At 37.4% G+C, this 72,089-nt stretch overlaps 3 protein-coding genes across 3 annotated transcripts; 1 reads left to right on the top strand and 2 right to left on the bottom strand.

The window, feature by feature from the left end:
• Positions 1-28,537: 28,537 nt before the first annotated feature.
• LOC113275977 lies at positions 28,538-30,726 on the top strand. The gene is made up of 3 exons (XM_026525571.1): positions 28,538-29,154; positions 29,501-29,690; positions 30,324-30,726. Exons 1-3 carry the CDS (start codon positions 28,571-28,573, stop codon positions 30,528-30,530), a joined length of 981 nt encoding a protein of 326 aa, XP_026381356.1. The 5' UTR covers positions 28,538-28,570; the 3' UTR covers positions 30,531-30,726.
• A 53-nt stretch (positions 30,727-30,779) lies between these two features.
• On the bottom strand, positions 30,780-35,768 carry LOC113275975. Its single transcript, XM_026525570.1, has 13 exons — positions 35,190-35,768; positions 34,988-35,104; positions 34,803-34,867; positions 34,533-34,638; positions 34,141-34,212; positions 33,912-33,971; positions 33,662-33,791; positions 33,376-33,566; positions 33,062-33,246; positions 32,819-32,946; positions 32,414-32,688; positions 31,926-32,169; positions 30,780-31,741 (listed from the first exon to the last, which is right to left on the bottom strand). Exons 1-13 carry the CDS (start codon positions 35,466-35,468, stop codon positions 30,984-30,986), a joined length of 2,610 nt encoding a protein of 869 aa, XP_026381355.1. The 5' UTR covers positions 35,469-35,768; the 3' UTR covers positions 30,780-30,983.
• Positions 35,769-36,485: 717 nt separating this feature from the next.
• On the bottom strand, positions 36,486-38,619 carry LOC113275974 (HVA22-like protein a). The gene is made up of 5 exons (XM_026525569.1): positions 38,328-38,619; positions 38,192-38,218; positions 37,823-37,945; positions 37,169-37,421; positions 36,486-36,862 (listed from the first exon to the last, which is right to left on the bottom strand). The coding sequence occupies exons 1-5, from the start codon at positions 38,381-38,383 to the stop codon at positions 36,788-36,790; spliced, it is 534 nt and encodes a 177-aa protein (XP_026381354.1). The 5' UTR covers positions 38,384-38,619; the 3' UTR covers positions 36,486-36,787.
• Between the last annotated feature and the right edge of the window lie 33,470 nt (positions 38,620-72,089).

Raw genomic sequence — 72,089 nt, 5'->3', positions numbered from 1 at the left:
TCACCGCATTAGAAGGCGGAGCAGTCACGCATTCAACTCACAGAAACCATCATGAACTTTGAAGTGTGCTTAAAGAGCAACCAATATTTTTCGAACGAGTTTCCTATTAAGATCGTTACCCTATCGGTCTCGTTCTATTCCAAATTTTAAAGCTTGGGTTCGCGTTAGGTTTCGTTTTCCTAAGGCGGGCAAGAAGGGAGCGGTGATGAAATCCGAACCCTTATCTTGTATTGGCCAGGCCTTGCCCTTTACTAGGAATTTTAAAAACAGTCCAAATTCGTCCTCAATCAATGAATCACCTTAAGGAATACAGTAAACCCGCTGACAGGAGATTCGCGAGTGTTTCGATGGACTTACCTCCCGTACCAGACGGGGGATGAATCGTTGAAGTCGACTCGGGCCACGACTCCTATGTCATGTACGAACCCGAGGGGCCGAGACGATATAGTAATCGTCGTCCTTCCCTGCACACAGTTTATATAATTTTTTTTTTTTAATAATACCCTTCCTTAGGGTTAAAAAAAGAATAAAGTCCAATTGTCCAGAATAAAGTCCAAATAAAAAGTCCAAAAATTATGAAAAATAAAACCTATTTACAAATCCTAAAAAAAAATTATGTCTTTTTTTTTCTTCTCTTTTAGCTTTTAGCTTTTAGATTTAAGCTTTTTGTTCCCAAGTCCTTAGTATTCCACTTCGAACCTGTAAATCAAAGACACAAAAAGAAACGTAAAAAGGAACAAATAATATTAAAAAAATAATAAAAACCTAAAAATTCTACCTAAGCACAAATCCGCGTCGGCGGCGCCAAAATGATTTTTGATGGGTTGTAGTAATGAGGTTCAAACTCTCGGACTTGTGAAGGATAAATTTAAAGATTTAATAAAATTATATACAAAATTATCAACAATGGGTGCGAGAGGTAACCAAGACACTAGATTCCACTATTATGCAAAATTGAATGATAAATATTTCAAAACTCTATTCAATTCTTAAGTCCTCTTTTATCTTTAATTCACTATCAATCATACAGATTCTCAAACATTATTTGTAAACCTTAAGCATAGATTATCAAGAGATTAAACCAAGCATAACCTATCAAACTGAATAACAAATAATTAAGACAATCATTCAAACAATTTAAAACTCTGCAAAAGCAGCGATTAGGTGAATTATATAATTAAATGAAATAGTTACCCATTTATGTTGCGCGAATAGCTTCCTCCATTGCCTTGGTTACGAGGGAATTAACTCATCATAGTAAAAATGCTCTCAAAATAATTTATTATGGCTCAAAAATGGTTCACAATGATGAAACAGAGATAAAATGGTGAAAATTAGGTGTTTGCAACGTTTATAATCGTTGCATAACCCGTTACAAAGAACGATATCTCTTAAGTGCTGTAGTCGTTGGAAAACTACGACCCACGTTCCGCTGTCGCTGTTATAGTTGAAGAACGACTGCTCTGGCAGGTCCGTTCTTCGTGTTCTTCACGTTCTTCATCATCAGCAGCAGCAGCAACAGAGTTCTGAAAACTCTTGATTTCTGCTTCTCTGGCCCTCCTATCGACTCCCAAAACTCTCGACACCCCCTCTAGTAGACCCAAAGAGCCTATTTATACCCAACAACAACTCCAAATCTCGCCAATAACTCCAATATAATTCTTCATTATGCGGGCAGTGAATAACAATATTTTCCGAATATTTTCTTACCAAACTTGGAATTTCTTGCGTAAACTTCCTCCCTCCACGCTCCAAATCGATTCTTCACGACCCAAAGTGATGCTCGAGCCATTTCACATCATCAGAACACGTCCATAACTCTCCGTGACGCGTGATTATCATCCTCCAGTGCATGCTTGCCCTGTTTTTAACTCGAGAATAAAAACACGTATTCCAGCCAAATTTGATCGAAACCACCACCCAAACTTTGTTCCTTATGCCAAATCACATCTTTCTGCCAATTTTCAGCGATTGAATCACACTCTAACCCATTCATTTTGACAATCAAAATTCTGCCAGTTGAAAACTTCATTTCCCGCCAAAAACACAAATTCAAATTGTTGAAGAAGGTGCCCCTTATCCAGAGTGCTGGGGTGCGAATATCAATTGGGGTGGAAATAGTAATTTTTATGGGTTCCTCCGGGACATTTCTGGGACGCTTCCGGTGCATTTCTGGGGTGCCTACGGTACATTTCTACGGGATGTAAAACACTGCTTTTTGAGCCCATTTCGCCGCAAGGGCTTATTTCTCTAAAATTTCCTACAAGAACACAAAATAACACAATAAGTACTTAATCGAGTCTAATAATACAGAAAATTGAGAACAAAATAGACACATAAATGCGTCTATCAACGTTACCGAACGATTATATATCAGAGGAAGAGTTCATGATATATATATTGAGACTTACATAGGGAAACCCTAGTTACTCACTTACATTCGGTAATGGGCCAGGTGTACGTATGTTCATGGTTGTGAACCAGGTTCAAGACCAAGAGAACGATGGAGCCTAATTTAAAAGTATTTTTGAAAAAGATCAAAGCCAAAATATAAACATATTGACAGAAAATCTTAGCTCAACATAAAAGAAGATAAAATTATTATTGATAAACAACAAATTGACTGTCATATGGAAGACAAACAAGGGATATCAAAGTGAGCAACAAAGAGAAATTTTCTAAGAGTTACTGATCAAAATATTACAAAAGTAATAATTAATCGGAGCAAGGCTCAATAGTAAAATGATCAAAATAAACAGATACAACAGAGACCATCTTTCCAAGAAGAAACACTTCTTGATATTTATGAGTATCCTCACACGGTCTCAAAGAGGGTGCTCATAATTAAGTAGTCAAGTCGTAGTTTGACAAGCAAATATCTCATCAAGGGTATTGACATTTTCCCTTTTTCTTTCTTGACAGTCATCAGAAGCATCATCATACCTTTTAAAAGAATTAATAGGAGAAGAACAAGTATTACCCGATGCAGCAGTTTTTCTTGCCTTCTTAATACTGCGTTTCAGTCTATTTATACTGGTCTTGAGCTCCGAGACATAATTATTCATGTTAATGCATTCAGGAACATGCACTTTTGATTCAATACCTTCTTCAGTGAATGGCAAGGAGTTTGAAATTTTCTTCTTCCTTCAATGATTTTTCTCTTCACAAAGCGATTTAAAGAGTCAGACGTCCATATGACATTTTCTATGTTACGATTGTGAACATATTTTGTGTCATATTTACAACCAAGAATTGTCCCATCACAGCACTTTTCTTGATTGTAGACTAGATCTTTAGGATCAGCATAATGAGAAGCAGGTTTGATTACTTCTTTAGACATCCATACAAGAATGTTATGAAGTTTTTTATTACGCAGTCGAAAACGACATCTTCTTTCAAGATGAACTTTGCTTCCATAGTAATAACAGTTAAAAGGAAAGTTTTTGACTGTTCTCATATGAGATGTTTTTGAAGGTTGAAAATCTTTGTCCATAGGAACATCAGCTGCTGAAGGTAGTCTTTCACTTTTGATATTAGTGAAATTTTCACATGGGAATTTGTCATTAGCACAGACAAAAGTGATCTTACCAAAACTTGGAGCGTCTATTCCTTTATAGTCCAGACCACGTTTAGTGGATAATTTTGTAGAACTAGCATTGAATCTTTTCAGATTCTCTTCCAATGATTTGACCTTGTCAAGGGCAGCAGCTAGATCAGCCTCCAATTGTTTTTCTATAGAGAGAAAGCTGATTTCTCTGTCAATAAAACATTTGTGTTGAGAGTCATATCTTATTTCAGTTTCTGCAAGTCTTTCTTTCAACACAAAGAGATTTCGACGAAGATTATCACATTCAGAACTCTTTGAACGCACGTCTTCATCACGATCTTTAAGAATAGATTGTAAGAGTTTGTAACCACAATCATATCCCTTAAACAGTTTTCTCAATTTCCTGTTTTCTAGACAAAGAGGTTTCAGATATTCAGCCAAGTGTAGATGGTGGATTTTCGACAAGGGATAAAATCGTAAAACCATAATTATACATGCTCCTGATCCAGCAATCATATGGGTATTGAGGCTCATGTATCCCATCGAAGCATGAAAGCTCATGCCACAAAAATCTCCGACTGGGAATACTGTCTCTCAGAGTATATGTAGATGTGTAGTCTCTCAGCTGAGGGAACGACATATCTCATGTATACTGAGCAATTTCAGTAATTACTTCTATATAGAATCGAAAGATTGGACGGCTCCTAGACAGCTTTCCTGCTAGTATAGAGCTATTACGTCTTCAGGACGTAACAATGTTTTCCCTGACTATATAAAAGAAATATGACGCTTCAACAAGCTCGTATTACTCAATTCTCAGATAATTAATGCTCCTAGACAGAATGCCTGCTAGTATAGAGCCATCAATTAATTATTTCTAATCCTTAAATTCATTAACTGAATATTTGGAAATACTCTACGTTCTTCATAATATTTCATTACTTGAATTCGTGGTTCTTCCCAGCATAATTCCACGTGTTAGTAATAAATATTCAACGTACGGGCATCTGAGCCGCTATCGAGTAAGCCCCGACCAAAATGGTGCAAGTGTATCCAACAATAATGCAGAGCACCTGAATGCACGAACGAGCATTCCAAAATACGAAGGAACGATGAACCTATGCAAAATAGGAAGAAAAATAATAATAAAAAAATATTAGCTAAGGCGCTAGGGGACTGGGCCCACCGGCCGACCAGTCACGTCGTGGCTAGTCCCACGCCTAATTCTCTATTTTATTATTTTTTTATTATTTTTCCTTGATCTCATGAAAATCCCTTCATTTGAACAAATATCCTTCATTTTAAGAAAACTCCTCAGTTTCATGGTGTTTCCTCCGTATCAAGGAAATAATAAATAATTAGGAAAGGTGTCGGGGGACCAAGCTCACTAGCCGGCCGGTCATGCCCTAGTTGTAGCAGGTCCCACACCTTGCATTCCTTATTATATTATTATTATTTCCTTCATCCCATGAAATTCCTTGATTTCATGATATTTCCTTCACATTAAGGAAAAGATATAAAATTAGGGAAGACTCACAGGACCGGGCCACTAGTCGACCGTCCATGCCCTAGCCATGGTCGGTCCCACACACCCTTATTTTTTTATTATTATTATTATTATGGTTTCCTTCATCTCATGGAAACTCCTTCACTTCAAGGAAACTCCTTAGTTTCAAAAAACTCCTTGATTTCATGATATTTCCCTAAAATAATAAAAATAATATAAAATTACGAAAAGTGCCATGAGGCCGGGCTTATTCGAAGGCCGACCATTCCTTGGCCGTAGCCAGTCCCACACTTCATAATTCCTTATTTTATTATTATTATATCCTTCATCTTATGAAGTTTCCTCAGTTTGAGCAAAAACCTTGATTTCTTCATATTTCCTCAAATGATTGCTCAAATGTATGCCATAAAATGTCAAAATTCTCAGGACTGAGACACGAACACTTTGGTGACATGAGCATATTAACTTGACCGACCAGGGTTGGCTCTTTGGCTTGCAAGAGGCCGGTCCCACACATTTTCATCATTTGACCTAATTTGTTCACATTAGGTTCAAACTCATCCAAACAATTTGGAATTTCATGAAACGATCGTCATTCGGTCCCATGACCAACCAGGGCCGGTTTCATGACCCCTTGGTCGGTCCTTCATCTTTTCATTATTTATTAGGTTTTATCGCCTAAGGTTCAGACGAACATTATTTGAACAAATGATTAAACCAGCATTTAATCATCCTTTCACCAACTGGTCTTCAAAAGACTTTGGTATTTGCTCACTCGAGCATCTGGGCCCTACATGGTCGATCCATCATCCCATGTAGCCGGTCCCTCCTTCACTCCGTGGTTGATTTTCAATAAATCATCAATTGATCAGCAATTGATTAAAATTAGGGTTTCGAATCCAAAACTCTGCAAAACATAACTCTGAGCATATTCAAACACTAATAATTTTACGTTGATCCCATGATCAACATTTTAATTATCATACCCGGTTCAGTTGCCAGTATTTTGTCCTGCTACCAATAATTCATCAAACGAGCAATATTTGCTCAGATGAGCAATATTTGCTCAGACTAAGGAATATTGGTTCAACTATCAATATTCAAAAAATCATTGAATGAGCAACACTTTCTCACCTTAACTATCAACATTCATTCGACAATTATACCTCTGTCTCAACAGACACGTTCAATTCAGGAGTCTTAGAACATTTTTAAATCACGTTCGACTCAAGAATACAAGGACTCATCGTCCCATAAAGTCAGCAACTGACTAACTAAATACACGTCTGCCTTGCAGACTCCACAATCACGAGACATCAATCGTGTTACATGGGGGGATATTAACTAGGTGTTGATAGTGGTTTTTAGCTTAGGGTTAAAATCGTAAAACCTTACATCTGACATGACGTCACTACGACCACTAGCGCATTTATTAAATCATTAAACATGCCTGCGTAAGAATTACCAGGGTACCTTTTTTTTATACATGTATCATGTTCCACGACAGAACCCTTAGTATTGACCGTACTAAACCCTAATTCCCACGCCATCGTGCCAATGGAAAACCATGCCAGCCACGTCTCCGCGCCAAGGCATGCCAACCATGCCAGCCACATCTCTGCGCCAAGGCATACCAACCATACCAGCCGCACCACATGTGCCAATGGCATGCCGTGCCAACCACATCTCCACGCCAAGGCATGCCAACCATGCTAGCCGCACCACATGTGTCAATGTCATGCCGTACCAGCCACATCTCCGCGCCGAGGCATGCCAACCATGCCAGACGCACCACATGTGCCAATGGCATGCCGTGCCAGCCACATATCCGCGCCAAGGCATGCCAACCATGCCAGCCACACAATATGTACCAATGGAATGTTGTACCAACCACATCTCAGCGCCAAGGCATGCCAACCATGCCAGCCACATCTCCGCGTCAACGCATGCCAACCATGCCGCATGTGCCAATAGCATGCCGTGCCACATCTCCGCGCCAACGCATGCCAACCATGCCACCTGTGCCAATGACATGTCGTGCCAGCCACATCTCCGCGCCAAGGCATGCCAACCATGCCGCATGTGCCAATAGCATGCCGTGCCACATCTCCGCGCCAAAGCATGCCAACCATGCCACATGTGCCAATGGCATGCCGTACCAGCCACATCTCCGCGCCAAGGCATGCCAACCATGCTACATGTGCCAATGGCATGCCGTTCCATCCGCACCACTGTGCCAAAACCATGCCAGCCTTTCCTCCACGTCGTTGGCTGCCAAAACGAAGGGTTGCGACAATCAACGGCCACCCTTCCATCTAAGATGCAGATCTTAGCCGTCCAAGGTCACCAGCTAACGCGTGCCAACCTTTGGCCCAACGCCAAGCCCTAATTTTGGCCGCACCCAAACTATGCCAAAACCCTAGTTCTTGGTCGCGCCTAAACTATGCCAAAATCCAAGCTTGGACACGCCTAACCATGTCAAAGCCATTCCGGCCATGCTTTCATGCCGCTGGCTACCAAACGAAGAGTTGCAATAATCAACGGCTACCCTTCCTCTCAAGATGCAAAATCTCGACCGTCGAGGGTCACCACCGAGTCGGCAAGTCTCCAAGCTCAACTTGCCAAACAACAACAATATGCTACATGTTTTCCACGAAAACACTCGAGACATCAACACATGTCACAAACTGGGGTATGCTCATTAGGGTATTGGTTTGGCGGTTTACAGCGTGCGGCGTACACTACACCCGTTACAAGTCAGTGTCATAAGAATGAGGCGGTTAGTAAATACAAGGGGTAGGTGAAACGTTTTCCTTCATTATGGAACATCAATTCCAGGCGTTACCGGTTACCACCTCCTCCCATTTACTCATCCGTTTCTATTTCTTACTAGACCAGAGTACGTCTCACTTTGACTTGTATATATAGGTCTTACCTATTACCACCGAACCACAAGTTTTGGTCAGGATCATACAACACTCAGAAATCACCTGTTAGCTTTCCCATCTGTTAGCTTACGCTTTCTGATACAAGTCAAAACAACTACTCTTCCAGAATCAACTATTCTGGTCTCAACACTCTCTTCGCTTCCCTTCCCAAAACCAACCCTTGTCCTTCACTTTGTGACCGAAGCAAGTCTGGAACCGCCATTTCTTGGTTTAGGACGGATTTGTACAGATTGATCTCTCGAATCTAAAGTACTCCCTTGCAGTACATTGTTTAGGGTTTAGACTCGTTTCTCACCCACAATACACAAAATTACCGAAACCAACAAAAACTGTTTTCACCCTCAAACACTAGGGTTTTGGTCTGGTGGTCTACGACACGTGTGTTCATACACATGATGAGAATGTGAGCAAGTCGTGCAATAAGTTGGAGGAGTTAGCAAAGTAGTGGATGGAAAATCAACCAAGTCTCCGCACGATGAGCAACTGGTTTTAACACGATTTCCACTTCCCCACTCTTGGACTCCAGCAACTGTCACACTTCATGGGATCAAGGTGTTTACAATTATAGCAATATAAATAAGTTTCTGAATCATGATTGAAGATAAGATAATCTCTCGTCAAACAGACAATAAGAGATTAATAACTCAACATCTGAGAAATTACTCTCAACATATCAAATTCAATCAATCAGAACTTATCTTATTTCTTCACGCAGAATACACAACACACCTACAATCTTCGATCACCATTGATCTCACACATTTCTCAGCTTCCCTCCTACAGATCGACTCATCCTCTCTTGTGACCGAATTGACTCTGGAACGACCATTGTCTTGGTTTAGGCCGGAGTCCTACAGATTGATCTCTCGAACTTAAAGCACTCTCTTATTGAAGTGCATCTGTGTGAGGTTGGACAGTTCGCTCGGTTCAAGGGGTTTCCTCCGCACGGTCGTCTCCTCAATTCCTTAAAAACCAGCAACTCGTTTTGCCCCATCTACACCAAGAAAGCTATTGACTTTTTTTTTTTTAAAGATATGGTCAAAAACCTTGATGTATTCTGAAACTTCCTCATCGACATATTGTCCCTCTTCTGAATCACTTTCATCTGAAAGATCATCCAACTGTTGATCTAAGCGTTTTTCCCAGTCGACCACAGTTTCAGTCCATGGAGAAGATGTGAGAGGTTTCTCAGGAGATTCAAGGCTTTGAACCAAATCAGAGTATTTCTGAACTAGTGTTGCGTTGTCATAGATAACACTATTGTCCATAGAGTCAGATCGGTACAAACACAGACTTATGAGGTCTTAAACGTGTTTGCCTGCTCTGATACCAATTGAAAAAGCGGGGGTCTAACAACCACACCCAATATTTCGCTTAGCAATCTGTAAAGGCTAACTCCAATATACTTTCAAGAAAATCAACTACACAGTCAGACTCAATCTTAAGAAAAGTATATCAAAGAGTCATATCTCAATTTCTCAATTCAATCTGCAATCGAACAAATAGGAATTTGCGTTTCCCATTGAATATAAGAAATAACTTGGACGGTATCAAAAACCAATATCCAAGTGTCAATCAATTTAATCAACAACCAAAGGTTGGATTCACAATTGATTGAACTTACGCACAATTTGTGATATTTCAATTCTATAAACAAACATAATGCGGAAAAGAAATATACAGACATAAGAAGTTTTGTTAAGTGCAGAAAAACACTGGGACCTAGTCCAGATTTGAACAGCACACTGTATTAAGCCGCTACAGAAACTAGCCTACTACAACTTAAATTCGAACTGGAATGTAGTTGAGCATAACCAATTTCACACTGATTAAGGTACAATTGTACTCCTTACATCTCTGAATCTCAGCATGACTCTACGCACTTGATTCCATTAGATGATCTCACCCACAACAAAGAGTTGCTACGACCCAAAGTCAAAACTTAATAAACCAATCTGTCTTACACAGAAAAGTTTGTTGAATAGATAAATCTATCTCCCACAGATATACCTATGAGTTTTGTTCCGTCTTTTGATAAATCAATGTGAACAAGAACCAATTGATATACCGGATTTATAATCCCGAAGAACAACCTAGAAATATCAATCACCTCACAATAATCTTAATCGTATGGTAGCGAAACAAGATATTTTGGAATCACAAACGATGAGACAAAGATGTTTTTGACTACTTTTTATTTTGCCTAACGGAGATTAAATATCGAGCCAATCTAAGAGAAGATAGTACTCAATCACGATAGAAAACAACAAGATCAGAACAGGCAACTACAAAGAAAATAGTTGTGTATGGCTTCACAATCCCAATGAAGTCTTCAAGTCGTTAACCTACAAGGTTTTGGGAAAAACCTAAGGTTAAAGAAGAATCGACTCTAGTCGCAACTAGTATCACACATGAGGTGTGCGGATTAGGTTTCCCAGTTGCTATAGTTCTCTCTTATATAGTCTTCAAACCAGGGTTTGCAATCAATGTTACCTTAGTAACAAAGCATTCAATATTCACTGTTAGATGAAAACCTAATTAGACTCAAGCTAATATCTTTCAACCGTTAGATCGAACTTAGGTTGTTACACACAAATGAAAAGTGACTACATTTAGATATGGATAACTGTACCTAAACGTGTGCACCTTTGTTGGATCAACAATAGTTAACCGAAGTTAGCCATATGAACACTTTCATATCAACCATACTCATCTTAACCATAGCTAGTTCAATTGACTCAAATGAAACTAGTTCTAGATTTGTTCAATTGCTTATATTCTCATAGAAGTATGCAAGACATTGAAGAAAATTGATTTTGATTCACTCGAATCAATTCATGAACATTATAGTCACGGTTTGCAAAAGTTTGCATTCCTTAATATATATAGATGTATTAGTTCATAAAAAACCGATTTTAGAACATTACCTACTCAAGTATGCAAACAGGTACGCATACCTAAGTAGCCGGACTTGGACTTTGTTCGCCAGTATGCAAACGGGTACGCATATTGTCGTTCACAATCGAACTCAGTTGAATATAGTGCGCGTACGGGTACGCATACTAAAGTTCCCGGACTTGAACTGACTTCGCCAGTACGCATACGGGTATGTAAACTATAGCTCACAGACTTCATCTGATCAACTAGTACGCATACATGTATGCATACTAGATTGCCGGTCTTGGACTACACATATGAAAGTACGCATACTGTGTTTATATCTAATCATGGTTAATCGTTATAAACTCTCATTTCAATCATTGAAACATTCTCAGAAGACGAGAATAGCTGTCCCACAAAAACTATTAGCTTCAAAGCAATTTTCAAGTGATCGAATGATCAATACGAAACATTCCGAGCCTACGTCGCATGACTGTCTCACATAAATCATGTAAGATGTTACAAGGCGATTTTCACATGATCATCTTTTGACTTTCGGAAAGAATATAAGATTAACTTGGTTAAAGCGAAAGCTTACAAACACATATTTCGAGAAATATGTAAGCGAGTCAAACTCAGCTCGAAATATCAAATGTGTTTATTCGAAGTCTATATAACTATATGACTTTTGTCTCAAATAGGAGATTGAGTATATAGACTTTTGAGTGATAGATGAGTTCAGGTCTCCACATACCTTTTGTTGATGAAGTTCCACAAGCTCCCCTTAGTAGTTCTTCGTCTTCAATCAATGAACGTTGTGAACTCTAATGCTCAACTACGCTTTCTATCCTAATATAAGACTTAGCTATAAGTAGACTAGAAATCAAGACTTATAATTTTGACAACTAAACTTGACAAACAAGCTTGAGATAGCAACGCTTGCAAGTTCGGCCGAGCAGTGCTCTAATATATGTACTGATGAATTATAATATTAAAGCTATATTTTCTTGTCAGTATGTCATATAATGTTAAAAGAAGTAGAAACTATTATACATTTCTATGATTTCTCATGATTTTAGTTTATGAATCAACAATACATATATGGTATACTGAAAAAACTACTTTGATTTTGTTATATTCATAGTTTTGTCGCTTTTTTGTTTGATCCAGTTGTACATATATGGAATACTGAAATAAAAATATTTCAGTTATGTCATATTCATAGATTCGTTACTTATTTTTGACATGCAATTGATTTTTAGTTTATGAATCACCAATACATATATGGCATACTGAAACAACTACTTTGATTTTGTTATATTTTCACTTAATTTTATAATCTAGTAGTACCTATATGAGAGACTGACTTACGAATTCAGTGAATTGCTGCAGGTGTTGATATCAGTATGAATACTCATTTGAAGGCAGTGAAACTGATGTTGAAAGTTAAAATCTAGTGACATTGAATCGTCTGAATGTGAAGGGTAACAACATCCGCTATTAATTTTTTTCTGACAACTTAAACCTTGGGCCTCTATTAGTCGAGGAGACACCCAGGGTCAAAACCAAGGAGTCCACTGTAGTAAAAGTTTATGTTTTACATTTGTGCATTTGAAATATACCCGATTCTTTTATGAGTGGTTTTTCGACTGAAAGGTAGTTGTATATGTAATCCCTAAAATCAACTACAAAGTTTAACCAATTTTTTATTTCCCGTATAACATATATGTACTAAAACATTTCATTGTAACTCTGTGCATTTTACAAAGATCTCGTTTTTTAAGAACATGTATTTTTACATACATGTACTGAGACATTTCATTCTAACCCGTTTCTTTGAGTACATCATATATCTACTGTTAAATTATATTGTAAAAAACAACTAAACTAAGTGTTGAACTTAATTAGTTCAACCTATTTTTTTCAGTTCAACATATATATTCTTCTAAGTTGTACTATAAAATCGACTACAATGTCAAACACAAGTGATTAGCTTATGAAAATAGCAAAATTTAACCAACTTTTTTCAGTATCTCATATATATATGTTGAAAACGCCCGGGGTACCAAAACACACCACCAACTTTTTCTTAGGAAATCTATATGAACAAACTCAACCCAACTCCGAGAGTAAAAACTCAACCAAGGAAAGTGCCTAGAGTTATATATCTCCCTCTCTTGTTGTTAGAACGTTTACATAATTGAATCCGTGAACCTAACTACAAAGAGAGTTCTTGGACGGTACCAAAGACCAATGTCCAAGGATCAATCAAGTCTTATCCAACTAACAAGGTTGTACCCAGCTACTATAATTGATCAACCCACAACCTGTGTTATTTCAATTATAAAGATAAATAATATAATGCGGAAAAAGTAATAACACAGACACAAGAAGTTTTATGAACGAGGAAATCGCAAATGCAGAAAAACCCCGGGACCCAGTCCAGATTGAACAACAAACTGTATTAAGACGCTATAGACACTAGCCTACTACCAATTAACTTCGATCTGGAATGTAGTTGAGCCTGAACTCAGTCTCCCACTGATTCAGGTAAAGTCACGCTCCTTATACCTCTTGAATCCCAGCATGACTCTGCACAATTGATTCCCTTAGACGGTCTCACACCAAGTAAGAGTTGCTTCAACTCAATTGAAGACTTTAAACCAAATCTGCCTCCCGCAGATTAAGCCTATTTATTCGTTTCCTGATTTACGATCTAAACGGATGATCAGATCAAACGATAGATCTAGGTGATGGAAATCGATAGTAATTTATATAAAAGTCTGGCTATCCTCAAAATCCGGACTTATGCAACCCGAAGTGCAGCCTAGATTATTACTCACTTCACAAGTATAAAACTTGCGGAATCAAAAAAGTATGAGACGAGAGACTTTGTTGATTGCTATCTATCTTGATTGATTGAGCAAGGCTCAACAAACAATCAAGATCAGGATATTCTAGTTATCAAGATAAAAGATAACTGGACCTGGCTTCACGAATCCAAATGAAATCTTTGTAGCCGCTAAACCCTAAAAGGGTTTTTGGAGAGGACGTCTCTAGATACAACTAGGACACACCAAAAAGTATTGTCGGGATTCAGAGATCCCAGTTGCCAAAAGTTCCCCTTATATAGACTTCAAATCCTAGGTTGCTTTAGGTTTAAGCTAAGATAGATTTGGAACCAAGAAATCAATATTTACCATTAGATGAAAGCTTTGAATCTTATTCACATATACAAGATATACACTGTGGTTAGGTAAACCGTAACCGAACCGTGTATAAAGACTATGTTCAATATGGTTAGCCGCAACTAGATTATATGAACTTTAAAGATTAACACTCATTTTCATGTTCACAAGAAATTAATATTGAGTCATAATTATGTGATCAAATGAGTCTAGTGTTAATTAGATAATTGATCACATGCAAATTACTCCAGGGAAATATTTAATCGCAATTGAATCACAATCAACATAGTTTGTAAATGTACAAAGTACAAGTACTTGAACTGTTCGTGAATTGGCTGAGTCGTAGTACGTGGACCGGTTTGCAAACTTATATGCAATGAACGAGTTTCTGAGTCAACATAACTACTCAGTTCATAAACCGGTTTGCACACTTATGCAATTACCGAGTTTCGGACTCTTACAGAACTTTTCAATTCACGTACCAGTTTTCAAACTTTGAACCAATTCAAAGTTCTGGAGTTCACAAAACTTTTTAGTTCACGTACCGGTTTGCAAACTTTGGACCTTTGCCGGTTCCGGAGTTCACAAAACATTCAGTTTACGTACCAGTTTGGGTACTAAACTGGTTCTAGAACATAGACTTGTCTTGGCTCGCCTACCGGTTTGACTATTTTAATATGGTTCCCTTACCACAGTTCCATAAATATACATACCTATCCGGATCACGAAACAAACAGATTTTTCCCATGATGTACATACAAGTATACATATCACACATAACTGAAAGTCGATATATAGCTACTCCGCTACGTGTACGAATAAATGTAATACGTCTTTAGACAAATTCCGAATATAGTAGTTCAATATTTCCCTAAATCGATTCGAAACATTCCTGAATAACATCAATGACACTTATCACTGTTTCAGGCTATTCTCGAATGATAAAACGTGAATCATGATTTGGTTCCGAACAATAAATGTTTTCCACCGAATTTGATCAAGTATGAAGAAATGTTCATTAAGCTTAGTCATTATATTTCGAGAAATTCGTAAACTAAATAATTAGTTCTCGACTCGAAATTCTTGTTTATGCAAGCTAATCTAATTAGTTATGAAACAATCGTCTCAAGATAGTAAAGTGAATATAACTTGAGAAATAGGTGGTTAAGTCTTCACTTACCTTTTGTTGATGAAGTTCTCCAAAAGCTTCAGTTGATCTTCATCTTCAAACGGTAGAACGCAAATGATGACTAGTTCGTTTCTCAACTCCACTATCCTAGACTGAGACTTAACTAATTATAGACTAGAAATCAAGTGAAAAAGCGGGGGTCTAACAACACCACCCAATATTTTGCTTAGCAATCTGTATGGACTAACTCCGAAATACTTTATAGAGAATCAACTAGACAGTCAGACTCAATCTAGGTAAAAGTATCTCAAGGAGTTAATATCTCTCTCTTGTTTTGATTTACTCAATCTAATAGAAACAGCGAGTCTTTAATCAAACACAAGGAATAACTTGTATGGTACCAAAGACCAATATCCAAGGATATATCAATGACAATCAACAACCAAAGGTTAGACTACTCTAATTGATGATCTAACGCACAACCTGTATTATTTCAATTACAAAGATAAAACAATATAATGCGGAAATAGAAATAACACAGACACCAGAAATTTTGTTAACGAGGAAACCACAAATACAGAAAAACCTCAGGACCTAGTCCAGATTGAAAAAACATTGTATTAAGCCGCCACAGACACTATCCTACTCCAAGCTAACTTCGGACTGGACTGTAGTTGAACCCCAATCAGTCTCCAAGATCCAAGGTACAGTTGTACTTCCTACGCCTCTGATCCCAACAGGATACTGCGCACTTGATTCTCTTAGCTGATCTCACCCACAACTAAGAGTTGCTACGACCCAAAATCGCAGGCTTTGACAATAAACAAATTTGTCTCCCACAGACAAGTCTATCAAAGGATCAATCTGTCTCCCACAGATAAACCCTAAAGGTTTTGTTTCGTCTTTTGATAATAATCAAGGTGAACAAGAACCAATTGCTAATCCAGTCTTATATTCCCGGAGAACAGCCTAGAGTTATCAATCACCTCACAACAATCTTAATCGTATGGTAGCGAAACAAGATGTTGCGGAATCAGAAACAACGAGACGAAAATGTTTGTGATTACTTTTTATATCTTTCCTATCAGACATATCAATCTCAAGCCAATCAATCTGGTTGTACTCGTACGATAGAATATGCAAGATCAGATCACACAACTACGATAAAAGTAGTATCGGTCTAGCTCCACAATCCCAATGAAGTCTTTAAGTCGTTAACCTGGTTTTAGAAGAAGAGAACCAAAGGTTAAAGGAGAACCGACTCTAGTATGCAAACTAGTATCACATGTGAGGTGTGGGGATTAGTTTTGCGCAATACTAGATGTCTCCTTTATATAGTCTTTCAAATCAGGGTTTGCAATCAATGTTAGCTTAGTAACAAAGCATTCAATATTCACCGTTAGATGAAAACCTCATTTAGATTCAAGCTAATATTTATCAAACGTTAGATCGAAAACTTATCTTGTTATACACACTTGTCAATGCACGCTTCTAGGTTTGTTACCCGTACCCAAGCGTATGCACTTTTTGGTTCAACAACAGTTAACCAAATGGTTAGACGTATGAGCATTTCATATCAACCATGTTCTTCTTCACCATAACTAGTTCAAATGACTTCAAATTAACTAGTTAGAGAGTTGTTCAATTGCAAGGAAATCTCATGTACTACACAAGAAACAATTGAAGCAAAGATGATTTAATTCACTTGAATCGGTTCATGAACTTTTATAGCCACGGTTTGCAAACTGCATTCCTTAGTCTTTTTAAGTTTAAGTTCAGAAATCATCTTCAGATATATAACCTTCTCAAGTTCGCAGACTAGGTTCGCGAACTTAAGTTACCGGGCAGAGTTTACAAACTTCAGCAGAAATTCGCGGGTTTGAGAACTTCACCGGTTCGCGGACTTAGCTTCACACAAGTAGTTTGTCAACTCCAACAGAAATTCTCGGGTTTGAGAACTTCGGCAGTTCGCGGACTGAGTTCGCGGACTTGGCTCACGCCATTCTTCCGGTTCTCTTGATCAACAAAGTTCGCAAATTTTGGTTCAAGGAATAAGACTTATACATAAATGTGTTTCCACAACAATGCTTATGTCCACCATTGGTTATGTAATCTAAACTCTCATTTCAATCATTGAAACATTCTTAGATGACGTTATACAGTTGTTACACCATTTCTCGTCAAAGCAATTTTCAAGATGATTGAAACATATCATGACTTTCGTCACATGGTAAAGATAAACTTGATCGAAGCGAAAAGCTTACCAACACATATTTCGAAATATAGATAGGCGAGGTATACTCGGATCGAAATACCAAATGTGTATAATCCAAGTCTATATATATAGCATACTACTTCTTGTCTCAAAGAGTAGTAGATAGAGTAATAGACTTTTGAGTGACAGATAAGTTCAAGTCTTCACATACCTTTTTGTCGAGAAGTTCCACCGGTTCCTTGAGTAGTTCTACTTCTTGTATGATGAATCTTCATGAAGTCCTTGAGCTCAACTACACTTTTTATCCTAGTCCGAGACTTAGCTATTATAGACTAGAAATCAAGACTTATAGTTTTGATCACTAACATTGACAAACATGCTTGAGATAGTAACACATGCGAGTTCGACCGAGCAATGCTCTAACAATGTCCCCCTTTGTCAATTTTAGTGAAAAAACTATCAATACATATGGAATACAAAAAAGATAAAGAAACTTTAGTAGCTCCTATTCCACATGTCTAATCTTCAACATTCCTCGAAATCTTCGTCACTTCCAAGTACTCCAGTGATCCCAAAGGTTGTAAGTTTAGCATCACCGATGTTGAAGATACGCAGCTATAACAATGAGAAAGCATCGGTCTCGATCATTGTTATACAGTGTCATAGTATTATTACACAGTGTCAAAGTCCAATTGTATCACAACTTCAACAATAATACTATGGTGATATGTATCACTCCCCCTTAGTCAATACTCCATCTCACATGGAAACCACTCCCCCTTACACAATGATCCGAAAACCATATGTATTTGTAGTGTGAACTATATATTAATTCATCAAGGAGTTTAAAGATACAATATAACCCCTCTAAAATTCCACAGCCGCACACCCCTCAAGATATGACCATTAAGCACAAGTTCAAAAGAACTCTCTCCTATTTGATGTCATTCCCGAAAGAACAACAAAACCGACCTTAATTTCAAAAGAAAAGAAGGATTTTTATTGGACACCAAAAACCATGAGAATGATTTTCTATATCGAAAAACTCAATCAAATTAATCACAAGTAAACCCGTGATTAATTTAATCGGAATACACAATCAAATTAAACACAAAAAGTGATCAATTCAATTGATTATGCTCAACATAAGAGAACTTATGGAGACACGAAAATACTCAATTAGATTAATTATAAGAGAACCCATAATTAATCTTATTGGAATACACAACCAAACTAATTACAAAGGTAATCAATTTAATTGTTATTTGTTTTGATTGACATAAGAAAACTTACGGAGCAATAACTAAATAACCAAACAAGATGATTAATTTAGTTCAATATGCTCGACATAACATACCTCACGGAACACTAACTAAGCTAAAAAATCAACTTGGTTGTATAATGCTCAACATAAGATACATTACGGAGCCTCACAGTAATACATAAAATATGGATCAGGGATGACCAATACTGCGGAATACACAAGGATTCATTCTATCTTTAATAACTATTTGCATAACGATATTAATAGACATAATCCTTGAAAACAAAAGATTTTAACCTATCTTCCATCAAATATTTGACAATATAGGCTTAACTTTTGTATTTGTCAAAAGTCCATTCATTCTTTTACCAGTGAGTGAATACCGACCATGAACGACTTTACTTTTGACAAAGTATTGGACAAACATAGTTCACGGATGTAAACACACATATCCCATAACACTATTGCAATATATGAAACCATAAAGATTAATACTGCAAAAATCATCTTCCAAACAATTTTAGAATTTAAACCAATAAATATAAAAACATGAAGATGAAAACGTTGGACATAGATATGTGTAATCAAAATAATGGCTATTCCAGACTCTAGTAATCCTTCTCAAAAATAAGAATAAATTCTCATAAGAAGTTTCCTAGGCATCAAGACAAACTCGTAATGCACATATAAGATGATTTGTCCTTAGAGAGTGGAATCAATCTTTTTCGCCCATATTTATACCAAGACCAGCTACCAAAGGCGTATAAAAAGATTTTCAAAGAAGAACATACAAAGTCATTAACGACCATGCATCATAGTTCACATAAAATGATTGTGAACATTCAAGAATCCCATAGTAATGCGTACTACTGCCCATTTTTGAACTTCCTTCTTCGTGATTCACCAACGACATTCTTGTAAAAGCTACAAATGATCTTAGAATAGTACTACTCCATGATACCAAGTGCCCAAGTCCAAGATAAGTGGAACAAGTGCAACGAAATGGAGCAAAACACTCAAAATAATAGACAGGACAAATACCAATCTTAACTCATCCAAAATCAATAATTCTCATCTCCATTTTTAAGAGAATTCAAATAGGAAGAGAATGCAAAAATAATGAGTTCATTCCGAGTTCGGACGAAGAAGTTACGACCAAAACAAGTCGACCGAATATTGACGTCTACAAGCAAATATGCATAACGGGTTTGCAAACGAATTTTCAAGTTCGCGAACTTAAACCCCTGGATTTTGTTTTTAAAAGATGTTATGCTTATCTGGTAGGTGTACCATGAAGTCCAAACATCCCTAACTACTATTTTCAAACCTAAACGTTTAAGAACCTTAAACACAGATCAAGTTAGGTAGAAATGAATAATAAGCAAGGTACATGGATCATTATAAAAACACAAATCTTGCTCAGGTTTATAGACATACCTTTTTAGAAGAATCCAGTTGAATTCTACAGCCTTACCGAACATAATCTGTGTGTATAATTCTCGTGCTTCCCTCACCGTATACATAACAGGGCATTCCTTGGTGAGGATGCACTTACAACACAATCAAGTTGTGTTGGGGTGAACAACGCCTTGATCACCACAAGTGACCTTTGGATTATCATGAAAGGGATTGCTTTTAGAACCTTTCACATCCAAATCCATTTTTCCAAAGAACTTGTTAAGTTCCAACATCATGGATACTGCCTTCTCCATAGTCATGGAATTTTCTGGAAGATCATTCTTTTACACACTGAAAGCATCATTGGCTTTCTTTGGTACCCACTTCTGAGTGCGTTTAGGAACAACCAAAACCTTCTTCCCATTACTCTCTTCTAGAATTCTCGGAAGAGAATTGGATTGACTATTCTTTTGCACGTTAGTCTTTCTCCACTTGGGAACATCGGATCTTGTCTTCGTCTTTACGAAGTTATCCTTTTGATAACCATTACGATTGTGAAAAGGATTCGTATGACGTTTATAGTCAAAACTAGGATTATCACAGCACTGATTCCTTTGCCTAAAGGTTGGACAGTTACAACCTGTAACGTTAAGGGGATTAGTCTTAACATATGATCTTGGTTTCACAACTTATTGTGATGCCCAAACAAGAACATCATGAAGTTTCTCATTCCTTATATGGAAACGACATCTCCTTTCCAGGTGACCTTTATTTCCGCAATAATGGCAAACATAAGGAATGTTCTTACCTCGATCCGTGTGTGCTGACTTGGGAGGTTGATATGCTTTGCTCTTTCGAACTTTAACTTCTGGTGAAGGTATTTCACTTTTTCCATCAGTGGAAACCTTTTGTTGAGAAGAATCACTAGCCTTAACAAATTTTACCTCTTTGCTAATACTTGAAGCATCTATTCCCTTATAGCCCAATCCTCGTGTATCACGATGATTTTTACTTGCTCCTAGCATAGTGGTTAATTTGCTTGAACTAGTATTGAACTTTTTCAAGTCATCTTCCAACATCTTGATTTTATCAAGAGCAGCAGCTAAATCATCCTCAAGGCGTTTTTCTCAAGTGAAACAAGCACTTTCTCTGTCATCAAAACTAATTTGTTGAGAGTTAAACCTTGCTTCAGATTCTACAAGTTTCTCTTCCAACAAAAAGTACTTTTGATAAAGATTATCACATTCAAGTGACTTCATACGTAGGTTTTCCTCAGAATCCTTGAGGATCGATTCGTTAGAACGATTCGAAAAATAAACACCTGTGTGACATCTTCTCAATTTCTTGTTTTCTCGACATAGAGGAGTCAGAAGAGGTGTGACATGAGAAGTTGTAATCTTCTTCATTTTCCATGAATCCAAAAACTTAACATACTCTGAGACTTCCTCATCAACATCTCTATCAATATCTGAATCACCTTCATCAGAAAGTTTATCCAACTGTTCTTCTAGGAGAGTTTCCCAATCAACAGTTTTTACATCAAGAGAATGTTTAGATATTGACTTAGATGTGACAGTTCTCTCAGGTGAATCCAAGCTTTTAGAATCATCTGGTAATTTCTGAACTGGTACATTATTAGAGATAGACTCGTCCATAATCAGATCGCCACAAACACATACTTATAAGGTCTTTAACGTGTTTGCCTGCTCTGATACCAATTGAAAAGGCAGGGGTCTAACAACACCATCCAATATCTCGCTTAGCATTCTATATGGACTAACTCCGAAATACTTTCTAGAGAATCAACTAGATAGTCAGACTCAATCTAGGTAAAAGTATCTCAAGGAGTTAATATCTCTCTCTTGTTTTGATTTACTCAAGCTAATAAAAATCAGCGAGTCTTTAATCAAACACAAGGGATAACTTGGATAGTACCAAAGACCAATATCCAAGGATCAATCAATGACAATCAATAACCAAAGGTTGGATTACTCTAATTGATGATCTAACGCACAACCTGTATTATTTCAATTATAAAGATAAAACTATATAATGCGGAAATATAAATAACACAGACACCCGAAATTTTGTTAACGAGGAAACTGCAAATGCAGAAAAACCCCGGGACCTAGTCCAGATTGAACACACACTGTATTAAGCCGCTACAGACACTAGCCTACTCCAAGCTAACTTCGGACTGGACTGTAGTTGAACCCCAATCAGTCTCCCACTGATCCAAGGTACAGTTGTACCCCCTACGCCTCTGATATCAGCAGGATACTGCGCACTTGATTCCCTTATATGATCTCACCCACAACTAAGAGTTGCTACGACCCAAAATCTCAGGCTTTGGCAATAAACAAATCTGTATCCCACAGATAAACCCTAAAGGTTTTGTTCCGTATTTTGATAATAATCAAGGTGAACAGGAACCAATTGATAATCCGGTCTTATATTCCCTAAGAACAGCTTAGAGTTATCAATCACGTCACAATAATCTTAATCGTATGGTAGCGAAATAAGATGTTGCGGAATCACAAACAATGAGACGAAGATGTTTGTGATTACTTTTTATATCTTGCCTATCGGAGATATCAATCTCAATCCAATCAATCTGCTTGTACTCGTACGATAGAAGATACAAGATCAGATCACACAACTACGATAAAAGCAGTATCGGTCTAGTTTCACAATCCCAATGAAGTCTTTAAGTCGTTAACCTGGTTTTAGAAGAAGAAAACCAAAGGTTAAAGGAGAACCGACTCTAGTATGCAAACTAGTATCACACGTGAGGTGTGGGGATTAGTTTTGCACAATACTAGATGTCTCCTTTATATAGTCTTTCAAATAGGGTTTGCAATCAATGTTAGCTTAGTAACAAAGCATTCAATATTCACCGTTAGATGAAAACCTGATTTAGATTCAAGCTAATATTTCTCAACCATTAGATCGAAAACTTAGTTTGTTATACACACTTGACAATGCACGCTTCTAGGTTTGTTAACCGTACCCAAACGTATGCACTTGTTGGTTCAACAACAGTTAACCAAATAGTTAGCCATATGAGCATTTCATATCAACCATGTTCTTCTTCACCATAACTAGTTCAACTGACTTCAAATGAACTAGTTAGAGAGTTGTTCAATTGCAAGGAAATCTCATGTACTACACAAGACACAATTGAAGCAAAGATGATTTGATTCACTTGAATCGGTTCATGAACTTTTATATCCACGGTTTGCAAACTGCATTCCTTAGTCTTTTTAAGTTTAAGTTCAGAAATCATCTTCATATATATAACCTCTCAAGTTCGCAGACTAGGTTCGCGGACTTAAGTTATCGGGTAGAGTTTACAAACTCCAGCAGAAATTCTCGGGTTTGAGAACTTCGCCGGTTTGTGGACTAGGTTCGCGGACTGAGTTCGCGGACTTAGATTCACGCAAGTAGTTTGTCAACTCCAGCAGAAATTCTCGGGTTTGAGAACTTCGGCAGTTCGCGGACTGAGTTCGCGGACTTGGCTCACGCCATTCTTCCGGTTCTCTTGATCAACAAAGTTCGCAAACTTTGGTTCAAGGAATAAGACTTATACATAAATGTGTTTCCACAACAATGCTTATGTCCGCCATTGGTTATGTAATCTAAACTCTCATTTCAATCATTGAAACATTCTTAGATGACGTTATACAGTTGTTACACCATTTCTCGTCAAAGAAATTTTCAAGATGATTGAAACATATCATGACTTTCGTCACATGGTAAAGATAAACTTGATCGAAGCGAAAAGCTTACCAACACATATTTCGAGATATAGATAGGCGAGGTATACTCGGATCGAAATACCAAATGTGTAAAATCCAAGTCTATATATACAGCATACGACTTCTTGTCTCAAAGAGTAGGAGATAGAGTAGATAGACTTTTGAGTGACAGATAAGTTCAAGTATTCACATACCTTTTTGTCGAGAAGTTCCACCGGTTCCTTGAATAGTTCTTCTTCTTGTATGATGAATCGCCATGAAGTCTTTGAGCTCGACTACCCTTTCTATCCTAGTCCGAGACTTAACTATAATAGACTAGAAATCAAGACTTATAGTTTTGATCACTAACATTGACAAACATGCTTGAGATAGCAACGCATGCGATTTCGACCGAGCAATGCTCTAACATCAAGATATAGTTTTGACAACTAAATTTGGCAACTTGATATAGCAACACTTGTGAGTTCGACCGAGCAATGCTCTAACATATGTACCGATGGATTATACTATAAATATCATCTTCAACTTCAAAACATGTGTTGCACCTATGAAAATGAAAAAAATTAACTAATTTTTTTAAGTACAACTTATATCGAATGCTGAATTATACTGTAACAATCAACTCAAATGCCAAAATAAGTGATAAATCTACTAAAATCGCAGAACCAAATCAGTTTTTTTAGTATAACATATATGTATTGCTGGATCAAACTGTAACAATCAACTCAAATTCCCAAACAAATGATGAGTATATGAAAATAATAAAACTTATCCAGCTTTTTTCAGTACATCATATATGTACCGCTGGATTACACTATAAATATTACCTTCAACGTCAAAATAAGTGTTGAACCTAAAGAAAATGAGAAAATTTAACAAATTTTTTTAGTACAACATATGTGGAATGCTGGATTATACTGTAATAATCAGCTCAAATGCAAAAATAAGTGATAAATCTACTAAAATCACAAAACCTAACCAGTTTTTCCAGTACGGCATATATGTACTGCTGGATCAAACTATAAATTTTTTTCTTCATCTAGTTCTTGTGTATGACCACTTCTTTCTGTATCATTATCTTGTTATTCTCTTATGCACTTCAACCTTTGTTCTCAGCATCACTGAACCAAATTTCAAATGAATTCTTGTTGATCATATCTTTAGAAGGAAAAAAAAAATCTAATCGGAGGAAAATAAACCCGAATTATGCACTAGTTGATAATAGAGAAGATAGATCTGAAGATTTTGGAATTATCCATTCAAAATCTATGATGTATTTCCGTTCGGATCTCACAGATTGTGAATTTCAGTTTCAATCTCGTGGATTTATGAAAGAGAAGAAGGATCGGGCGTTTACTAGTATACGCACGTATAAAGTAGGAGTAGCCGGGTATTTTATATTTATGGACCCTAAAATAAATTTAATTTCCGGTTGGACCCTATAACAAATAACTATATGGACTTCGGACCTTCCAATAAATTACCCTTGTTTAAACTGTGTAAGTGCAAAATTTGTCAAGGGAAACAACTCTCATTTTCCAGTCATATAAAAATGCTAGTTTCTAAAAGCTCGCTCTAAGCCTATAAAATGTTAGAGACAGCGCTGCATGCAACCCAGAGTACCTAGCATTCCTGGAAAACCCTAATTATGTTTTGACTATTGACTCTATCAACATCTATCTGACTTGGTTTTCGTAGGAAAGTTGAAGCAAAATGGTCGACTACTGTTTCTCAAAACATTTTGAGATACCTAAATGCAGTTGTTTTGCTTTTACATATGTACTTCGCTGATATCCCATAACAAAATATTCAGAGGCTACAATGATCTTTTGTTCGGAACTAAAGCCTCGTACATGATCATATTGATATAATTAAAATAAAGGTTATACCTGACTTTCTTCAAAATCCCAACAATGCTTGCTCACGATTCTAAGAACTCATTATCTCCAGACTCAAAATTTCTAAGATCGATGTCACCCAAATATAGTAGTTTCTTCACTTTCACCAATTCCCGCCAACTAAAAACACCAAGTAGCCGGTCTAATAGCTATGATCCTTTTAATCAAGTTGCGGCCCGTGCAGAATCGACGTTGAAAATCTGCATTAGAATATACACATCCATGTTTAAAATAATCATGAATCAGTTTTTCATGGTAAAAATGTCGATCTTTCCACTCCCATGTTCAAGTGAAAACTTCTTTTGGCTCTAAAGGCGTTCTATCATCCCTGAATATAACTGTAACATAAAGTTTTGCCGCCTTCTAGCCTCATTTTCCTCTTCACCCGATTGAAACAAAATCTATGCTCTTCTTCGTACTAGGTTTTATTCATTTCCATATCTTCCTCAAAAAAACCAAAATCAGGATTCATGGTTGAAAATTTAAAGTGATTAAGATTGAGAAAAAATTGATAACATAAAAGAGTGTTGTGATTTTGGAGGATAAAATTGGAAAATATATACTGAAGTAAAAAAATATCAGTTGGAAAATTAATAAGCTGCTAACGGCTAGAATTAACTCGGTGGCGTCCTTGGTTCTACCACACGGTATAACTTTCGTCGTGCCCTTCTTGTACTGGCGTCAATTACATATTACCATTGTGGCAAACCATGTTCTGGCCGAACTAATTTTTAAATTTGCAGAGTTTCATAAAAATTGCCCTAAGTTAGCTAGAAAATCTCATATAAATAAACGGTAGGCCCATCGGCCTCCTGTTGGTACCGAGGAGAGCTCTTTTCTGCAACTTTCAATGAGTTAATAAAATCTTCTTTTTCATCAACGAAAAATTAAAAAATATATAGATGTCATGTCAAAAGATTTCATGGCTGCTAATGGGGTACCAGTTTATTGGGCAGGGTACCAACCCATATAAGACACACTAATAAATCCTCTGTCTTATATGAATTTTGGCACCCTTCCAGGCCTCCACAGTAATCCGGCACCCCCATCAGCAATGTCGTAAATTTTGGTTCACGTTATAGATTTTCGCGAGACATTGACTTGTCTTTGAAGCGGATAATACTTTTCGTCCATAGCCAGTCCAATGACCACTCCGGTTGAGGTCAGAGTTTTTTTTTTTTTGTAATTTAGGAGTTATCGGTAAGGCCTATTCCTATGCACAAGGTTAAAAAAAAACTATTTGACATACCAGGTGTCATGGCAAATGAATTGCGCCACTATGTGAAAACCACAGAGTGACATATATTCCAGCGAACGATATTGATAATATCGCGAGCGATAAAGTCATTATCGCCAGCGCTATCATGAATATCGCTCGATATTAAGTCTAGTCACAACGGCTAGTACTTTATCGCTGTAAATATGTAATTTTCAAACTCAAAACTTACCTCCAAAATTTTTGTGTGCAGTTTTTTTTTATGTTTCTCTCTTTCTCAATCTAATTTCTCTATTTCTCTCTTTCTCAATTTAATTTAATTTTTCTATTTTTCCCAAATGGCAAAATTTCAAACCCAACTTGATTCGGCAACGCAACTTGATTTTTCTGGAGTAGTGCTCGAAGGTGTCGTTAAGAAAATATGTGATAGTTATTAAGAAATAGGTAAAAGGCAAAGAAGTCTTCAAGTTTTGGATATTAACCAAGTCAAAACCGCAACTAAGCAAAGTCAAGGAAAAGTTCAAGGCAAGAAAAATCAAAGCAAAACAAATTTGAAGCCAAAGAAGAAGATAAACAAAGGAAACTCCGTTCATCAGCAAATTGATTGGAAGTTTGGTGAAATGAAGAAGATTAATAAGATGAAGAACATTGTCCCAAACTTTTATTTTTAAAGTCTATATTTTGAATTATTATTGTTTAGTTTTATGTCTTGTAAAATAACTATTAATTAATTCAAAGTTTAATGAATTGAGCTTAATTCTATTCTTTATTCAATCTCACATTTGAATTAGAGTTACAAAGTTTAAACTAAAGTCCGCACAACACCTTCGTTGAAGTTCCATCATGGTTTCATCATCCTCATGTTTGGACCTTGTTGCTGAAGTAAAACAACATACCTAATAACTTCCTTGTTGATTATAGTAAAGCGATGACTCAACCCTGAAACATCACAATTGTTGGGGTTCATTGTTTGTTCTTGAAATTTCCCAAAAATCCTTTAGCAAAATGTTTGGGGACAGAATTCATCTGCGAATAAAGTCTCAGTAAAAGAAACAAAATTCCTGCAAATACATTCATCTTCCTATATAGTAGATTTTGGTACTCGCCCCCTAATTCGACTTCGCCCGTCGGCACGATTAACAACTCTTTGATTTTCGACAGCATGTTGGTTTGCTATGAACTCAGCCATGTTCATATTATCATCCATGCTCTTTGAGGAATTGGAAGAGTAATGAAAAGAATTGGAGATTGAGAAATTTTAGAGAGATTTGTAAATTCTAATGTAAGTTGAAATGAGTATGAAATTGGGTATTTATAGATGGAAAAAATTGTAGCCGTTGGATGAGGAACTGATAAGCTATGATCAACTCACTGAACGACATAGTGACCATCGCTGGCGCTGGAATGACCAGCAAGCGATGGACACTTTATGTATGCCTATATATTATAATTGACATATAGGCAGATATGTTTGGCACTTTGACATACCCATTGTGGATGTGCTAAAGTGGCAAAATCAACGGTTTGACTTGGGCATAGGAATAGGCCAAGTTACAAAATCACTAACCTCACACTATAACTGAGTTTACTTAGAAGATAGCCAAACCAAAAGATCAAGAAAAATGCGGAGCTTGAAACTACTATCATCCAAATTCGCACCAAAATTCAATGATCTCTCATCAGTAATTCTTAAAACCCTAACGGGAAGTAAAACCCAAACCCAAAATCAACAACTGAGGTTTCGATCTACAAAGAAAAATGGAGATGAAGAATGGAATGATGCTTGGGAAACAGCATGGTTACCAGAAGAAAAAGAAGTATCAGAAGCAAAAACCAGAGCTCCATGGGAAACAACTGATGTTCATTCTCAATCATCAGAAGAAACTAGTGATGTAATTCTTCCATTAAATAATGGTTCTGTTGATCCTGAAACTAAAGCTTTTGTTGAAGATATGACTGATAATTGGAATGAAAGAAGAAATAGAAACCCTAAGTTATCAAAACAGAAGAAGCAACAACAAGAGAGAACAGATAGTAGTAATCTTTATAGTGTTGAGAATATAAAAAGAGATTATAGGTTGAAAAAACAAAGAATACATTCTGGGTTGTGGATAAAAGAGATTGAAAAATTGGAAGAAGCTAAGTTAAGTGGTGGTGCTGGTAGTGGTAATAATGATATTGATAAATTACTTGATAGCTGTTCTGAGTAAGTTCTCCATCTCTAGTCTGTGGCTCTTGCCATTTTTGGATTGCACAATTGGTGTTTGAAATATGGTGCGTGTGAGTAAGTCAATGTTTTCAGTTTTTGTTACTAGATTGATTTTTGGGATTAGAACTTGCGCTAGGAACCGGTGCTAAATCAAAGTAATCTTCTTGCGCTAGGGAAAATGGAGTTGTAGTAATCTTATAATTTCAATTCTTAACTCTTCACAGTAAGACTACTAGATTAGTTCTTAACAAATGGCAATGACAGTTACAGGTTTTGCAATTTAGTGGGTTGCAGTAAGATAATCTTTGCCCCTTGGTTTCTCTAACTTTAACACTAAATGCAGGATTTTTGACTCCACCAACAATGAGTTAGATGATACTGAAATTCCAAGTACTTCAGAGTTCAAAACTAAGCCAGACGGGTGGGAGACAACATCCAAAACTCAAGATGGGAATGTGTGGGAGATATCTCAGAGAGAAGAAGACATTCTTCTCCAAGAATACGAGCGTCGAATTGCGTACTGTAAATTTCAGGTTTGCCAAGTTTATGCACTAAGTAGATATAATGTATTCATTTGTTCAGGGAAGGTCTTCTATTTGAAACACTAAAAGGCTCCTTACATGAGTTACTTTTCGTTTTTAACATCAACGGTTTAACTAAACAATAGATATAGTTCAGCTGCAGCAAGAGGGGGTGAGATAATTTGGTAGGTAGGGCAGGATTGCCAGTATGAATTTATAAGGTAAGATTTGGACTTTGGAGAAGAGTTCCTGGCCATTCCGTCTCACAGAGAAAAAGAAACATATTAGCTTTTGCAAATGTAAGATTTTTTTTATTGGCTGCCGGTATAGCCCTCAAAGCCTTGTTTTACCGTTTAAGATTTTGTTGTTGCAACGATTTTGCTTCTTTATAATTGTGTTCTCGAACGATGTTTGTCCGAGTTGGTTGCTTAATTATCTGAGGCGTCAAGTTTTCTTCATTATATATGTTTATTAAATGGGACAAGGTGGGGTTTCTAAGATAGGCAAGAGATGACCCCATGAAAGGGTGAATCTAATATTACCCAATTCTTCTTCAGTCCATGTCTTTGGCCCATGCATATTAACTTCCAGGCATATTCACTTTCTATTTTATCACTCTAAGGCTCTGGTTTCGTCCTTTTGCAGATTGTGAGTTTTATCAAGTCTCACATATTTAGCCGAAGACGACCTATTGATGGGTGGAGGTACATGATAGAAGTGTTTGGACCAAATGCTCGTAAAGGAAAGGGAAGTGCTCCCAGGTTACCAAGTTTGTCTGATGCGTCAACTCAACCTTACAACGAGGAAAAAACGTCATCGGTGAGCAGCCTCTCCCCTTACAAAAGGAGGTAGTTTTTATAGGAGAAATTTTTTCATACGTACTATGGCCAGTATGATGTATAGGAGGTGATGTTGGCCTCCATGTATTACATAAGCACAAATTTGGTTTATATTGAATTGCTTTAGTTGATTATTACTCCAAATGGCGCAAAAGAAACTGTTATTTTTGTTCTTTGCAAATTATGTAAAGGCTTTGGTTTCTTAGTCACTTTTGTAGTTAAATTATAACGACCAAGATGGCACATAAATTTGCTTCACCTGTCCCGCACATTTTACTTTTATATTCGAACATAAAAGATCCTTCCGGTAAGTAATTCAAAAAGGCGCCTTACAGCTGCAGCCTTGCTAAATAAAAAGTAAATACGTCAAGCTTAGCTATCAAAAACAAAACTGAAAATGAGTATTCTACATGCTTTCCTCAATCTTTTCACTAATACATGGACTCATTTTGAGCTGCCATGCAAACTAGTCAGAATCTGGGTCTGCATATACAATATCTGGACAAGAATCTAGATCAGAGTCATCATCTGGCGTCTGTGTCTCTATTTGTTTCCAAGACAGTGGTTTAGTAGTATCACCACTAGGAACTGCCGCAGAAATGACTCCTTTGGTCAACTTCATTTGGTTTCCTTCCATAACAGTAGATGCACCATCTTTGCTATTAGGATCCAGTGCACTACTTTCCGCTACGATTACTTTGTTAGTCGTTTTATTCTCCCTTTCACCACCTCCTACACTAATTGTGGGCTCCATAACAGCTTCGCCAGTAGTCCCAACATCTCCACCTGAGGGCGCTTGGGCTCTCTCTGACTCGACTACAAACTTATCTCTCTTTACTTCTTCTGCAACCCCTTTACCATCGCCTTTTCCTGCTGGATAATCTGTAACCGTCAGCTGAACTTCCTTGGTAGAAGGTTCAACCACTGCATCTTTAATTTCCTGATCTGTATTTTTAACTGGGGCCTCAGTTTCTTCTCCATTCCCTAGCCAGCTTTCATATAAGTCATCATCTGGATCCGGTTCAGTCATTCCCAGTATGCCTCCCGAAAATCGGCTTTGCTTAGAACTAGAAAATATGCTATTTTGGTTAAACCCTTGTCCAAAAGTTTTGTGGGTGCTAGAAAAATCTGTCATTGGAAGGGCCCTAGGATGTATGAGCACTTCCAAGGCCAAGAGTGCATGAGCACAGAATTCAGCGAGTTTTGTTCCTGTTTCTTGCTTTCCTGCAAATCATATTTATACAGATGTAGAATTAGCAATGAATTGGAACACAATATAGGAAGTAACTTACACCGTTGCAGATGGCGGTTTTCTTTCAATGAACAATAATTAAGACACCTCATGACTATGAATGGATCAAAAAGGTTAAAAATGAGCCGAGTTTCCTCAATCACTTGGGAGAAATACCTCTACGAAAAAGTTCAAGACCCCTGGACAAATATGGGGGTCGGACACGAGATGGGGACAGAAGAGATGCCAACAATGCATGCAAGACCGCAAGCTGCAAATTTGCCCAAGTTCTCTGTTCACCAGATGAAACGTAAGCGTTTTTATCCTCACTGGCCCAACCTCCATCACACACATTTGTTGCAACAGTTATCAGAAGTAAATCAACGTTTGATCGCCAACACTCTGATCTCAAAGCACCGCCCTGCAAAAGTTCTATGGTCATTTATATCCATCACCCAGTCAACCTACAGTCTAAAAGTAAGGGAAGCTTCTCACTTTATAACAATTTGTTTTTCACCAACACACCAACAAATCGAAAACCTTCTTATATATGTTTCACTTTGACTATTTTTGTTAAGGGGAAATGCAGGTTAAAAAAAGAAAAGCTTCAAATGGTTTTAACCCTTCAGCTGAAATTTTAATGAATTACAAAATAAGTACCCTACCACTGTAAGAAGAGCTTCTAGTGCTTGTAATGCAGCTATCTGAACAGAAATAGGAGTCACTGATTTGCTTTTGAGCAATGCCACCTCCAAGTTAACTCCACTCTGTTGGTCCCCACGTACAGTTCCATGCTTTCTTTTCCTGTTGCCGGGTTGATTTAAATTAGTTGCAGGTTTTGCATTTATGCTGGAGGATGCAACACTGTTTTCATTGCGAAGGGATTCCAGATCTACAAAAGCATTGTTGATTACTTCCTGAGCGAGGTAAAGTGCCATTCCTGCTCAAGTATGCAACTTTATTAACCAGTGACACCATTAAACATGATTACAGGTATCAAACACAAATACTCCCACAAGATAAAATCCAAAAATAAATGGAAGAAGTGTATTTAAGAAATTGCTGCATACCAACACCCATGGATATCAGTAACATCTTCGTGATTGAGTACACTTTTATCCTCAACGGAGGAAACGCACATCTCTTGAAATATGTTGTTAGAAGTCTGACAACATCTGCAGCGTAGGGCAACAGTTGACTGCCAATGACATGGACAACCATTTAGAGAAGACATCCACACTAATTTTTCAACTAACAATGACCAGTTAAAGCAGGGAAATCTTTCTCAAGAGTCATATTTCTGTAAAGGTTACCTGCGCACTCCCTTGATTATTGCAGTCAGAAGATCCAAGCTGTTCAGTTGCAAACCTGGAAGCTCTGAACAGATAAACTCTTGTTGCATGACTGTCATAAATGGCATCAAGGCTTCTGACAAAGAGCCATCGACTAGCAAAACTCTCTTAACTAGAGCTAGTAAAGGCCGAACAGGAATAGTCACCTGCAAGGCAAAAAGTACATGACAATTTCCAATGAAAATTAACGTCCCAACTAAACAGTCATAAAAACCCACCGAACAAAAAGAGAAAAGAAATGAAAAGGAATTACAACTTTACTATACATTCAGCACCTGAACAGGATAAGGGTTGGTTAGCATTGTGCAACAGCATAACATTAGCGTAGAAACCCTGGATAGTAGCAATTTCTCGGACCTATTTTCTGCTGGATTTGAGGTTTGAACTGATAGATTACCACCTAAGGGAGGAGGGGGTTCCTTTCCTGGTAGAACCAAGAGTCTAAGAAACTCTCTAGATGCACTATCTGCAAAATATTCACATGGAGATTTAGAATGTCAGTGAGACCAAGGAAATGAAAAGGCAGAATCCGTGATATCATTAGATGGATTTTCTGGGTACCTTCTTCTAGACCCTGAAAGGCAGCAGTCAGATAAGCGTTTACTGAAATTAAATTTTTTTGCATCACCAGCGACCAGCTTTCCTCATCTCCCCTTATCTTTGGGAGCAACGCTAAGCAATCAGCGAATTTCTAAATAGAAACAAAACTCCAGTTAGACTATAACCAAGATGTTAAAGGAACTCTAAAGTCTCCAAAAGTAGCCGAATATATGATTGTGCAAAAACACATATAAATACAGTTAACACTCACCTTCAACATGACAGCACTGCATTTCCCTGACATAATTTTTGAGACAATAACAGCTTCAACCTGCGAAAGAAATTATACTCAGTTTAGCATGTATGTACCAATTAGACAAAACAAAACACGGTTAAATAATGAAACAAACCAGAAATCCGAAGAGAAGTAAATAACTGCTCAAGCCCAGAATTCGTCTTGTAAGCTGATGTAGAATGAAAGTTCAACATGGAAAACTCACACTGTCATAGTGGCGATGCACAGATGCTGGGAAATATTTAATAAGGGTGCATAACAAATCAACTGCTCCGTCCTGCACAAGCAACACAATGAGTATTGATTATCAACCACAGTAGCTAAAGCAACGTTTGATTAAGCCAATTAGATAAAGGACAACAGGAAATATGTAATTTTTCGATTTAGCTTAAACTATTAATTACGAACAGGAACCATGCAAGTCACCCTAATACTCAACTACACATGCATTCAACTGACTTAATGATTCAAGTAATTGGTTCACAGCAACCAAAGGTTTCATAACAAGAGTCTCCTGTTAAGTAGTTCTGCTTGTAGCATGTGTAGATAACAGAATATGTACTTGGTGACCAACACAGTATAACAAATGCAACTAACCAACACAGCTTCCGAGGACTCTTCAGCTAATTGCTTCAGAATGGGTTGTGTAAGTTTCCCAGCGTTGTTTGTAGCATCTTTTTTCATAGTTGAAAATCCAGCCAACCTGTTTCCAGAAGTGAGATCACTTAAATATGTTAACTGCTCACCATGCATCAGTAAACAGGTCGGATAAGCCTCCAGTACAGTACTGTTCAATTAATTTAGTTCACATTCATGTCAAGTCTTGAAATTTGAGTTAGACGTACGAGAAAGTGGATACAAACATACCTTGTGAACATATCAGATAATGAGGCACATGTGGCGACCTTCACAAAATGTGAATCTGAAGACGACTGCTTCAAATAAGATGAAAAATCAGCCAATCAAAACATATGCAGCTAAAACAATGATTCCTCAAACAATCTAACAACGTATTTACAAATATCTAGAAGTAATAGGATACGAAATAAGACCTGAATTTGAGAGTGAAGCTTTTGGAACCACAGAGAGTATGACGCTACAAATCGATCCACACTACATTCTTGACAAGTAACCCCAATTAAACAGATTCCTGCCCAAATTTTATCTGGCTACGCCACACAAAAGTAAATCAAAATTAACAAAAATAGAAACCTTTTTGCTGGAAGCAAATTCAGAATTTTTTTTAGGGCTTACCATTTTGCTAGAAGTGAGTAGAAGTAATCTTTCAACCCAAGAATCAACAGTAGTTTTCCACTTATCCATATGCTTCTGTTCAACTGGTTCATCATTATTACTACTAACACATTCAGAAAGAAGACCATGAGTTTTAATAGTAGAAACAATATATGATAGCTCTGACGGGCTTGGAATTGGGTGTTTTTCATCTGGTAAATAATCCTTCATCAATGAACGAAGTAACTTAGGTTTTAATCTTATATCATACATATCATCAAAGTACTCAAAAACCGCCATTACAGAAGATTAAAAGCTCAATCCTCTCAAAAAAAAGAAAAGTGAGTTCTGAAAAGGATTGGAGAAGTTAGGGTTTTAGTGGTTAAACCCAGAAAATACACAGCAGTAGCCGTTACTGTATTTTCCGAGTTCTAGGGTTTTTCTTTACGTGTCGAGTGTTGGATGTTTACGTGTATCTAAATTCTCTTAACCTAAAATTTTAAGCTCAGTCACAGCCCACGAGCCTGCATCCGGGTTGGGAGTCTTCGTGTGTGGGAATGTTTTTTTTCAGCAGCAGTGCGACTCTGAGAGTAGAATTCAACAAGGACCACACAACTCACTCCAGGCGGGTTAGACGAGTCTACTAACTACTATAGCAATGGCATAAAGTTAGGCAGGTTGAGTTTGGTTCGCTTGGTTATCTTCTCCCACATTTAAGTACTGTATAATTTAGATCAGCAGCACCAGCAAAGATGATAAATATGAAATTTCTATTTATGTTAGATATCCAAAGGAAAATCTTTTGGCGCATTCTGCATGACTCCTCACCAACGACAAAGATGAAAAATTAGAATAGACACATCTTTGGCGAAAGATGTGAAATAGGACCGTTCAAACAAAGAAAATAGAAAGAATACGGAGTCGTGACGTAGTGCACAAAGACCATATGGCTCCCAGGGAATGATCAAAGAGCTGATATTTTGCATTTGACATCAAGTCATCAGACTAAATTCATCAGACTAATGACACAATGACAAAAAATGTTCACATCCGGACACCAACACAGCTTCCCTCTTGCCTAAGAAAATAAAGATGAGTGAAATTTTTTTAAGTACTATTTAATCCAAAAGTCAATTCAGAGTTATCAACAGTGCCTGATAACGCAGTCCTACTTACGGGTGCAAGTAAGCTCACACTAATTAATTTTCATTTTTCACATTTTTCATTCAGAATCAATGGTCCAGTAATCAGTAATTGGCCTGTTTACTGAATCTCATCCTTAACTGTGTGGACTGTCCAGAAGCATAAACCAGTGAATGACAAAAGCTGATACACAATAGGCCTCATCATCTCCATTACAACTTAATTTCTCTGTTGCTAATCAACAAAATAAACAGACCGAGTCACTGTAATTACATTGTCTACGAGATATAAAAACACTATTTCCAACAACCTAAAGAAGGGATCTCCACGATATGGAGGATTAAGAGAAAACAACTAAAAAGTAAGTCTATGAAGAGTTAACACAAACATCACGACTAACATATAATTTACGAGGTTTTCCACCTAAGCTGAGGATAAACCGACTTGTTGGAGATTTCTACAAAAAGGTTACGATCTCAGTAGTATCTATGACTATAATCCCCATCAAATATATAATTGCTACTGCTACTGAACCTTGATTCCTTATCAGCCTGCAGAAACAAAAGACATCAAATGGAGATAAAACGTCATACTTTGTGAGAGTAGAAAAGAAACTTCAAGCTACGGTAGTGTTGCAAATTCAGAAGATGTTGAAATATCCACTGATTTCATTCCATGAAACAGTAATGCTACATTCACTTTGCTTGCTATACATGTTGTAAGAAAGCAGAACATTTTGAGTCTGTTAACAAGGCTTCAGTTTGTTTCAATTGAGACTTACTTATGTGTCACTTTGTAAGGAAATAAACTAGACAATATAGTAAAGAAGTAAACAGAGTTTTAGTTAGTGGGAATACCCTGCTAGTGCTAATGAGTTTCTCGAGGGATTCTGTTCCATGCTCTTGTATATACTTCTCTGCAGCAGTTAACACGTCTTCTGGCTTAGCTAAGTCATTTTTCTTTCCCCATGGAACATGCCAAACATTAAGGTTTGGTGGATTGACATATATCGGTCTAACAAAGTGCTCATAGACATAAGATGCCCCACTGAAGTAAGGCAATACCAACCAGCCAGTGGCAATCAGCTTCGCATACGACCAGAATGGTAACCTAATAAAGCGTAAAGATGAAAAACATCAATCAACCCTTATATCTGTAAATAAGCACTTTGAAGTTTCTTGACAATTTCCAAAAGCAGAAACTACACAAGTAAGAAAACTTGCAATATCTTGAAAGTTAAAGAGGAAGGATCTTACATTGAAAATTGATTCCATTCACCCAGTAATTCAAGATATTGACATTAATGGCGTAATTATATTCACGAAAAAATTACATTAACCAATATGAATTCAGGTAAAGCGTTTCTGTGAACAACATGTTTTTGAACAAATATGAGGTCTAAGCAATGTAGTTTTCGTTCAATTGTGATAGTACATACACCAATGTAAACAATTCAAACAAGGGCCATTTAGAAAGCTTATAGTCGAGAAACCAATCAAAGGAAACTTTACCATTCAATGAGTTTGGCAAAAGTAAGCTCGAAGAGAGTAATCATGGAATACAAAACCCAATATGTTAGCCATTGTTGATCGTCAGCTGGAGTCTTACTCTCAATTGCTTGAATTGATGCATGTCTAATTAACAAGAACAAACATACAATTAGTAAAAATAAAAAACCCTAGACAACATTATTTTGTTCCAAAGATAAAGATAGTAAAGGGACATACATAACCCAACCCCTAAAATCTAAAATCTTCTGTATGATATACATAAATTACCAATTTTAAGTATAACAACTACTAAAAAGAATTTCAGGATACCCATATTACAACACAAATAATAAAAACAAAAAGACTTTGCCCTTTTGTTTGAACACTTACAGGGGATACACCAGAGTGATTAAAGGCCTGCAAATACAAACATAGTAAAAAAAAAGAAATAAAAAATTAATCACAAGAAGATGTAAAGTTTGAGAATAAGAAGATTTGTGCAGAAATAAGAGAAAAATGAAAATACCCAGCAAGAATATCAAAGTTCTGAGCGACCACCTTGAGAAAACTCCCTAAACCCATACCTTCTCTTTTCTATTTCTCCAAGATTTTAGTTGATCTTACTCCGCTAACTAATTACTAGTAACATAATCTTATCAGGTTCTCTGACTGAACTGAGAAGAAACTGAAAAGGTAGTCAGTGCGTATAATAAATGGTAAAACCAAAATAGAAAAAGACCAGTAAAATTCTTCACCAGAAAAGACTGAAAAGTGAGTTTTTACAGAGGATTAGGTGTGGTGCACTTTATTGTTTTGTGGAGGAGTGAAGACTGAATTTGGAAAAGGCTCATAGACTTATTACCTCAGAGGCTCAGAGCCTAATAAATCACGGATTTACCAATGTGGTAAGTTTCCTTTTGTTTTATGGGCTTAAGTTGTAACGTTTCTTTCTAGTTTCTTTCTTTGTGTTTATTAGGCTTACATTAGTTCTTTCCTTGTCGTTTTTTTTGACTTTGTTGTCTTCTTTTCTTTGCCGGTTCTCTGTACACGTATCATTTGCTGGCAACCCAAGTGGAACAATGGTTGAGAGTGTGAGACTACATGTCGACTACGGAAGGATCAAGGATATCGGTGGGCCACTTTCAAATTATACATCTGTGGATGATAAGGGCAATTCGTATAGCAATCGATGAATCAAAAATCCGTTTGAACCAGGTGGATGGTGCAATTTATACTACGGTAAAAGTAGTGGGCGGTTGACCATCAAAAGTGCGGATCAGCTGAATCTGTTTTCGGTTCAACCAAAACCTAGCAGATGATATAAATTTATCGACGGATGTTGTGAAACAGCGAACGGTTAGTTTTCCTAAAGTAAAAAACAGTCATTCTTTTACCTATATAAACTAATATCATTTTTAAACAACCATTCATACCGAAATTCACTTCTCTTGAATTTTTTATTCTAAATCCATTTCAAACTTTTAATTTTATTGTTAGTGAAATGTTTGAAAAGATTTTTAAGTCCAATAGTTTATTAAGCAAAAAACGTAATTACAAATAATTACAAAAGGGGACTCCAAAGCCCCCAACCCCATAAACCAAAGGGGTTAAAAAAATTAGCAAACTAAAAAAATCCCAAAAGGCTATCAACCAAAAAATCTTCTAGAATATAAAGCATAGTTCAGACAACTTAGGCAAGATAAAGGACGCTCTGGATTCATTCTTACGAAAGCTAAATCTACGGTTGTAAAATGATCAGTTTAATTAACTTTCAGTAATAAATGTTCTATTTGATATTTTATAATAAATATTTCTTTAATTAATCAAATAAATATATTTTCATTAATACATAATAAATTTATTTAATTTTAAATAAGTAGACAATAATAGTGGTTCTGATGGTGGGCAGGGGTGGTGGATCGGCGATCTGAAAATGGTGGAGTGATTACGTTAATGGTGGTGGTGGTGGTGGAAGAAGTAGTGGTAGTGGGATGAGAAAAGCGTCCTAAGGTAGATAAATTATTTAGTTACCATTGATTAAATTTTTTTTATTTGATATTAGTTTTTAAATTTATTTTTCTTAAATTAAAATAAATATTAAGGGACAAATTTTTCTAGGAGGAGATAAATTAATAGCTGTTCCAGGGAGAACATAAATCAATAGTTGTACTTTTAAGATTTGTCGGGTCTTGGCAGGAAAGAAGATGAAACCTATAAAAAAAATTAACCATATACGAGGCTACACACGAATCAATTGTAATTGATTTAGTTTCTCATATCTCTCTCTATTCCCATTTTTTGTCACAATTTGTGTTTCTGCCATTTTTCCTCGACTTCATGTGATTTTTTGAGAGACATAGTTCATGGTAATAGGTAAAGAGAGAAGATAAGTAGATAAGAAACGAAATGGATCAAGAATTACAGATTATTAAACTTTAGGAAAATGAATAAACACAAATTTATGTAAACTTGGAATAACTTATACCACCTAAGGGAGAAAAGTAATTCCTGAAGCTGGAAATTTTTTTAAAATTAATCTAATTGATTTTGAAGTAATTTTGTGTTTTCAGTTTGTTACAAATTTGGTGAACGATCTTTGATGATTTATTTCTTTTCGAAGTACAGACACTACTTTGTTTTGAAGAAGTGAATGAAGTAGCGTTCGACTACCCATAGGCCCATAGGATTTTGAAGAGTTGGTTAACAATTAATTATGTTTGTCTCAAAGGATTGCATGACTTACAGACATAATACTAAAAGATTTGAGGATAAGGGCATGTTTATTAATTAACACCTCAAAAATATTTGGACTTGGATCGACTGGATGATTTTTCGCAAACAATTATGATATGTATGAACCGATGGATATATTCGAAATACATATCATTTCCCGTGCCGTTACGACACGGGTTAAGCCCTAGTAAATGATAAAACAGAGAAAAAAAGACTCTATTTGCGTTTAGCACTCCCTCTCATTCTTCCTTTCTTCTTGGTCTTAGAAAAAATAGCATCCATAATACCCGTAACTTCAATACCATCCAAAAAAAATTCTTCTTACTCCTCATCAGAAGTAGAAGTAGAATTACCCGGTGTTGAGGGGTGATTTTAGGTTTGAGGTTCTATCCGTTCTAGCTACACCAAGTGACCTCACTTTACCAAGAATAGTAAGAGAGAGAGTTGTCTTTCCATTGTACCTTGTCCTTCTTTATATAGACTTTCCAAAAGCCCCTTCCTTTTTTGACATCATGCCATGTGTCCTAAACTTCTTTAATTACTACTAATGACATTCCTTCTCTAATAAAACCTCCTTCTTTCCTATTAATTCCTCCCTCGTCCATTCCATCTAATAGACACTTTTTTGATGGACTTGGCTTTAGTCCCCAAGTCCCCATGTCTCATGTTGGTCTTGCTTCCCTTTTGGAGGCACACTATCCCGGCTAAGGGGTAATATTTTCATGTATCAACACCCGGAACTAGCTTAATTGAGGTTAGAGCTTGCTGATTATTAACATTCTTAGGCTTATTAAGCCGAGGAGACCTACCATTTTTAGCTTTAAAACCCAGTCTATTATTAACCATGTCCGGAGAAGCCTCCAAATCATCCAAAAGAGCTTTGGATTGTAAAGAAACTTCCCTTCGTTCCTTCAAAATTCGATCACGCTCCTCTTGATTTTTGTCTTTCTTTTGCGCATCCAGATTTGAAACCTCCCTTTGTGTCTTCATTGCATCTAATCCTGCACGGAATGCATAACTCTTTAAAAGATTTTGGCTTCCCGGAACTTGACGAGACCAAAGATTGCTCAATGGACTTATCAGGCCCAGGACTATGCGAATCTAATACACGGATAGAGCCTTCTATGTCTGAACATGTTGTTGCATGCTCCAATTAAGGCCCACTAGTCCTTGTTGGCTCATGACCAACGTCAGAATTTGTAGCATGAAAATCTCTTGAAGATTCACGGAAATCTTGCAAATCCGTGACTTTATAAGTACCTCCCAAATCTCGTTTAAAATCTTGATCATTAATAACGTTAGATTTTGTAGCATAAAAATCTACAAATCCGTGATTTTGTACCTTCCAAATGTCTGAAAATGCGATAACACTTTTTTGCTATGCATAACTTGAAGCTTTTGTTTCGAAGATATGTGGAAGTTTTGAAAAGATTAAAAATTGTAAGAGGGAAATGCAAGTTTTAGAAGTGGCTCCAAGAAAGTGTTTCGTTAAAAGGCAGAGAAGAGCAACCGTTTTCAAAAACAAAGGCGAAACTGTTAAAGAGCGTGTTGAATGGAAGATACGTCAAATGAAGATAAACAAGGAGCCAAAGATTGTACTTGATTTTTATTGAAGTTATTTAGTATTTTTTATTATTGTTTAAGATTATATCTTGTAAAAGAAGCGGCATTAATATCAATGATTGAAAATATTGACATTTTAAAATAGATTTCCATTTTATTTAAAGCGATATTTATTATATTTAAACTTGCGTATAATAAATGACAACAATAACATCAGACTACATCAAATCCAGCGACATTATCTCATTAGAGTTTATAGCATCCAAAATGTTTAATCTCTCTTCAGTTTTCTTCAGTGAACTTGGTCTGAGTGATGGTTTTCTGATAAACAGATAAACAACAAGTTAGTTAAGATACTATGATGCAGTTGATCAGTGAGGACAAATGTATTAAGATACTCACCAGTTCTTCGTTGGATAATCCAGAATTACTACGGTGAACCATTAAAAAAACTTCTGTATAGTTTTTGACATCATTAGTGATGAATGAAAATCTTAGTTCTAGGCTCTTACTGTTTCTTATATATTCGTTTCGCGACACTATAAAACTTTGCAATACTCTTTCCCAGAAATAACCCTTGTTCATAATTCTCGTCATAATTTATCCAACATCGAACAAGAGTAAGATCTTCTTCCATAGAAAAGATAGGGAGAGGTACTAGGGTGCAGTACAGATGTGCTTGAGATGGACCATCTTTAAGAATGTTGAAACAAGCCTCGTAAATAAAAGGTTTGTCGTGAGTTTACTCCCAATTATGCAGAGCTGTTTGGATCATTTCAGCTAGCTTCACTTACACCGATGAATTTTTCTCGATCAATTTCCCTTACCATAGCAAGAAATGGCGTGGCTGCAAGCTTAATCGATTGAAAACGAGCAAACAATCGACGAGCATCTTGGTTTCTCGGGTTCCCTGTTAGTGAGACGAACATTGTAAAAATTTTCTCCCAAAAATACCTATCTTAATCGCCCATAAAAACGACTACCCTATGAAAAATAGTCATTGCATATATCTACATCCTCTTCTTCAATAAACTTAGGGGTTAGAGCATTGCTGGGTCGAACTCGCAAGCACTGCTATGTCAAGCTTGTTTGTCAAGTTTAGTTCCCAAAACTATAAGTCTTGATTTCTAGTCTACTAATAGCTAAGTCTCGGACTAGGATAGAAAGTGTAGTTGAGCTCTAGACTCCACGGCATTCATCATGCAAAGACGAAGAACTACTCAAGGAACTGGTGGAACTTCATCGAAAAAAAGGTATGCGGAGACTTGAACTTATCTATCACTCAAAAGTATACTTTATCTCTTATCTTGAGACAAAAGTCGTATTGCTATACAGACTATGATTATACACACATACTATTTCGAGCTGAGTTAATCTCGCTTATCTATTTCTCGAAATATGTGTTGGTAAGCTTTTGCTTTGGCCAAGTTCATCTTTACTACTGACGAAATTCATATTAGTTTCAATTACAAAAATATCGCTTTGACGAAAAATAGAGTGTGAACAACAACTATATAACGTCCTCTAAGAATGTTTCAATGATTGAAATGAGAGTTTAGAATACATAACCATGGTTGGATATAAACATTGTGAGACAACTCATATGTGTGTAAGTCCAATATCCTTGAGCCAAAGTATGCGTACTTTGTTGTTCAGGATAACATGAATTAAAGTTCACGTACCAGTGTGCGTACTGCCAGAAGTTCACGTCCCGTGAATTTCTGCTGGAGTTTGTGAACTGAAAACAAACTTAATCCGAGTACTTAAGTCCGCGTATCAGTATGCGTACATAAGTGGGTTATTTTCTAAAAACGGTTTAATTCGTAAACTAATACATTTATATATTAAGGAATGCAATCTTTGCAAACCGGGGCTATAATGTTCATGAATTGATTCGAGTGAATCAAAATTTTTTTTGTTTCGATTGTATCTTGTATACTTCTATGATATCTAAGCAATTGAACAACTCTCTAACTAGTTCATTTGAGTCATTTGGACTAGTTGTGGTAGAGAAGAATAAGTTTGATATGAAAGTACTCATATGGCTAACCTATGGTTAACTACTGTTGAACCAACGGTTTGTACATGTTTAGGTACGATTACTCAAACCTAAATGAAGTTACATTTGATGTGTGTATAACAATCTAAGTTCGATCTAACAGTTGAAAGATATTAGCTTGAATCTAATCAGGTTTTCATCTAACGGTGAATATTGAATGCTTTGTTACCAAGGTAACTTAGATTGCAAACCCTGATTTGAAGACTATATAAAGGAGAACTTTATAAACTGGGAAACCTAACCCCTACACCTCCTGTGTGATACTGATTGTAAGCTAAAGTCGATTATCTTTTAACCTTAGATTTCTATCGAGACCCTGTAGGTTAACGACTTGAAGACTTCATTGGGATTGTGAAGCCAGACCCAACTATCTTCTATATAGTTGCGTGATCTGATCTTGTTGTTTCTATCGTATTTGAGTACAATCATAAGGATTTGCTTGAGATTAATTTCTCCGATAGGCAAGATAGAAAAGTAGTCACAAACATCTTCGTCTCATCGTTTGTGATTCCACAATATCTTGTTTCGCTAGTCGATTAAGATTATTGTGAGGTGATTCATATTTCTAGGATGTTCTTCGGGAATATAAGTCCAGTATATTAATTGGTTCCTTTTCACCTTGATTTATCAAAATACGGAACAAAACTCATAGGTTTTTCTGTGGGAGACAGATTTATCTATTCCTGTAGATTTTTCTGTGTGATACAGATTTGTTTATTAAAGTCTTCGACTTTGGGTCGTAGCAAATCTTCGTTGTGGGTGAGATCAGCTAAGGGAATCAAGTACGTAGTATCCTGCTGGGATCAGAGACGTAGGGAGCGCAATTGTACCTTGGATCAGTGTGATATTGATTGGGGTTCAAATACAGTCCAGAACGAAGTTAATTTGTAGTAGGCTAGTGTCTGTAGCGGCTTAATACAGTGTGTGTTCAATCTGGCCTAGGTCCCGGGGTTTTTCTGCATTTGCGGTTTCCTCGTTAACAAAAATTCCGGTGTCTGTGTTATTTCTTTTCCGTATTATATTTTTTTATATAATTGAAATATCACAGGTTGTGCGTTGAATCGATCAATTGGGAAATCCAACCTTTGGTTGTTGATTAAAATTGATTTATCCTTCAACATTGGTCTTTGGTACCGTTTAAGTGATTTCTCTTGTATTCAATTAGACTCGCAGATTTCTATTTGATTGAGTAAGTATTGAATCGAGAAATTGAGATATAACTCTTTGATATACTTTTTATTAAGATTGATTCTGACTGTCTAGTTGATTCTCTTAAAAGTTTGTTGGAGTTTGTCCATACAGATTGTTAAGCGAAATATTGGGTGTGGTTGTTAGACCCCCAATTTTTCAATTGGAATCAGAACAGACAAACACGTTCAAAGACCTTATCAGTCTGTGTTTGTAGCGATCTGACTCTATGGACAGGAATTCTATCTCCATAAATGTACCATCTGTCTTCGATGACTCAAACTACTTATGGTGAAAAATTGTAATGCGTGCTTTTCTTCAAGCTCTTGATTTTCAAACATGGGTACGTGTTGTTAATGGATATGATCCACCCCGGTTAATACAGGAGGCGATGTATCTATACCTAAGGATATTGGTAGATATAGTCCAGAAGAAATTCTTGTTGCAAAGAAAAATTCTGACGACTTAAATGCTATCATACATGCCATTACCCCAGATCTTCAGCATCATGTGACTACGTGCACAAAGTCTAAAGAAGCCTGGGATATCTTAGAAACCGTATTTGAAGGGAATATCAGTGAAAAAGAAGCTAGGCTTCAAAACCTAAATTCTGATTGGGAAAACCTTCATATGGCAGATGAAGAAACATTTGATGAGTTTAATCACAAAGTGTCTGAAATTGTTAATGCATCTTTTGCATTGGGTAAGAGACTATTCCTGAAAAGGACATTGTGATGAAAATTCTCAGATCGCTGCCATCCAGATACGATTCTAAGAAGCATGCCATCGTTGAAGCAAATAATCTCGCAACGCTCTCCAGAAATACCCTGGTTGATAAGTTAAAGATCTTTGATCATGATCATACGTCCAAATCTGGAAAGGACGTTGCCTTCAAAGCACAAAAGAATATCAAATTACTTGACAAAATTAAAGGTGTCTGTATCTATGAAGATGATCTTTCTGAGGCTGATTCATCATATGAAGATCTTGACAAGTCAGTCTCAATGATCACAAGACAGTTTTGGGATCTTCTGTTGAAGATAAGTAAACGGTTTTCCAGAGATAAATCCAGGTCATCAGTTAAACCCCATAATCGTGTTCCTCCTAAAAATAGGGATAATGATGAAACTGATGACGAGGATATGCCTCAGTGCTGTAAGTGTAAAGGTTTTGGCCATTTTTCAAATGAGTGCCCAAATCGTAAAAAATACACTGGGAACAAAGGTCTAGCTGCAACTCTTGATGAAATGTCTGACAACTATGATTCTAATGAAGACGAAAAATCAAGTGTTGCGCTTCTTTGTGAAAATATTGATTTTGAAAATTGTAGAAATACATATATCAATCTCGATAGTCTTTCTGAAGAAATCTCAACCAATCTGGAAGAAAAAATTGACCTTTTTGTTGGAAACTATCTATCTAATGTTTCAGGTTCCACTGTGTGTCTAGCAGTTTGCACATCTCTGATGCCTTAACTATATTCAAGATTGACATGCTCATATTGTTCACTCAAAAGTCATGAACTGTCAAAGTGTTACAAGTACAAACACAAATTGAGACATGTCAACAAACTTCAATGAAGGGCTAATCGATTAGCAAACAAACTCAAACTTGCTCAAAAGACCGTTGAAGTATGTAAGATTTTGTCTTCGTCAAAGAAGTTAGTTTACAAGGATAAGACAAGACCATTAGAAAGAAGTTCATGGTCTAAACGTTATGAGAAACAAGGTTCTATGAATTCCGATCGAAAAGGATATGGTGGACAGATTATTGTTCACCCCAGCACAAATTAGATTGTGTTGGCTTGTGCATCTTGTCTCATGTGCCTGATCAAAAGAGATAATATGATTGCACACCTCAGGCTCTAGGAAAAGAAAAATGTTTGTTTTGTTTTTTTCTTTTTGTTGCTCTAAGAGCATTGATTCGTCTGGAATTCTTGCCACTTTTCATATCTAATTGATATTGGAAAAGTATTCTCTGTTTTTTTAATAAAGAAGGTTATTCTCGATAATTTTACCCTTCTTAGGGTTATGAGTTATGCGTGCACGAACCTGTGTTTAAAAGTTTCGTAACCCTACATTCTCTAAAACTCTTTTTAAACTTAAGACTGCTTGTTGAGTTTTTGTGGTTCCTCTCACAAAACCAGTTGCATATGGATACTCCAAGCATTGTGTCTTCTGATAGAAAAGATGTCAACATGATTGTTAAGCCATCAATTATGAAGGAAAAAGAAAGATCTCAGTTACCTCCAACTTTGAAAAGAAAAATAAGGAATGTGAGGAAGCCAAGAGCAGTTCCTTCAAATTCTCAGAAGTTTCTGATGTTCTTGAAGAGTTGAAGAAGACAAGGAAAGAGATTCAACAAATAAAGGCTTTTGTATTTAAGACTCTTGGGATTCAGAAGACCCTTGTTCGACATTAGTCAAGAAAGTTCGTTGACATCAACTCTTATATTCATGAACCTTATGTCCCAATGGCTGTTGACGACAAGGAGTTCGAGGACGATAAAGAATTTTTCAAAAGTCTTAATGTCTAGGAAACTTTTTATGAGAATTTTATTCTTGTATTTTTTATAAGGATTAATAGGATTTGGAATATCCATTATTGTGATAACACATAGCTATGTCCAACATTTTCATCTTCATTGTTTTTTAGATTTATTTATTTAAATTCTAAAGTTGTTTGGAAGATGATTTTGCAGTATTAATCTTTGTGGTTTTATATTGCAATTTGTTATGGGATATGTGTGTTTGCGTCCGTGAACTATGATTGTCCCATACGTGGTCAAAAGTTAAGTCTTTCGTATGTTGATATACAAGTATTGATAAAGGATTGAATGAACTTTTGACAAAACAAAAGATAAGCCTATTGTATATCATTATGAAAATATTGATGGAAGATAGGATGAGCTTTTGTTTACAAAGATTATGTCTATTACATGTCATTGTGCAAATGGTGATAAGAAATAGAATGAATCTTTGTCTATTCCGCAGTATTGATCTTCCCTAATCCATATTTTTATGTATGTAATGTGTGGCTCTGTAAGTTCTCTTATGTTGAGCATTCCGATTGAATTAATCATTGGTTCTCTTGTGGTTAATTTGATTGAGTTTTTGGATACAAATTCATATTCTTATGTGATTTGTTAATATCCAAAGAAATCCTTCTTTTCATGTGAAAGTAAGGTCGCTCTTGTTGTTATCTCGAGAATGACATTTTATGGGGGAGAGTTCTTAATTGAACTTGTGCTTAATTGCCAAATCTTTGTGGGGAGTGCGGATGTGGAATATTATAGGGGTTATCTTGTATCTTTATAAACTCCTTGATGAATGCATTTAGCTTCGGCTATATGATTGCATCTAAAAAAGTTAATATGTACTTTCTTTTGGTCATGAAGTGTCTCTATGGAAATTTCATGAGGATCCCACTAGTTTTCGTACCTTTTCCAATTTTATTGACAAAAAGGGGGAGAAATAAAATGAAGTTCGCACTACAAATACATATGGTTTTCAGTTCATTATGTAAGGGGTGGTTTTCATGTGATATGAAGTATTGACTAAGGGGAAGTGATACATATCACCTAGTATTGTTGTCAAAGTTATGATGCAAATGAACTTTGATACTGTATAATAATACTATGACACTTTGTAACAATGATCGAGAGCTTTTGTTTTCTCATTGTTATGTCTACGGATCTTCAACAACTATGATGTTGCATTGAATATATTTGGAATCATTGGAGTACTTGGAAGTGACGAACATTTCGAGTAATGTTGAAGAACCAAGAAGATCATGCATGTGGAAGAGAAGCTGCAAAGTTTATTTATTTTGTAGTCCATATGTATTGATAGTTTTGTCAGTAAAATTGGAAAAGGGGGAGATTGTTAGAGCATTGCTCGGTCGAACTCGCAAGCGTTGTTATCTCAAGCTTGTTTGTCAAGTTTAGTTTCCAAAACTATAAGTCTTGATTTCTAGTCTACTAATAGCTAAGTCTCGGACTAGGATAGAAAGTGTAGTTGATCTCTAAACTCCACGACGTTCATCATGCAAAGACGAAGAACTACTCAAAGAACTAGTGGAACTTCATCGACAAAAAGGTATGTGGAGACTTGAACTTATCTATCACTCAAAAGTCTACTTTATCTCCTATCTTGAGACAAAAGTCGTATTGCTTTATAGACTATGATTATACACACGTACTATTTTGAGCTGAGTTTATCTCGCTTATCTATTTCTCGAAATATGTGTTGGTAAGCTTTCGCTTTGTCCAAGTTCATCTTTACTACTAACGAAAGTCATATTAGTTTCAATTACTTGAAAATCGCTTTGACGAAAAATAGTTTGTGAACAACAACTATATAACGTCCTCTAAGAATGTTTCAATGATTGAAATGAGAGTTTAGAATGCATAACCATGGTTGGATATAAACATTGTGAGACAACTCATATATGTGTAAGTCCAATATCCTTGAACCAAAGTATGCGTACTTTGCTGCTCAGGATAACCAAAACTAAAGTCCGCGTACCAGTACGTGCACTGCCGGAAGTTCACGTCCCGTGAATTTCTGCTAGAGTTTGTGAACTGAAAACAAACTTAATCCGGGTACTTAAGTCCGCGTACCAGTATGCGTACTTAAGTGGGCTATTTTCTAAAAACTGTTTAATTTGTGAACTCATACATTTATATATTAAGGAATGCAATCTTTGCAAACCGTGGCTATAATGTTCATGAATTGATTCGAGTGAATCAAAACTGTTTTTGTTTCGATTGTGTCTTGTATACTTCTATGAGATATAAGCAATTGAATAACTCTCCAACTAGTTCATTTGAGTCATTTGAACTAATTGTGGTAAAGAAGAATAAGGTTGATATGAAAGTGCTCATATGGCTAACCTATGGTTAACTACTGTTGAACCAACGGTTTGTACACGTTTAGGTACGATTACTCAAACCTAAATGAAGTTACATTTCATGTGTGTATAACAAGCTAAGTTCGATCTAACGGTTGAAAGATATTAGCTTGAATCTAATCACGTTTTCATCTAACAATGAATATTGAATTCTTTGGTATCAAGGTAACTTAGATTGCAAACCCTGATTTGAATACTATATAAAGGAGAACTCTAACAACTGGGAAACCTAGTCCCCACACCTCCTGTGTGATACTAGTTGTAAGCTAGAGTCAATTCTCCTTTAACCTTAGGTTTCTATCGAGACCCTGTAGGTTAACGACTTGAAGACTTCATTGGGATTGTGAATCCAGACCCAACTATCTTCGATATAGTTGCGTGATATGATCTTGATGTTTCTATCGTATTTGAATATAATCGTAAGGATTGGCTTGAGATTAATTTTTTGATAGGCAAGATAGAAAAGTTGTCACAAACATCTTCATCTCATCATTTGTGATTCTACAATATCTTGTTTCGCTAGTCGATTAAGATTATTGTGAGGTGATTGATATTTCTAGGATGTTCTTCGGGAATATAAGTCTGGTATATCAATTGGTTCCTGTTCACCTTGCTTTATCAAAAGACGGCACAAAACTCGTAGGTTTTTTTTATGGGAGACAGATTTATCTATTCTTGTATACTTTTCTGTGTGATACAGATTTGTTTTTTAAAGTCTCCGACTTTGGGTCGTAGCAACTCTTAGTTGTGGGTGAGATCAGCTAAGGGAATCAAGTGTGTAGTATCCTGCTGGGATCAGAGACGTAGGGAGCGCAATTGTACCTTGGATCAGTGTGAGATTGATTGAGGTTCAACTACAGTCCAGACCGAAGTTTGTAGTAGGCTAGTGTCTGTAGCGTCTTAATACAATGTGTGTTCAATCTGGACTAGGTCCCGGGGTTTTTCTGCATTTGCGGTTTCCTCGTTAACAAAACTTCTGGTGTCTTTGTTATTTTTTTTCCGCATTATATTTTGTTATATAATTGAAATATCACAGGTTGTGCGTTGAATCGATCAATTGGGAAATCCAACCTTCGGTTGTTGATTGAAATTGATTGATCCTTGAATATTGGTCTTTGGTACCGTTCAAGTGATTTATCTTATATTCAATTGGACTTGCAGATTTCGATTTGCTCGAGTAAGTATTAAATCGAGAAATTGAGATATAACTCTTTGATATACTTTTTTATTAAGGTTGAGTCTGACTGTCTAGTTGATTCTCTTAAAATTATATTGGAGTTTGTCCATACAGATTGCTAAGCTAAATATTGGGTGTGGTTGTTAGACCCCCACTTTTTCATTAGGACCACGAATTCTTGTAGACATTTTCCTGCAGATTGAGAGATAATGAGTTTTGGAAAAAAAAAAGATATAAAGAAGAAGATGGGAAGAGTTGAATTTATAGGGTAAGAAAATAAAGCCGTTGGAAATATAATTTTTGGCGGACAAAGTAAAACCGCCCACAACTTTATTTTGACCGCCCATTTAAATTACCAACGACTATTTTTTTTGTTATAAATACAACACTAGGTTTGATTCTCAACCAAACCAACAGCTTTCTTTCTTAGCCAACAATATCCATCATGTTTGCAAAAGTCAAAGCAAAGCAAATATTATGTGTCGAAGCAAAAGAGTTTTGTCCATTATGTTTTATGGACAACCATAGTCTGATGCAATGCCCTTGGATGTATTTAAAGTGTCGGAGGGAAGGTTGTTCACGCATCAAAATGGTGATTAAATCACAATCGGAAAGGCTCATGTATTTGCAATGTCAAAATCCCAACTGTCTAGAGAAATCACATATGCTAGATGATATTATGAAGGTTATGAAGGTTAAAGAAGAAGAAGGAAATTTTGCAACAATTTGCAAAAACTTCAAACTTAAAACTAAACTGAAGAAGGAGTTGTTACCCTGCAAGCACTATAGAGATGTATATCACGAATACACACATTTTCACAGAGAATTAGTGGATGCTCAAAGCCAGGTTGCAAGACTTTTATGCATTTGTGCACTTCTACAGAAGAAGACACATATGGAAGAAATTTCTATAAACGTCCTAGGTGTTTTTTGGTGGAGTGGGCTGATTAAAGTGTAGGAACTTGTCGATTCACTATGGTATTATGTTGTGTTATTATTTAATCAAATATATTAATGTCTTCACATTTGCATCATCAATATCATAGCTAATTTAAACCTCTTTCTTATAAATAAAAACACACTACATTGGATTAAACAACTATACCATACATGAAAACAAAGGAAATACATTACATTAAAACAACTACTATATAGGCGTCAATTCTCGTCCTCATTTAACGGCCGAGTGGTGGAATTCCTAGGACGATGTAGGAATCGAATCTGTTGAGCACCCTAAAAATGTTGAAACAAGCTTGGAAGGCGAAAGGTATGCCGTGAGATACTGCCCACGTCGCTAGTATTCTAGGTTCCACTTCATTTTCAGCTCGCCACGGCCACGATGTGGTCGGGCCACATCAAACAAGTATGTGGCCTCTCTTTATTTATTGAAACGTAATAAAAAATTGGTTTTAACTAAAAGGTTTCCTACTTTTTCTCTTAAAAAAACATAAACAAAATTTCCCTAAAAAATATCCCCCTTTAAAACTCCCTGAAAAGCAGAAAACTAAATAACTTCCAAGACGTGGCGAAAAAATAAGATGTGCCACATCATAGCTGCTCAATTTACAGCTTTACCGTTCAGTTTATTTTGTGATTGTTCACTAGTAGAGTTAGGAATTCCGATATCGTACGACTAATTACACTAAAACGACACGACAATCCGTGAGCATCAAGCCCATAAATGTTCCCTTTTCAACGGAGAACATTTTATAAAAAAATTCCTAGAAACACAACGATGATTCGGCTACATTCCTATCGACAACATCTTGTGTGTGAAAAATAAAGGCTCTGCAAATAGCTAAATCCTCTTCTTGACGGTATCTAACAATGCGAACTCTAGTAGACACTCTGGGTGGCATTTTTTTAGATGATTTGTGAGTGAAGAGATTTAGATTGTTTAGAATGTGTGAATTTGGATTTGAAATGAGGAGTATTTATAGAACTCAAAATTATAGTCGTTGGATAAACTTATTTTGCAGCCGTTCAGATGTAACCGTTAGCGGTTTGAGATCACCTGTAGGCGGATTATATGAATCCGCACGTTTTTTGTTGAACCTGCCAGCGGGTTTCTTCCGTCCGCGCGGCTCCAAATTAGGCATGTGGTTAATGACATGCCTCACTGAACAAACCAACAAATTTGTTGGTTTGGTCATACGTTTTTCAATTTTGTTGAGTCCATAGTGGGAGAAAAAGTGTCATTTCAAGACCATGGAAAAAATTTATCTCTCACGGGAGAGACTAATCCCTTAGTCCTCAAGGAATTCATAGCCACGATTTCTAGTTGTTGATGGTGGTTTTTAGTTCAGGGTCAAAATCGTAAAACCCTATATTTAGCGCCGTGATCCTACAAAGGAATAAAGGCCATTTGAAAGTGTTGAATGCTCAAACCTCTTTATTTACACATGTACTGAACAACTCAGTATATATGAAATTCATTCAGAATGGTGCGCAGTAGTAATCCCAAGTATTCCTTGAATTCTATTTTATGCCAGCATTATTAACTAATGCATGACTCGCCTGATATTTTTCGTGCTATGTTACCAATAGAACTCTCAATACTGACATGACATGACGATCAATGCTCACTCTCAGCAGAGTAGCATGAATCTCCCGAAGTGTTAGTATTGGGATCTGCACAAAAATACTCATACGAGTTACATCTCTCTGACAAGGAGATCGATGTGTTCACACACTTTTAATTAAAGTTGGCGTGATTGAAAACACATTTATTCGTAAAGAAAATCTAGACTATTAATGTCAGTCTCAGAAACAATCACGGTCACACAACTTGGCCGCATGATGTAACAAGCATAGCTTACTCCTAATAGAATTAGGCAATCCCCGCAGTGACTACCGGCGGACCCACTAGTGACCTAGATGATCGAGTCCCATTCCCGCAGCCGCGAAGTGCTTTGAACGCCGATCCCAAACATGGGTGATCGCGCTGTGCAATAGTGGCTCGAACGAGCTAAGACCGTAAAAAATGGTATCAAGAGTCATCATATCCGTCCAACTTCGCCAGCCTAGTTGGACGGCTTAGATCGCGTTCCAAATGATCAACCAAATGCCAATACGTTCGCCTCCGTCCCAATATTATCCCTTACCAATCGACTTTCTCATGGGAGTTGATAGCACACCAAGTCGTTCGATTGAACTAGAGTAGACACGGCTGCTTTTAAGCCCTAATCGGTGTTTGCAACAACACATTACTGCCGCAAATCGATCACAACTTTCCAACTTTTACAGTTGTGATCGCAAATCTACCGCTTGCACAAACTTGAGCAGACGTGTTGTGTTCAAAAACCCTAATTTAGGTCACGACAGTACATAACTGTCGCAGATTGATCACAACCATCCATCTTCGCCAGCCTAAACGAGCGGCATAGATATAGATTTAAGTGATCCAGAAGGTGTTAACGTGATCATTGTGGACCCACCTTTACACTGATTGACCGGCCTACGCATACTAGGTCTTAATGCCTCGAAACGCGTGCCCAAATAGGGGTGGGTCACACGGATTCCTCAATCCTAAAGTTGCGTCAATGGCAGTATGCAACTGCCGCAAATCATCTCGTCCATTCAACTTTGCTAACCTAGTTGGATGGTGTGGATTTATTTTTCGAAAACAAGCAAAGCAACATTGTAAAGACCGGCCATCCCTCTACCACATGAGGCGATCAGCCAAATAATGACTTGACCGTATGGTCCTCAAACGATCACCCAAAGGTGGTCGATCATGCTGTCTTCTTTAAGACGCCTATCCGCGACTTATTCAATCAGGATCTAAAACAACGATACTTCATACACATCGATTAGTTTGAGCTGCTTAAATGCGATGTTTCACATGCATCGAATACATACAATATTTTATATTGGCCTCATAAACAACTTAGTTGTTTCACCTAATAGCGCCATGCTATTCTCCGCGGAGGGTCCCATAACTTGACCCACTTATTCGAGACATCAAACATGTCACAAACTGGGGGATGCTTACTGGGGTACTGGTCTGGCGGTTTACAGCGTGCGGCGTGCAACGCGCTCATTACGAGAACGTGTTAGGAAAAGACAGACGATTAGTAATGATGGAGTAATGGGTGAAGGTGTGATCACGCAATGATCACCACCTCTTACACAACTCCATTACCCCACTACTTAACTTCCTCCACTTCCTACGAGATCAGGGTTGCGCTCTAATGACTTGTATAAATAGATTTTCAATCTATTTTTTCAAAGAGGACACAAGTGTTATCAACACAAGTATCCATAAACCATTTTCTGATACACAAGTCATAAATAGCCACACCTTCATAATTCAACACTCTGATCTCACACACCTTCTCCGCTTCCCTCCCTAAAATTAACCCTTCTCCTTCACCTTGTGACCGAATTGAATATGGAACGACCATTTCTTGGTTTAGGCCAGGGTCTTACAGATTGATTTCTCGAACCTAAAAGCATTACCGTGGAGTGCATTTGTTTAGGGTCTGAACTCGTTTCTTATCAACACACCCCAAATTACCAAAAATAGCAGAATCAGTTTTTACCCCAAAACAACTGGCGACCACAACGGGAGATTAATCTCTCGGTTGCAACATCAAATTTCAATTTCATATCAATTTTTTCAAATTCAAAATGGTGGATCTTAGGTCTGGATCGGAGACCAATTCCGATGGAACTAGCACTGACAACACTCTCGGTGTTGATGTCCCTGTCAGCGGCGCTACCATACATCCTGTCAATACGATCAATGCATCTCGTGGAACTACGTCCTCTACCACCAACACCAGCGGAGCTAGAAGATATTCCCTCGGTAACACCTCCCATCACCAGAGCCATAGAAGCAGCAAATCCCAACATTTCTTCAAGTGTAACACCTCCAGTCGTCACCAGAGCAGCTGCTACTCCCCCGTCAGGACGAGGGGTCGGAGGAGTCAGAGGAGGCCAACCCCCTATCACCATTGTTGATTTGATGGAGAGGCAAGAAATTATTTCCAAGGCTCAGACAGACATGGCTTCGACCCAGAAATAGGTACTCACTTTCCTCAAGACATTAACATAACGATTGCCACAAGAGTGACGACAGCCCCTGGAACCAATAAGGAGTACCTTCAACACGCCTGGCGCGAGTGCTTCGGCAGGACGTTCCTACCTAGATGAAGAAACCCGTATTTCTTATGCACTCCCATGGGAAAGGAACCAACCATCCAACTTCATCACTCGTGAAGATCTGGAACGACTTCTCCAAAATCGAGGCAAGGAAAACCCGGTGGACCTGCACCATTACCAACCTCCATATCCTCCTGATGTGCATAGAGTTCCCCTACCGAGAGGATATTCCTCTCCTCAGTTTTCCCTTTATGATGGTACTGGTAACGCTCGCGAACACATTTCTCGTTTTCTGGAATCTTTGGGAGAACACAAATACAATCACGTCCTCTGCCTGAAAGAATTCTCAAAATCGCTTACTGGAAGAGCATACACCTGGTATAACAACATCGCACCAAACAGCATATCAAACTGGTGTGAGATGGTCACCGCCTTTTACAAGAAGTATTTCTTCGTGTCCGAGCAAATCACTTTCTCGGACTTGGGAAGAATGTTTCAGCGAAATAACGAGCATCCGAACGATTACGTCAAGAGATTCAGAATTCAAGCTTTGGACTGGCACGATCCAAACGTAACTGAACAACAATTGGTAGAGTCGTGCATTAATTTTATGGTTCCCATATATCGTGCTTTACTGGAAAATCTTTGCTTCCAGACGTTCTCTGAACTTCGTGAAGCTGCTAAGCGATCGGCTACGACTGCATCAACGCTTTTAGAAAGAACCAGACCGGCCATGGGTGAGGATGCACGTGAAACTCGATGGAAAATGATTCTTATCAATAAGCAATACAACAATGGTCCTTTGGTAAGCGTGGTAGGCGAAGGAGGGAAAAGGAAAGCTCCAGCAACGGAGCAACAACCCAAACGCGCAGCGCCAGCACAGACGACCCCATCCCGGAAAGCAACGGCTAAAGCTCCTGAAGCTGGAGATGCTCCAGACTTCCCATTTCCAACAGATGAGGTCATTGAAATCCTGGAAGCATGGATTCAAGATGATGCAATCAAGTTACCTCCTCTTAGACGTCCGCCAACTGAAAAAGAGATGGCGAATCCTAAATACTGTCGTTATCACAGGTTCGTCCATCACCCAACCAGTGACTGCAACAAGTTGAAGCGCATTTTCAAAGAGAAGGTGGATGCGGGAGAACTTCAACTAGGAAACGAAGGAGTCAACAGAGACCCCCTTCTTGTAAGGAGTTGCATGATTTCTGTGGAATCTGTTCATAAGACTGTGCACTCTATGATGGAACGATTGTGTGAAGTTCTGTATTTCTCAAAGGCACAACATCAAAACATGTTTGGGGCTCTTAACCGTGTCGTATCAGGCAAGCGTATGTTTCCGGTTAAGGAAGTTTCCCCTGAACCGCAATCCTTCCTAGGAAACGCGAGATGTAACTGGGGACTCCTAACCGTCGCTCGCTTTAAGGATGTCGAGTTCGACAACATACTTATCGACGTAACATCTGATTTCAACATTGTCACCGTCAAGGACCTGAAAGATGCAAAGATTTCGAAGCACGAAGTTGTTCATTGCCCAACCATAATTAAAAACTCTGAAGGAGAGTCTAGAGACGCTTATGGATACGTTGACCTCGAAATCAAGATACACGGTAAGTTTCATATTGTGAAAGATTACCCGAACTATGATATGATTCTAGGACGCTCGTGGGTGCATGACAAAAAAGAAAAGCTAGGAGTGTGTCACTTGCCAGTGTCTATACCTGAAAGGATTACTAACAATCCGTCAAATCCCGAAGATTACCTGTTTCCGTATCGACAGTTTGCCGATGTGACGCAATTACCTGGACAAAGACCATCATCATACGTCAGAAGATTTCGAACCCAAGTAAGTCTTATCGAACAACCCTTTTTGCAACTAGTCACTCCTCCTTCTGCTAAGTCCCGGGGACTTGATCCAATCAACAACCCAACCTCCATTAGGAGATGTGAACGGGATGCTGGTCCTTTCAAACGTTTTGTCAAAAGTTTAGAAGCTGTCTCGATTAAAGATGACGAGTCCAAGGACCAAGTAGGTATGCAACGCCCAAACCCATTTCAAATTGGATATTTGGTAATAAAGGCGACCGCGTTTCAAGTTGGGGATGTGACAGTGAAAGTGACCGCTCAGTCTGATTCACCTACAGAAAAGGAAGATAAGTCATACCTGGTGGCAGATGTTATCTTAGGCGGTTACTGCAAGCTCATGAATGCTGACAAACTGTAAGGCGTGACAATTCACTCACGATGGCTCGAACCCTACAATACCTAAAACGCTATGCTACCATTTCCTCCAGCGTTCTCCATACCTAAAACACTATGCTACCTTTTCCTCCAGCGTTCTCTTTAGTATTTCCTTCAGCAATTTCCTTTTTTATCATGTAATATTTGTAATTCCTCCAAAATGATTGCACTGCTGGCATTCATAATTAGGGTTTCATTATTGTTAATCAAAATATTATTTCCTTTTAGAAATCTCTTTGCCTCTGAATCGTGACACAAAGTCTTGAGCAAACCTAAACCATCATTACCCATCAGTCCAAACTAGAAGAAACAAAACCCTAAGTAAGAAACATCTTTCGAAAAAACATTGAAGGCCTACATGCAGGAAGGAAAGGGAAAAGGGGATTCGTATGATTATTAGGGTAAGCGCCTGGAAGAACGACCTACTCCAACAATGAAGCGGCATCACCACAATGGGATTTGTGAAACTTTTCCAACTGGAATACAGGTTCGTGGTTAATCTCTGGCTTTCATTATCACATCCTCTTTCATTGTTTGGGATCGTGAGCAATCATCACAGAGACAGTACACATAAAATGCATCACTGATTATATGCATGAATTGATGAAATGGGGAGATTCTATTATGCCCCTACTGGAACGCGTCACAGTTGGGTCTCAATATAGCGTAAATAGAAGAACCATTGTTTAATCAAACCTAAACTCAGTCGCCGCTGAGCACAAAAAGGAATGTCTACAAACCATGAAAGCGTTCAACAATGAATAAAAGAAAGCAACAAAGAGAAATCTAGTCATCAGAAGGATCAACAACATCTTCGCAGGAACCGTTGGAAGCTTCTTCGACGCCTTCATCACAAGACGCATCGACTTCCCCTTTTGATGCCACTTCGATGCCTCCCTAAACATAAGCTTCAACATCTTCCCCAGGTGCCGCTACCATGATATCCTCAGCAGCCACTTCAGTGTTCTCTCCAGTGTTTGCTTCGATACCCTCCACGGAATCAACTTTGACCTCGCACTCAGGAACTGCCCCAACAAACTTATGAGGATACTCTGGTTCGTCCATGTCAGAATCAAGGATGATGACTCCATTACAGAAAGGGTAATCATACTTGTTTTCACTAGAAGGCCGCTCATGTTCGATCCTTCGCCGCTTTAGCCGAGCTGCAAACCTTTCATCTCTCGCACTCGGCAGCTGAGACGCTTCGACGCGCCTCCATTCTTCATCCATGATGATCGAAGCCAAGAAAGCCTGAGCACGCTCCCGAACGAAACATAGTTGCAGAAGAGACATACCCTGTATGGCACGATCAGCTTCACGAAATGGAGGATCTATTTTGGCCATCATCTCCTCGAACGCGCTAGCCTCAGGTTTGTCGACTTCGAAGCTCTTCTCTAGAGAAGTAAAAGAGAAATCATCACCAGCAGTTCCCATCACACACTGCAAAAAGGGACGTTATGATCATACCGACAGCTGGTAAATAAAAATCGTTACTATCAGTCAAAAATATGCACAATGAAAAAGGAGCAATACCTGGAACGAGGAAGAGAAGCAATCCTGTGATGAGAAAAGGCTCCAGCGTCTTCTTTATATTCCACAAATCAGCAAGGCCCGGGAAGAAAAGGAGTCTCTACTCGCCGTGTATAAAGGCTCTAGATACGGGATAGCAGTCAAGTAGATACTTATCTATCTGAAAAAGATAACCGCGCTGAAAGGAAACATGCCGTACACAAGGACCAATACAGTCTCTATCCTGGTAATGTGCATCGAACTCCTCTTGAGAATTTCTTTATCTGTCACCATCTAGTGCTTACCCCGCAACAATGTCATCATTACGTGCTAAGCAGGGGACTTAATGTTGATGATGGTTTTTAGTTCAGGGTCAAAATCATAAAACCCTATATTTAGCGCCGTGATCCTTGATAGGTGTTGTAAAACACCTAATTTTATATCTATTGTTTATGCTTTCTTTGCTTAGTTTTCTTGTAAATTATGTATCTTATGTTTGCTTTTGAGTTTTAGGTACTTTGGAGTTATTAGGAGCAAAAGAAGAGGAAACGGGGCAAAAGTGTTGGAGGCGGATTATTTGTCAGTATTTGCTTCTAATTCTTCATCTCTATCTGAAAAGCATGTCGGCTTTAGTGATGCAAAACTATTGTCTGAAAAGCATGACAACTTTAGTGATGAAAAGAAATTGAAGAGAAGAAGTTGATTTGAGAAGTAAAAGACGGTTGTTGTTGACGGAAGAATTCAAAGAAGGAAGAAAGAACTCTTTTGGAACCAGCGAAGGCTATGCAGCAAAGGAAGTGAAGAATGCAGTGCCAGTTCTGCGCAAACAATTGAGAAAGGAAACTGAATAGCCCGTCAGTTCTCTAGAACCGACATGCTATGTAAGAAATGGGTAGCCCCTTATTTGGAGAGTGGGTGTCTTGAGTAATTTCAATCATTACCAAGCCCTAAAAACAAGAGAAGTGTTTTTCTCCTCTCAATCATTTCCGTCTACAATTCAGAGACGAGAGAAGAAAAGAAGCAGCTGCTGCTGTTACAACCAAGAGATCAGATCGAAAGAGATTGAGAGAGAAAATAAAGAACAGTGAGAGTTGTAATGATCCTGATGCTGCCAAGAACAAGAAAAGAATGGGTTGATGATTAAATTGAGAATTACAGACTAGGGTTTGATTCAGATTCAATTGACAGAGAAGACGTGATGAAATTCAGAGATAAGAAGAAGGAATAAGAGTTGGGTTTTGGTCGAATCTGCATTTGACACGAGTTGGAGATGTGCCATGGATGTTACAAGGGTTTGAGGTGATGAACTGAGCTGCAGGTTAGGGTTTTCAATTGGTTTTGAGAAATTGAGATGAACTACAAGATGTTTCTGTTGTTGCTGTTCAAGGAAATTGCAGAGAACATGAATTGCAGACTAGATGTATGTTTAGGGTTTGTCTCTGTTGGTGCTAGAACAACACAGAGCAGTTGAATGGTTCAGGTGGAGTTGATGCTTTGCAAGAATGAAGCTGGCGATGCTGCTTAGGTGATACAAGACAGAAATGCAGAGATTATGTTATTGATGGCGGAATTTAGATGAGTCTTGGTCGGATTTGAAGATGGAGATACTGTTAATGGAGGAGAAGATTCTGTGTGTGTTTATGTTCATGGGTCTTTGATGAATTAGGAGAACTGAGGTAAGATGCAGCTAAGCTGTTGAAGTGAAAAAGAAACCCAAGTCAGGGTTGATTTGAATCTGAATTCGCATAATGAGTTGAAGGGTTTTGATGGAAGTGAAAGATGAAGATGATGTTTTTGTTGGTGCGATGCTGCTAATGGGTTGTGCAGGTTTGCAAGTATGATAGCAGTGGTTAGGTTCTTGCTAGAACTGGAACTGAGAAGGAAATGTAATTGGCAGGGTGTGTTATTACAGAGAAGATGGATTTGGTGGATCAAGAAAATTGAGTTGAGATTGCAGTGGATTTGAAATTGTAAGATTGCAGGCTAAGTAGTCGCAACAGCTGGAGTTGGAGAATCTCATTGCAGGTGGAAGTGGTGTTGCAGTTGTAGACAAAAGTGAAGCTGGGATGAAGTGCTTGGCAATGGCAGAATGAATTGATGCTGATGTTAAGAACTGGTTGTGCTGCAATGAAGAAAAGGAGCATGTGTGCTGGTAAAGATGCAAGATGAATAGACACCATGGCTGTATATGCACTAGTGAAGTGCAGTGATGGCGCATCATTAGTCATGGCCAGTGCAAATGGCTTATGCCATGGCAAACTCAACCAAGTCAGCCTAGTTAGCTTACCTGAATAGCCGACTCTGACTTGACTCAGCTGACTCGGTGCTTGACCCGATTTAACTCAATTGACCTGAGATTTGACCGGTAGCCAATTTGACTTTCCCGGTCACCAGAGGTACTTCTCCGACTAGGGGCATAAATAATACCCGAAAATACTCGGCCTGCCTGTACCCGCCCGAGCCCACATGTACCCGAAGTAGGCCAAAGCCTGTTATAGCCCATCATGGGCCACCCGACATGGCCTGGATTAATTTATTGGGTGGTCTCGGGCTTTGCAATTAATTATGATGCCCGGCCTGGTGCCCGATCTGAAAGCCTTCTACGTGCCATTATTCATTTAATATCCTCTTAAAAAGACTTAAAAGTTACCATTTTATAATCGTCAATTTTGTGTCAAGAAAAATAAAATATATAGTTGTTTTTACTTATAATTAGCCTTTTCAAAACATTAATGGTAATAAATTTTCCCATTAGAAAGTTTATTGTACTCTAATTAATTATTTATTATAGGCTAAAATTAAAAGTTTGTCATTGTAATTTAAATATAAAATAATACTATCACTTACGGTATGCAATGTCAGAAAGGAAAGGATATTGTATTAAAAATAAATACATTTAATACCATTCATTTGAAAATTTAAACTTAAAAAAATAAATAAAAATAGTGGCATGTCCGGCCCGATCTGGCTTGCCCGTATAAAAAACGGGCTTTGAGCGGTCTTTGGGTAGCAAATTATCTACTTTTACCCGACCGGCCCGGACTGAATTTGTCTACGGGCTCACAAATAGTAAGTCTGGCCTGCCCGGCCTGTCTTAGTTTTTGGGTCGGGCGGCCTGGCCTGCCCGAATTTACACCCCTATCTCCGACCACTTTCCCGGCCAACTTCCGGCCCTGTTACCAGTTTTCCGGCAATCTATTTTTGGCAGAATTTCTACATGGGTTTTTCTTACATATAGGCTTGGTGGATTTTTATCTAATGGACTTTGAAGACTAGACCTAATTTTGAAAAGCAAAGGATTATAAAAGAAAGACTTCTACAACTTGGAGGGAGACGTATTCTACTTGGAGCTTTGGAGGAAAGCGGATATTCTACTAGGGTTTGCTTATGTTCATCTTCTTATATTCAATTAATATATTTGTGATGAACTCCATAGCTATGAGTAGCTAACTTAATATTATCGGTTAAGGATGTAGTCCTATTTCTACAAGTTGTGCTTGTGTTATGTATTAGTTTCCTCTCTTGATTTTCGTTCAGATCTCTACTATTTTGTGATCACATGATTGATGTATTGTGATAGGACTTAGATGTTTGGTTAGTTAAGTGGCCAATTAATTGAACTTTCATCATTGTCAATAGCTATTTTAGGGTTTTCATCGAGCGATAACCCCAAATACAAGTAGCATGATATGATTACGGTTTGTAGTGATACACTCTTGTAATCATATGTAGAGTTTGACCATTGTCCGAATTGTCATGCGCAATGTATAAAAATTGCATTGATTAGCCTATTTCCAAAATTTAATGCTCCTAGGAATTGAACTTAATTAGCGCAAGGCGTTAGGTTATTCTTTAGGTAGAATTCACATACGCAGATCTAATGTGTGTGTTGATGAACTTAGGAAATAGATAGATTATCTTGCTCTCTTGATACTCTAGGATTTTGAGGATAAAGATATTAAATTTTAATTCTAATCATATATGCAAGCACTTGTTTAAAATTGAAGATGAACTCCTTGACCAATATTCTCAACTCATTGATTACATTCTACTATTTACTTCGCTTTTGATTTACTTTTATTGCTTACATAAATCAAAAATTCTCCCCAATTTGGTTACTTAAGGATCTGAAAAATTAATAACTACAATTGCCTCTCTGTGGAAACGAACTCTTTCTTATCATATATTTTAGGGAAGTGAAATTATTTTTGACGCATACGACAGAGATCAAATTTTGGCGCCGTAGCCGGGGAGGCATACAACTAATTATTAAGTTTTTATTTTCTTATCATCATTTCTGCTTTCATATTTGCTTTTTATTTCTTGTTTCGTTTTTCTTACTTGGTTGTGAGAATTGTTTTTCAGGTACTAATCCCTGGCTCTCAAGAATTAGAATTATCCAAGGTGAGGGATAACTACTAGTGAAGGGACAATACTCCAAGCAAGACTTGACGAGACGGAAGAACAAGAGTTGGAAGTGGAAGAAGTTTTACAACTAGAAGAAGAACAAGAGGTTCCGGTTGAAGAAGAACCACCTTTTGAAGAAGAAGAATAAGCAATGGGTGATGCGAATCGTACACTCAAGAACTTGGCGTCTCACAAGTTGGATACACAACAATGGTGCATTCAAACAAACTCAACTTTCGAGATCAAGTAGGCGTTGCTTAGAGAATTACCAAATTTCCATGGCATGGTGAATGAAGATCCAAAAAAGTATCTTATGGACTTCCACACCATTGTCATGGCCATGCTTCCAGCGGAGACTGATGCGGATGGTGCAATGTCGAAAGTTTTTCGATTCTCTTTGGCGGATAATGCTAAGGATTTGTTGTATTATTTGCCTTACGGAAGTGTCACAACATGGAATGGGTTGAAGAAACTCTTTTTAGAGAGATATTTTCCTGCATCAAAGGCTACTCAAATTTGCAAGGAGATTTGTGGGATGAAGCAAAATGTGGGAGAATCTTTATATGAATGCTGGGAACGATACAAGAGATTGGTGACAAGCTGCCCTCACCACCAATTCAGTGACGCTATGATTATCCAATATTTTTATGAAGGACTCCAAGCAAGTGATAGGAATCTTATTGACGCTGCGGGTGGTGGTGCACTAGTGAAAAAGACGGTAGCACAAGCTAGAGAGTTGATTGAAAACATGGTAGCAAACTCCCAAAAATTCTTGAGTCGTGGTTCGGATGTGCTTCTAAGGAGAGTAAATGAAGTGAGCGAGGTCGAGGAACTTCGTCAACAAATGGGTAACATGACAGCAATGATGCAACAAGTTGCAGCCGCGGTGATACCGAGTTCTCCTCAAGGGTATGAAGACGCCAATGAACAAGCTAACGTGATCTTTCCAAATCAACAAATGGTATGATCCATATTCAAACACTTACAATCCGGGATGGAGAGATCACCTCAATTTTAGCTATGCAAACAAGTAAGGAGCGGTTCAACAACCTAATTTCAACCATCCGAGTGGATTTCAACCCCAACAACAACAATTCCAGCCGCGACAACAATTTCATCAACCACCACCACCACAACAACAACCTCAAAATCAGGGGTCAAGTATGGAAGAGTTGCTGAAATCTTTTATGCAAAGAACGAAGAGTACGGTTAAGGAGTTGCAATCCCAAGTTGGTTCCATGAATATTGAGTTGAACCAGTTGAAGGCACAAAATGGTGGGAAAATCCCTTCTCGACCTATCAACCCAAAAGGAAATGTGAATGCTATTACGTTGAGAAGTGGTAAACAACTTGCGCAACCCGCAATTACTGATTCGGGCAAGGTGGAAACACCAAAGGAACCTGTTTTGGAGGAGAATAATGAGGATTTTTCCCAAACTTCTGAGGTACCTGTTTCTAACTCTAAAACTCCGGTTTCTACTTATGTTCCTCCTTTACCTTTTCCTCGCAGATTTGCAAATTCCAAGAAGGCGGAACTAGAAAAAGAGATTTTAGACGTTCTTAAACAAATTCATGTGAACATACCACTCATTGATGTTATTAAGCAAGTTCCAAAGTATGCAAAGGTGTTAAAGGACTTGTGTACCAATAAGCAAAGGCTCAAAGGTAATGAAGTGCTAAGTGTGGGGGAGAATGCTTCGGTAATCTTACAACATAAACTTCCACTGAAATGCAAGGATCCCGGTAGCTTTGACATTCCCGTCACAATTGGTAACACTACATTTAACAAAGCTATGTTGAATTTAGGCACATCCGTTAATGTTATGCCTGCATCTATGTATAATTCACTTGATCTTGGTCCTCTTAAAAAGTCTGGAATTGTGTTGCAATTAGCCGATCACTCTAATGTACACCCAATGGGTATTGTTGAGGATGTTCTTGTGCAGGTTAATCAACTTGTATTTCCAGCTGACTTTTGTGTGTTAGAGATGAATGAAGGTTCACCGTACTCGTCTCTTCCATTGCTACTTGGGCGTCCCTTCATGAAAACGGAGAAAACCATTATTGATGTTGACAAGGGAACGCTGGCTATGAAATTCGATGGAGAAATAATACGTTTCAACATTTTCGAGACGATGAGATATCCTAGTGATGTCCACTCTTGTTTCTCCATTGATGTGATGGACACATTGGCGCAACAAATGTTTGAGTTGAATGGTGTTGATACTTTGGAAACCGTGCTCACTACACCTATTGACGATGGTTTGGAGTATGGTGATGAGATTAAAGAAACCATTTGTTCTCTTGACTCATTACCGGAAAAATCAACAATTAAGAATATTTCTTATGCTTCTTTACCTTGCAATAATGATCATTTTAGATTAAAGGGAAAAATAATGGAAAAACTTGTACCATCAATTGTTAAATCTCCAAAGTTAGAACTGAAACCTCTTCCAAGTCACTTAAATTACCTGTAGTTGGGTGCCAAGGAAGACTTACCTGTGATTGTTTCTAATGAGCTTAGTGAATTACATGAGCAAAAACTTCTAAGGGTGCTAAGGAATTACAAGACGGCCATAGGGTGGACAATGGCCGATATCAAGGGTATAAGCCCTGCCGTTTGTATGCACAAGATCCGTTTGAAGGATGATGCAAAGCCTACAATGGAAGCACAACGTCGTTTGAATCCCCCAATTATAGAAGTTGTGAAAAATGAGATACTCAAGCTTTTGTACGTGGGTGTTATATACCCCATACCCGATAGCAAGTGGGTGAGCCCGGTACAAGTAGCACCAAAGAAATCAGGTGTGACGATGGTGGAGAATGATAAGAATGAACTTGTCCCAACTCGTGTGCAAACCGGTTGGAGGGTTTGTATTGATTACAAAAAATTGAATGCCACCACTAGGAATGATCATTTTCTGTTGCCTTTTATTGATCAAATGCTTGAATGTTTAGTTGGATGATGGTATTTTTCAATGATGTTGTAGTAAGATGATTCGTTCACTCAGATTTGTTGAGAATTTATTTTAAGACTTAATAAATAAAATAAGGAGAAATATATATACACAATTTGTCACAAGATGAAGAGATGCTGAGACGCGGGATTCCACTACTTTTCATATTGTTATGGTTCAGTCATTAACTCTAGACAATATAGCTCAAACAAAAGAAGTTGTGACTCTAGTTCTTTGCCAAAAATAGATTTCGTAAAATATTATTTGTAAGTTAAAAGCATGACGCATCTAAAGTATTTAGAACTAAGCATGCAGCATCTAACAAAATAACAAATAATTAATAGAAATCATAAAGCAATTAAATCTATGCAAAAAGTCAATAAAAGAATTAATTCATTTACCACAATCATGAAAAGTTGCTTCCTCCGTTGTCCCAGTGTTGGGGTTTAGCTTCTCATGATAAATACACACTCAGAAATATAATTTATAGCTCAAATGTTGTTTTTATTAAAGAAAACTAATAATACCATGAATCTGCAACGCTGTCTCTCTATTTTCTTCCCAGACTCTCGATGTCCCCTCTCTGGCTCCCAGGAATCATTTATATACCCAACAGTCAAGAAATATTTTGAATAAATGCTCATAATCTCCTCAGTAATGACATTAAACTCGGGAATATTTTCTTTATTCTCACGCGATTCTGAGTTGGCAAAGAAATCTCTTTTAATCAATATAATATAATCCATAGAATAAAATCTTCTTGTTTTAGTCAAGTATCTCCCACAATAAACACAACATATACGTACTTCCCATTCTTGTTTTGTCGACAATAAATGGAGATTTTCCTTTTTATCCGAATCTGAATATGTTACCCTTCCTGTTTTAGTCAAACAGAGTAATGCCAACTCATTCCCATGCAAAACTCTCCAAATCAGCACGTATCTTCATGAACAAAACCTTGAAAATATCTTCACAACCGTTTTCTTCAAACCAAGAATATATCCTTCCTTTTACGAATCAAAGGCAATTATTGCCCCTGTTTTACTATTACAGCTCATCACCAACCAACCCGTGCCACAAATCTCCAAAAAAAAGTCTCATAAAATTATAACCAAAAATACGCTGTTGAAGCCAAAACTTTCCTGCCAAATTCTGTTCATTCCGTGGAGAAGAAGATGGTTCTCCCCCTAACAGAAATGGGGTGCGAATATCCATGGGGTGTGCATAGTACATAGGGTGCCCCTTAGTAACTGAGGTGCCCCTTAGTAACTGAGGTGCCCCTTAACCAACACTGAGAGTTCGAATAACACGTGTCCTCCGGGGTGCAAAAACCACTTTTCGAGCAACTTTTTCCACATAAGTGTTTATTGGCCAAAAATACCTACAAGGACATAAAATACCATAATTAATACATAATCGAGCACTAACAGTACAAAACATTGAGAACAAAGTAGACACAAAAATGCGTCTATCAAATACCCCCAAACTTATTATTTGCTAGTCCTCGAGCAAAACTAAAAAATAAAACCGAGTTAATCTCGGGTGGGTTTATCAGAGGTGTACCCACAAAAACCATGACTTCTAATTGGTCACAAGTATCCAAAGAGCTAAGAGGACATACATATTCTCAACCTATCTCCAAGTAACTAGAATGCCAGGGAAATTAAAGGTGTCAGCTCTAAAGCTGACTGAAGAAAAGGGAAGACATATCCGCAACACTGCTAGATAAAGAGATATCCGCTACACAGCTAGATAAACATTGTAAGATGCGTCCGCTGCTTTACAACTGGATAAGATTAGGAGAGAGATAAAGATGAGAGGGACATCTACTACACAGCTGGACTAATTACGTGTGATGAGTTAAACCAGTGCTAGAAAGATCTTGTGCCAGATTGAAAGCGGACTAACAAAGCAACCAAAATGCATCTTTCTTCGACTCTCTCATAGTGCTCAGTAGAAACAACGTCTTCTTCGGTCTTCAACTGTTGATGATAAACTCTCGAACCTCATAGAACCTTGACAGTTAACTCTTCTCTTCGATTTCTTGCTTGACTTATAAATTTCTACTTCCCTATGGCCTTATTGAACAAAAAGAAGGTAATGACTTTAAAACTTGGATTTTTTTATTTATATTTTTCATTTTTTTTTTCGTTTTTCATTTTTCATTTTTCATTTTCTTTTCATTTTTTTTTTTGAAAACAAAAAATTACAAGACAAAAATTTACATGGCCATGAGAGAAGGACTTTAGAACTTGGATCTTCGCAACTTGTGATGTCTTGGTATCATGAATTCCAACAACTTATATCATTTGCTCTTATAACTTCTTGTAACTAAGTCTTCAACTTTGATTTTTGAATTATTCTTTTCTATTGTTGCTTCTAAACCTTAAACGTCTTCAACTTTCTTCATAGATTTTGATGTCACTTTGTCTGTTGATGATGATAAGTTTCTACTGAGAGAGAGTCGTAATCCAGTAACTATGATTACATTGTGAGGTTGCTCTGTCTTTCTGGAATTTCCTGACCTACTTGCCTTTCCATCATGGATGGTTAGGTCCATCACGGTTACCCTCTAAAAGGAACAAGTTCTCTCCTGAATTTCAAAGATCTCAATGTCTTTTTCTCTAATGTCTCAATAAGTTGTTATCCCTAGCATTCCAATTTCTATCTTTTCGGTAAGAAACAGTATGTAAACTTAGCTAACCGGATACCATGTGGCGCTAGAAGTTTCAAAAGTGCAACTAAAAAGTTTCTCCCATACCCCCAAACTTAAATCTAACATTGTCCTCAATGTTCTAAAGATAAAATTAAAAGCATATGAACATGGAGAAACTGTTACCATTTGAAGCAAAAGAGTTAAGGAAAGATATTACCGTTTTGCATGAGATTGGGTTACCTCCCAAGAAGTGCTAAGTTTAAAGTCTTCAGCCAGACATCGGAAGGAATTAGTCACCTCATAGAATCATATAGAAGTAGCCAGAATAATTGTGGGTCATCTGGATCAAAAAATGCTAACCACAAGAAGAGGAAACTGCAACAGACCAAGAAGATACCGAACATACCCTTATTTAACTTTTTGTTTAAGACAACCATCTCTAGTTGTGGCTCGGGTTCATGCTCTATAAAAGGGTCTAAATAAAATGTTTTTATATGCAGGACTTCCTCAAACGAAGGATTCTTAAGATCAGGTTGTAGAGTTTGGAAATACTCAAGTAGGAACTTAGAAGCACATAACAATAACCTGAACAACTGCGGATCCTTAAAGTCAATTAGACTTGACTCACAAAACTGACCACAATGAAAGAGTTGGTCTTCCTTAATCAAATGTGTCGACCCTATTCTCCTAAAGTAATTAGGTTTAGTCTCAAAACTTAATAACCGACACATCTTAAAATCAAATGTTTCCACAATTGGAAGAAAAGTATTTGGTGGGAAAACAAAGTCAATCTTGGTATCATAGCCTGGGTTAACCACATCAACCAGAGGATGGGTTTCTAACAACTGAGCTTCTCTCTGGACATCATTAGGTTCAGGAAAAAGTGTACAAAGATAATCTTGTAAGATGGTTGAGGCACAAATGTCAAGTCCTACATGAGGGAACTTTCTAAGAGTTAAAGCACAGGGAGACTGATAATCACCCCCAAACTTAGAGTTTTCTGTGTCTCTAGAAAGACTAGTCACAACTTCCCTAATTTCTAGGTCATCGGATTCCTGAAAATGGTCAATTGATTCTTCTAAGTCGGGTTCATACTCACTCATTTATACGAGTTCATTTTCTTTTTCTAAGTCTAATGTTTCTAAATTTCTAGACTTTAAAACAATATTCTCAGAATAAACTCGTTCCTCAAAACTATCATCGGCTTCGTAGACAGGAATTACTACATCGTCTAAAACGGGGGTATCTCTAGTCAAATCCTCGTCCTTTTGAATAGGTGAATAATTAGTAAAATTATTTGGATTTGTACTATAAACAGTACTATCATTATAAAGCTCAATCGGTGTAACAAATTCCTGATCACTATGCCTACATATTTCATGTTCTTCATCGATACTATCCTCATCATAATCATCATTATAATAACATGAAAATGATCGAACCTCATCAAAACAAGTAGTGTTACCAATTCTAACCTCGTCATCTTGATTATGCAAATAACTATCCTCATTTCTAAGGGTATTATTGGAAACACTATATTGGAAAGTAAGATTATTTCGAGCAAGTCTTTCGTTCGTCTCAGCCATCAACTTGAGGGATTCCTCTATAGAAAGTTCTCTTTCGTCAAAAACTAAGTTATTCATTTCTGCTAACTTACGTGTTGACTCAGCTAATTTACGTGTTGACTCTAGTAAAGAGGAATTATCAGAAGGATCATAAAAAGGACTACTTTTCAATAGTTTCATTGCATCCTCCAAAGACGAGGAACTAGTGTTATAGTCT

The sequence above is a fragment of the Papaver somniferum genome, chromosome 4 (assembly GCF_003573695.1).
Source record: "Papaver somniferum cultivar HN1 chromosome 4, ASM357369v1, whole genome shotgun sequence".
Lineage (NCBI taxonomy): Eukaryota > Viridiplantae > Streptophyta > Magnoliopsida > Ranunculales > Papaveraceae > Papaver > Papaver somniferum.
Note: the sequence above shows the minus strand (reverse complement) of the source record. Positions and strands in the feature narration are given on the sequence as shown.

Coding starts and splice junctions, on each gene's coding strand:
- LOC113275974 (XM_026525569.1), bottom strand. CDS start 38,383: ATGGGTTTAGGGAGTTTTCTCAAGGTGGTCGCTCAGAACTTTGATATT. Junction 37,946..38,191: donor ATCACTCTGGTGTATCCCCT/GTAAGTGTTCAA, acceptor CTTGTTAATTAG/ACATGCATCAATTCAAGCAA. Junction 36,863..37,168: donor AACTCATTAGCACTAGCAGG/GTATTCCCACTA, acceptor TTGTTTCTGCAG/GCTGATAAGGAATCAAGGTT.
- LOC113275975 (XM_026525570.1), bottom strand. CDS start 35,468: ATGGCGGTTTTTGAGTACTTTGATGATATGTATGATATAAGATTAAAA. Junction 33,792..33,911: donor GCAGTGCTGTCATGTTGAAG/GTGAGTGTTAAC, acceptor GTTTCTATTTAG/AAATTCGCTGATTGCTTAGC. Junction 32,689..32,818: donor ACTGATATCCATGGGTGTTG/GTATGCAGCAAT, acceptor ATACTTGAGCAG/GAATGGCACTTTACCTCGCT.
- LOC113275977 (XM_026525571.1), top strand. CDS start 28,571: ATGCGGAGCTTGAAACTACTATCATCCAAATTCGCACCAAAATTCAAT. Junction 29,155..29,500: donor TTACTTGATAGCTGTTCTGA/GTAAGTTCTCCA, acceptor CACTAAATGCAG/GATTTTTGACTCCACCAACA. Junction 29,691..30,323: donor TTGCGTACTGTAAATTTCAG/GTTTGCCAAGTT, acceptor GTCCTTTTGCAG/ATTGTGAGTTTTATCAAGTC.